The sequence below is a fragment of the Alosa pseudoharengus genome, unplaced genomic scaffold (assembly GCF_046254945.1).
Source record: "Alosa pseudoharengus isolate Yale_2024_CS ecotype anadromous, Long Island Sound unplaced genomic scaffold, YU_APseudo_1.1 YU_APseudo_1.1_scf_2, whole genome shotgun sequence".
Classification (NCBI taxonomy): Eukaryota; Metazoa; Chordata; class Actinopteri; order Clupeiformes; family Clupeidae; genus Alosa; species Alosa pseudoharengus.
The window spans coordinates 44,571,307-44,642,286 of record NW_027468663.1 but is presented as its reverse complement, the minus strand read 5'-3'; the positions used below and the strand labels follow the sequence as shown (position 1 = coordinate 44,642,286).

Genomic DNA, 70,980 nt, shown 5'->3' with positions numbered 1-70,980 from the left:
CCCACCCTGTGAGTGAGGTGTCACCTCGACGCAGGAGTTCCCTGCATCAGACGGGACGGCTGGAGCCTGGAAGGGATTCTCACGCAAGTCTGACTGGCTGATGGAGGTCACAGTTGAAGAGTTCAGCCAAGTCCCTTAAGGGAGTGGTGACCAAGTTATAACACATTATCAAAACTCATTTATAGAGTGGTTGCAAGGTTTAGCCTATGCACTCAAACCCCATGATTTCTCCTTTAAAAGCCTCGCCAAGTCCGCCGTGGAGTGCCTCAGGGGAGAGTGGACACTCAGAACAGCGTGTTATGGGAGAGAGAGAGAGAGAGCGGAGACACAAAAGGGGGAGGAGGGGACAGAGGGTGACTCTGTCTGTGTCACAAGTGTAGCAGGGAAGCAGGACGGCACACAGGACACAAACTGTCCTGACACCCACCCACCCACCCACCCGCGATTCAGGTTACCTTTGATAGTGCCGGCAGGGACGTCATAGCACGTAGGAATGCTGAGTCAAGGGCAGAGGCACGGGCACGTGGCACATGGTGGGATAAAACAGGATGCACAGGGCCCTCGAACGGGAGGACAGAAGCATCTCACATCTCTAAACAACAGTTGAAAGACAAAACTTGCAAATCTGCTAATAAAGTAGCAGGGGAAACAACTTGTTTAAAAAGATAAAAAAGATTATGTATCAGTCTGATTTCATAACAACATGTGTTTCTTAGGCAAAAACTTATCCTAATCTAAAACATCCTGTTTAGAACATTGTAACCGCAAATACAACAGGAGTTCTCAGTTAGACCTGCAGAGAATGACATGCTGACCCCTTACAAACTGTTCTCCAAAACCACAAAGCAAATCTGCCCTCATATAAAGTAAAACATTTTGTTTGTATCTCTTGCAATGCGTGCACGCAGAACTGTTAAATGAAATATGTGTATCTAAAAAGTGCACAAGAACCCACTATAGCCACATGGTGCAAGTATTTGAAATCACACCCACAAACATGCCTGAGATTCCCACTGTAACTGAAATTAGTCAGGAGGAAGAGGAGGAGGAGAAAGATAAGGAATAGGAGAACAAAGAGGAGGCAGAGACGTTATTTTTTCCTACATTCAGCATCACTATATTAGTTGTTTTTTTGGTGCTCGCCAGTGGGAAGAGAAGAGAGGGTGGCGGAGGAGAGGTGGCATGAAAAAAACAAAAAGCGTGTGCACGAGGGAGGCACGTGGGAGAGTAAGGGCAACCGACGCTCACATTCCCACGCACGTGGGAGAGTAAGGGCAACCGACGCTCACGTTCCCACGCACTGCATTCCTTCTCTCAACGACAGAAACAACAAGAGGGGAAAAAATGCAATAGGAACACAGTTAAGATTTGGGGGCTAAAGAGTCTGTTTGACTGACCTTCAGCGAATACATGCCCTGCAACTAGAGTAAAACATGTCTTGCAACAAGACCACACTTCAATTCAGCACTTCTGCTTGTAATTTACTCACCGAAAAAAAAAAACCCTATCTGAAATCATGCCAATGTGCACCAGAGGAGAAGGTGACTAATCTGATGCAAGCCGCTATGTTAAGCATGAAAGGACTCTTACTTATCAAATAAAGCAAGGTGCTGACTCATGTTCTGAGCGCAGAGAGCGACAGAACAGCAACGTCATCATAATCCCACACTTTTTACCCAGCTTCTCCTCGTCTGCTCGACTGGGACTTCCTGACATCCTCCTGAGAGGCCAGGCAAACAAAGCTTATACAAATCCACTGTAACCTTTAGCAACACCTCGACCAATCACAGAGTTAAATAAATGAAGTGCCCTACCCCTCACCTTCTGTTGCAAAACCATTGCACAACAGCAGTAGGGACCATCCATATATGTAATTTCCTTGAATTAATTCAGCCATGCTGTCTTGCAGAGTGGGACCTTTTAGTCTATGATGCAATGTGCACCATCTCGTGATCCTGTGCACCTACATTTTATAACCCTGTTAGTTAATAGTGGGTAGGCCATGGCTACATATCTCTTACAAGACAGTGTTTAGTCTGGGTGAGATAGATGTTATGGGGGTATGCCATGCTTCCAGTAGGTGCCAACATGGCTGAGTGTCCCTAAGCCACACAGACTTCCCCCTGAATGAATAATCCAGCTTTTCCTGTGTGGCAGGGTTGGGGGTGGGAAATTTGAACGTGTGCGACACAGAAAAAAAAAAATAACACAGTTTAAACGCAGACTGAAAGTGGGCCGGCAGTCGCGCCACACAACGGTGGTTTCCGGAGGCTTGTTTTTCCAGATGAGACCCCGAAAACTTTTCCCCGACAGCCTGTGAGTCAAAGAGCTGACGTAAGAGGGGTGGAATGCGGTCGCATGTCTGACCTCAGTCGTGCTCCTCGACGGTTTAGGAAAACAAACAGAGAGGTTTGCACCCACGGCTCCACACTGCCAACCTGTGGCTTACATTCATTACTACACAGATTTGCCTACTTGGGAAGACTTTTGGGCAGGGGTGGACAGTAACTAAGTACATTTAGTTGATTACTGTACTTAAGTATGATTTTTGAGTATCTGTACTTTACTTGAATATTAATATTTTTTGAAACTTGTGACTTTTACCCCACTACATTTTAAAGACAAATACTGTACTTTTGACTCCACTACATTTGAAATATGAGCATGAATACTGATTACTTTTAACCACATTTGAGTTTTTGAATACAATAATGCGATTGACCATCTTGAAGTTTTTTTAAATAGTCCAATTTGAACTTGGCTGAATTGGCTGTGGTAATGATGGTGACAATAGACTCTTCATCAGAACATCCTCCATGTAGCCTGGGAGAACTACACAAACCTGTTTGCAATTGAGACTTGAGAAGTGGTCTGGTGTTAACCAGGTTATCCTCCATGATCATTGTGAAATTGGAATGAAATTAGACAATACCTATTACCTGACATTCACCACATAGCTAGATCTTTAGCATACATAATTAAACGATAAATAATCTACTCAAAATTGAGTTATGTGGTTTTGTATTTGCCAGTTAAAATGTTTTTAGATTTGTGAACAGAGAATGACTAATGATTTACATTATATTATTGCATCCATTTGAACAGTTGCAACAAGATGTATACCCTATTACTGTAATGGCCAAATAAACATTACATTACAATACATTAAAAAGGACAAATACTTGTACTTCTGAATACTAAGTGTTTTTAAAAACAACTTCTGTACTTCAAATTAAAGGATAATTTTGGTATTTAGCACTTTAAGTCCCTTTTCTGGTTTGTTTTGGATAACCTAGAATGGTGGACACCGAAATTTTGACGATGGGTCCTGTCTCGACTTTCTGACTCGTTTTGAATCGCCTTTGACTGTTTCAGAATGGCTGGCTATGGGCAGAAAGTCAAGACAGGACCCATCGTCAAAATATCGGTGTCCACCACTCTAGTTCATCCAAAACTTAAGGTGTATGTACTTGTATGTCACTTAAGTAAAGGAATTGTGTACTTCGTCCATTGTGTACTTTGTCCACCTCTGCTTTTGGGGGAACTTTTGAATGGTGCACAGCTGATTTAAAAAATCTACAGGCACTTGAAAATAACCTACAAATCTAGGTAAGGTTTCCCACTGCATTTTTCATGATGGATAAAAACTCTAGCCTGTTGAACCAGTCCATGTAAGACTTGTCAGGTGAGTTATGAATGTGGACTACCATAATTTCCCAACTATAGCCGCGGCTTATACATTGATTTTGCAAAATTTCTTCAGCTATGAGGTTATTACACGGGGGCAGTAAATATGGTATTAATATGCTTTTGTTTCTTTTAACTTGCATAAAACACTGTCCTGCGGCTTACAATATACATAATGTGGCTAATACACAGGAAATTACTGTACATGATGTAAGATGAGCAGGACTCTTTTGTAGTGTAATAAAATAGTGCTTACCGGTAATTTAAGAAAGCACCCAATGTGTTGCCGCCTCATTAGTTAAAAGACAAAGAGGTTAGTGCTTCGGGGAAGCCATTTAGAATTGTGATGGGTTATTTGTATTATTATTATTTTGCAACAGTTGTAGCCTTTATTTCAGATACCATGCCAACTTTAACCCATTCTGGTGTCCACTTTAACAAGATAGAAACAATACCTGGAAAAGATGTCAAAAATGGGGCAAAGAATCTAAAACATATTCAACAGTGGACCAACACCCAGGTATCTGAAGACCTCCTACATAAGTAAGTATAAGTAAGTATACTCTTTTGGGGGTTAGGTGCCGTGCTCAAGGGCACTTCAGCCGTTCCTACTGGTCGGGGTTCGAACCGGCAACCCTCCGGTTACAGGTCCGAAGCGCTAACCAGGCCACGGCTGCCTACATAGTCACATAGTTTGAAGGAACTAGACAGTGGAGATAGGTGTATCATACAGCACCTACACTCACAATATAATGCTGCATGGATAGGGCATGGGTGCAGAATATTGACTAGGTTTGCCACATCTGCTACTTCAAGGTCGGCATGGAATCCAGAACCCAGTCATGGTTAAACTCATGTCAGTGGAATAAACTATCCCATGGTTAATGTTTCCTTTGGTAATAAGTTTACCTTGGCAAACAGAAAATAAATCTTGAGTATGACCGGAAGCCCGATTCATTATCCATGTGTCAGCGGTCGCTGTTTTGCACGGAAATTCACCTTGTAGACAGCATGTCAGACTGCTGAAGGGAGAGGTTCTATATAGAGTGAGGATCTCATCACAACAAACACAGCGGCACTGCAACTATGTAAGTTTGCTGATTGACATGCATGATTATATTAACATGCATCTGATTCAGACAAGTTGTTCCAAAACACACAGTCCAGGATTTCTGTGGGGTACGATAGAGCTGTGAGGTTGTTATTCTATCAGTGTAGCAATGCTGATGATAACAGCCTGGATCCATGCCACAAGTCTGAGAAATAGGGACATTAAATCTTAAAATGAAGGGGTTGTGTTTCACTAAAGTTACTGGAGTTTACGTGCCAAATGTCAGTGGTAGGTTAAATACCGATACCACACACACACACACAGTCATTACACGGTGCATGTACACTACATAATCTTAGCTTACCAAACAGCAGTCAGTGAAGCAAACTGGCATATCTCTCTGCCCAAAAACCTGCAGCAAGCACCACAGTTCTCAGAACATTACTGTAGTCATTCTTATAACAGAGCCCAAGCCTCTAATAACTTGACTTGTAATTAATACAAACAATCTATACTAAGTATACTTTTAATTGGTAGGTCTGGGTTTCATACTATAATAATAATTATAATACAGACACGAGATGGAGTTGCTCTGACACCTATGGAGCTGATAAACGTGTATACACTGCACTGAAACAATTACCCCCTCGTGTGTCCATAGTATGGTACTGTACTCTGGGTGATGTTCTGACTCTGAGAGTGTTTCAGGATGTGATCTGGTCCTACCTGTGTGGTGATGTAACTTGTCCTGATCAGAGGTTGGATTATTCTGCTGCACACATATTGGGGGGAGAGAGAGAGAGAGGGAGAAAGAGATTCAATACAAAATGAAAATTATGTCACATAATTTGTAACATTGTGTAACATTTTCTTCCACTAGGAGGCATTTTGATATAGGTACAGTACTATCAGGGTATAGAAATAAAATACATACTGTATAATGGTGCCATAGGGCATGGTATGTTAATCTCTTATATGGCATGATGGAAATAATTGCATTTCCACTTTGCTGAATTATAGGTACACTGTTAAGTGAAAAAGGCCTGGTCACTAAAACGACAATGGTGCTCGAACAGTGCTGTAACAGTTAAAAAAAGGGCAACATGTTGAACATTTGGGCTGTACAGAAGATTGTAAATATCAATATTTGTTTTTATGAAACATGCATTTCCATACATAGTTATTGGATCAAGTTAGGAAAAACACATACATGGAACAATGACTGGATATACTTTGAAGATTCGTGCATTTGACTTTAATGTGTTTGAGGTCTGGTGACACTTTCTGTCCAAACTCAGAAATAATCCTTCTTAGCAAGTAAACAAATGTTTTCAACAATATGCCTTTTGAATTTCCCCTTGGGGATCAATAAAGTATCTATCTATCTATCTATCTATCTATCTATCTGATTGAGATTTTGTCTGTTTTGGTAGTGATTTATTGTAGTACTTATAGTCATACAAAATATATCTTTATGTATGCCACTAACAGCCACTGACTGAGCTAATCAAATAATATGTTGCAAAGCTGAACATGAATAAATATACATGCACAGTAAAACAAAATGTTCTGTATAATGCCATTTCCCTTTCTGGAAATAATTATTCTAGTTTACAATATTGTTTTCCCATAAAATAACAAAGAATCGATGTTAACAGTAAAATTGTGTAAATGACATGATATACCCAACAAATCTCTATGTGGAACAAAAAAACAATGAATGTACTATACTGCACAAGAGGTCAAGACCAAAAGGGGCCAAAATAAAACACAGCACCTCACTAACATCCACACCGATGGACATGGGGTCACAAATGTTAAACTGTGCGTAGGTGACCTGTAGGGGAACTACAATTACTTAAAAAAAATCCCTTTTAATTACATTTCTATTAAATAGGTGAATGGCTTGTGTCTGTAATTAGACTAGTGGGCCAATATGTGTAATTACATTCTTGTCCCAAAGAGGACCTCACAGAGAGAAAATGTGGCGCTTCTCCGGGCTTTTGGATAATGGGAAATAGGCTTAAAGGTGAGATGGTCGATTCAGACATTGATGTTTAAAACATTTTGCTTCTCTCTGCCTTGTAGGGAGTTAATTGTGTAACCTTTATGTCAGATCTACATTTTCCAGTCCAACAACAAAATAGCATTTTTTATTAAATGGCTTATATCTAACATGAAAGACTGGACTGAAAGTGCAAACGTGCAAACGTGAATCATTTCACAATGAGGTATGTTAAAATTGAACTGAGAGGGTGAGTTGAATGAGTTGTGAGACTCAAGAAAATTCCAGCTGATATTGTAGAAAAAAACTCAACTAGGCTATTCAGATGAATGACTCCCACGACATTTAAGATTTAAGGATTCTTAATAGTATCACGTGAAGCCAGAATAAGAGAATGGTTTGGTGGGATAAAAAAAAAAAAATCAATCAATCGATAGGCCTAGCCTATCTGAACTATTTTCTTAGGGTATACTCCCGAGCAAGTCATCAATACCGCAGAAGAACTGAGTCTCTACAACCTAAGGCCTACAACACTCGGTCAAAAACATAGACAGTTAGTCTGCTACAATAGAATAATACATAAATACAAATGAAGTATGTTATCTACGGGTGGCCAACTGTAGGCCTATAGATCAAAGCCAATTTAGTCTCCAGAAAATGTTTATCGAGCATGTCGTGACATTATTTCGAGAAACCATCCAATGTGTGCTAACTCAATGCAACAGTATAACATAGGTCTACTGTACTCCGTTCATGCCTTCTCTTGCTACTACTAGGCCTTATTGCGGTATGCGGGTATTCTAACAAACGGAACATCATGAATATCATTTTGTTATCGACAACGTATACAAAACATCAAATCCATATTTGCAAACATGCACATTCAGCTAGCACAAGCGTCTTAACATACGAATACATTTTACGCGCAGAGGTGTTGACAGGAGGCGCATGAAGCCTGCGCTCGGCTATACGGTATTGAAATTTCGGTCTAATACGGTAGGAATTCTACTTTATAGCGAGACGTGCCACCATTAATTCTTAACGATATGGACTGTCACATAGTTCCGCGTAGGAAAATCCCCGTTATATATGAAATAAAAGTATGCACGAGTGCTAACACTTCTTGATATCAAACGTTTCCCTTCTGCCCACTCCCCACCCCTCCGGACAAAGCTTGGAAAATTCAAGCCCTATCGCATTCGTGACACCGGTGGAGTTGAACACCCGCGCCCTGTCTGTGCGAAAGCCTTATAATGACAAGCGTGTAAACGTGCTGTAGAAAAGCATGCTTGTTGCATTTCAATTAAAGGAATGGACAACATTTCCAGTTTTTCGGTACTTACCTCCGAATACGGTGTATGTGCAATTTAAAGGGCCAGATTCGCGCAGATTGTTCCCCTCGATCGTTCACTCCCCCTTACCAAACACCACCCCCTCCGTTTACCACTGTCCACCCAATCCCCCTTCTCCCCACCACTTGTGACAGCGTTTTCACACACAAACTTGCTTTTCTCTCCGGGGGGAAATAGACTCGAAGTGAAAAAGGCGGCTCTAACTTGATATTGAAATCCAATGACTAGGCTACGTAGCTATCACACCTAACATAGAGATACTGTGTAAAGATTGCAGGCTATTTTCATCTGAATTCAAACGTTTTTTTTTACTATTGTTATTATTATGCGTATGTAATATTGTCGAAATAAATCAGAACAGCTATGCGACGCGGTGTTCTCATCACCTCACACATCTGCGCAGAGAAAACCATTAATTTCACAAACCGCAATATGCAATATCTGGTATTGACCCAGGAGGGCGCCGTTACTCAATATCTGTTTCTCAGCAGCTTGGACAGCATGTGCCTCTGTAGGTGTTTTCGTGAGTATAGATGTAAAATGGGGTGGGGTAAAAGACAGGCTCTAATACAGTATGTCATTCAGTTCATTAATAAATTATCTTACAATAGCCTTTTTAATGTGTCATATATGTCGACACAATTTCATGCATAAAGAAGCCCTCTCACAGTTGAGTGTAGAGGTCCCATAGAATTTCCAGATGGCTTGTTGTAGGCCTATCAAAGTTATGACACTCTGTGCTTGGGAAATATTTGCTTGACTAAAGCTGCTGTATGGAGTATAATGTTGGTTGATCCACACTTCAAGGGGAAAAGTACTCTTTGGCACCTGATCAAACATCTCCTAAGACCTCCAGGAGGAACAGGGGCAGGATATCTGTGATGTCTTGTGATAGACTGTAATTATACAGTGCTTCTACAGATGGAGCACTAGAAGATGTGTTAATCTGGTGGTCAATTTCATACAACTAAATATTATCACAGGTAACTCTCTCTGTATTATTAGCAAAACTATAATATTTGTCTTTGCCTCTTCTACAATAGATAATCCAGAGGTCACATTAAAGATGGCAATGTTTTGCTCGATGTCTTACAAATGCAAATGCATGATGTGTTCTTGCAGTTCTAACATGGGTGCTTAGCTCGTGTGTCAAAGATTCTGTCCATTCTGATGTTCTGATGTTTCCATTCTTGAATTTCCCCTTGGGGATCAATAAAGTATCTATCTATCTATCTATCTATCTATCTATCTATCTATCATGTTCTCATAATCTGCTGCTCATTTAAGTTTAAGTTCATTTATGGTGATCAGAGGCACTATAGTGAGGGCAAAATCACAAAAACATGCAAGATGGCATTCTGACTTTTGTCGGACAACCGGCATCTCCACAGTAGATGTTATTTATAGCGAACACGAAGAGGAGAGAATAGCTTCTACTGCATTGGCCTAATTTCCTGTGGAGCATGAAATTATGCTGATGCCTATACATTTCTATTTCTCCCTCCCTTTGAAGTCCCTCTCACCAGCAGCAGCAGCAGCAGTGCATCTCGCACAGGCTGAGGAGCTGCAGACACTGCATTAATGCCGACACAAAGCCCAGCTCACAACACAGCACTCTGACAGAGAGGAAGAGGGAGAGAGGAAGAGAAAGAGAGATGGATAGAGAAAGGGTGAGACAGAGAGAGAGAGAGAGAGAGAGTGAGAGGATGGAGAGAGACATAGGGAGAGAGAGAAACGGGAGAGGAGAGGAGGGCAGGAGGAAAGAGAGAGGAAGAGGAAGCAGAAAAACAGAGAGCAGGAGGAGAGGAGAAGAGAGAAAGCGAGGGAGGGAGGGGAAAAAGCTAGGAGGATGGAAGGAGAGGCGGCAATGGAACGAGGGAGAGAGAGGGAGAAGGAGAGAGAGGCAGCCAGTGGATCAGTCAGAGGGGAGTTGAGTTATTTCACACCGGCTCCCAGCAGCCATTTTCTAACGTGTGCTTCTGGGTAGCAGTGGATCAGAGGCCTTTGTCACTGCGCGTAATTAGCTTGCTGATTGAGCCATAGCCACCGCTTGCTCTTTAAATCAGTGATTCAGTTCATTTCTCATGCTGTAACATCTACTTGGAATGCTGAAACAGTGCAATGTTATCGTCTTTGCTTACGCATGGGCATAGGGATTCTATTCTTGTAAGCATTGTATGGTGGGAGTGGCTCAGTGGAGATCAGAGAAAAAATGGTTGTCAAGGCCATGGACATGTGCTGGTACAAAATCATAATGAAATTCCCTTCTCTCTCTTATTATGACAACAAGAGTCAGCGTCTTCTTGTTAAGAGATTACTGTCTCAGGATTGACATCAGTATGTGTGCAGCTGGAAGGCATCCAACAAGAGGGATATGCTTTGAATATGCCTCTATCAATATGCCACTCTGTCACTTTTATTTCGTTCTGCCTTTCTGTGCCATTCTTTTATGTAAGCTGAATCTAAGAATCTAATGAACTAGGCTATATAAAGCATGGCTCCTCCTCATCTTGACATTTGTTCTCGTTCATTGCTGTGCTTTGGTAATTTCTGTGTATAAGTGACTGTTAGACGAAAGCGTTTGTTATTTGTCGGGTGCCGGGCCTTTGGAGTAATTGTGCCATGTTAGGCTATGTGTCAGCGATGAGCAAAGTTCACTGCCTCCACATGCTCCTGTCCTGAGCCAGCCAAGCATAGGACGGGAAGACCAGCATGACGTTGCCATGGAAACAGTGCACGGAATCTCAGAGCGGAGTGGATTATCTGGATAGAACTTCAAAAGCATGGTAGCTATACATACAGTACATTGGCTATACATGCAGAGTTGTGCATATAATTATGTAAAAACAAATCAAATGTCAGTCAGAGGAATGTGAATTTTAATTCCATTTTATTATGAAAATCAGTTTGCAGATTTATCATATATAATATCATTTAAGTATATATCATATTTATATATGTCATATTTTTGTTTGTCGAGGGATGCATGAGGACAGCATATTTTTAATAGGAAGACTATTGCTAGAGGAAATGTCTGTATACTGTATATCAGCTAGATTAAAAAATACTCAAACCATAATATTGTACAAAAAACATATTCAGTAAAAGCAATATACTTCTCAAACAAATTAAATGCACAGGAATCAAAGTGAGAAGTCACTTCACAGTTGTGTTTTTTTTGTCCTTGCCCTCATGCTGGTGAACACCAATAGGGACCATGCTGTACAGGTTTCATATGGATTGCAACATTACACGCGATTCCAGCACCTCACCATCCACAGGACCCAGTACATTCCTTAACCCACACAAGTTTAAAGTGCTCTCTATGCCAACTAGCTAGCTTGGCATATGCATCCAAGTTATCAGACATTGTTTAAGGTCCTTTTTGACCATTTTTTAAGGTGTGTTTATAACCAGAGTTGTGAAAAGAAAGAAAAAAGGCCAAGGAAATATCTTTAGATCCCTCAACTAATAATGACCAAAGCCATTATGAAGTGTTATGCTAATTCCTCTGTTTCCAGTGTGGGAACGTGAGAAATCTTATGAAAGGGTCATGTACATACAATTTTACACTTATTTACAATCATGAAAATGTGGAAAAACAGGTCACACCAACACAGTTGAAACCGTAGAGCCTGCTGACAGACATTGTTAAAGTAGTTTAGCATTGCTTAAACAGGAGACAGAGGGAGATGGGCAGCTATATGCATTGCGGAGTGATGTGACAGAAGAGCCGTTATGATCGCAAGCCTTTAAGTCTTTGTCTTGTGACAAGCTCTCTACCTCTCCACCATACTGGCCACAGCCTAAAGGGAAGTGGAGGATTGGAAATTGCACAGACACTTTGCCATGTAAAGCCAATGTGATTGCCGCTGAAGGGGAATGAGAGATGTGGGGGTGGCGAGAGTCCCATGTCCCCTAGTAGAATCAGTGGTGCACATCTCAACTGCCACCAACCCAAGAGTGAAAGTTTGGTGAAACTTGTGTCAGTCCTTGTTGTCAAGTGTTGTCTGAGTAAGCTGGTGCATCCAAATGAGCGTGAAATTGACAACGGCGTTTGTGCGACTCCCCTCCCACAACACGTTTGCATCTTGCCGAGCGCATTCCACCCCCTGATCCTGAGCCTTCCATCATCTCCGGAGGCATTTCAAGGATGACTCACTCGCGCTCAGAGCTGCATGGGATTCTATGGGAAGCGGATACTGAGGCGTTTTCACATCTCACAGTGGCAAGGGGCCCAGGAAGGCGCCAGCTCTGGGCTAAGATCTGAGCCAGAACCGTCTCCAGAGCAAGCTACAACCTGGGCAATTCCAGATGACTCATGTGGAAGTCAAAGAGAGCAAGTGGAGGAAGGCTAGTCCGGATTCACAGTAATGTATATTATCAAATTCATTCATTTTCACTTTGGCTTACACTGGAGACATGGCTGTGCAAGATTAGAATTAAAGGACTGGAGGACTCAGGAGAGGGTTTGGTTGCACAATAATATTTTTGCATATAACCTTGTGGAGTACAACCAATGTCACCAGATGTGTCTGCAAGGTGACAACTTCTTCACTCATAGCACCATTAAAGTAGAACTATCAGAATCAACATCCTGCTGAATGACATGCTAAACATACAATAAAAAACAGCCATGGACAAACACATTTAAAACATATGTTTCAGCAGGGTGGACAGTAGCTGTTATTCTACAACTTCATATGAATCCACAGGATCAGAGCAAATAGTTCCAAATGTCTTAGCAATGGCCATATTGTGCATCTCATGAATGCATTTAGAGATTGAAACTGCATGAGTTTACCCTAGAGAGCATCTGTCGCTGTTCCCCACCCAGGCCAGCTTCAGGCCATATCTGGTCCAAGATGGAGCCGCTATCTCACTCTGTGATAGCCTTAGCTATCTCATTATAATAGAATATATTTGGCATTAACATTGCTTTATGCTTGGTTTTTGCCTTGTACACAATGTTTACATTGGTATTTGCCATAATCATCTCTGCTTCTCATCTGAGATGCAGTATATACCATTACTGCAAAATTGATTGTATGGAGAGTGAATTCTACACTGACTTTGGACATGTAATTTCAGAGAGGAAAAAAAGTACTTTTGCACAAATTCACTTGACCAGTTTGTTAAAATAAAATAGATCCGTACATAATGTTACAGGGTTCAGTACATAAAATGTCAATGGCAAAAAAACATTGTGACACAGAGATACGTTGACACAGCGCAATAGCATGTTGTACTGTATATTACTTTTGCTTCTGAATGATTTTCCAAACAGGAAAATTCAATTTCCAATACCGTACGATTACACAGAAGAGTACTTGACAGATATCAATTTTACATATTAAGGTATTCAATATACCTTTTTCCACCAACCTATTTTACACACTGAGGTCAATACAGTGACATTAATTAGAATCTAGTAAAGTGCCCAGTTGTTTTGTATTAAATGAGATACAATGACAGCGCCAGGGGAAATTGGTTTAAAAAATAGAAGTGTGCTTCTCTTCGGCGTCAGAACGAACATGTATAGCAATGGATTTGTTTGGTATTATAATCAATTGACACACTGACTGAAGCCATAACACAACAATATCAAATTGCATCTCATAGATAAAAACAAACAAAAATAAACATTATTTTTAAAGGTACCTTTAAAAAATGTAAGACCTCTCCGTTATCAGGATACCCTGTTGGTCACATCAGCCAAGCCAAAGAAACAAATAAATAAAATAGATAGTCTTGTGCTTTTGACTTAGTGCTGAAACATATCACCATCCTACTCTGGGTAAAATGACAAGGGCCATTTTGTTCAACAAATGCATTGTGTCCAGCCAGGCCATCACCCTCTGATCAAACACAACAAGACAACAACACATACTCAAAGCACAGAGAGAGAGACCAAACAATGTTCAGCCTCTCAGAGTTTGACTGAAATAAAGTGCAATGCGAGCAAATTCTCACACTGAATTTGAAACAGGTTAGGGGTTCTGCCCAGGTACTGGCTCATTAGTCATCTGGGACACACAATCTGCATGGTGAACTGAGCCCATCTGTTTCAGGACAGGGACGCCATGGAGTCTGTCTCTCCACTTCAGTCCTGACTCTATAGAACCTTGTGCAACATAAATCTGAATAAATAGGTAATAAATAGAACTCAGTCTGCCAAATGATCTGGACTGATGTTTGTTAGTTCACACAAATAAGTGTTTTGTTATTTTGAGATATTTTTAAAAAAATCAAAGTAATTTTTCTTTCTCGCAAAAGGTAATGATGTTCTCTGTTGGGGCAAGCACTAGTTGACAAGCAGTAAATAATCAAGATGTACTTGTATGCAACACATGGTCTATTATTATATACTGGCCAAATCTGATGAATTGGTCTGATACAAGCCAAGAACAAAGTCCAATTCATTCTGGGCACTGTGTATCCTGTATTCTGTCTGTATGATATCTACCATCGCAATCATGAGATGGAAACTAACTGCCTGACAAATTACAAGCCTATATTGGTGGTTAGAGTGAGAGTGTGGCAACAATGGACATGAACTGACCTGCTGTCCAAGCCTAAGACAACATGTCTAATATTTATGTAAAGTGTTTTTGTTATGAGCAAACTTTGTTTTGTAATATTCTTTTTTTCCAAAATGATACCACTGAACTTGAGTGAAGAAGGGTCTAACAGCAATAATGGTCCTGGATCCTGAGGATTTCAGTCAAACATGACTGCACAGTTAAATACAGGCTTGGGAATACTATAAAAGGTTACAATACTGTCAAAATAAACATTAGTAAACTGGGCGTATAATGAATAGAAGCAGTGATGTGTTTATGTTAAAAGCACAAAGAAGGAGAGATCAGCAAGTCTGAAGAATTTTCCTTAAGCTTGGACATTTTTGGACACATTTATAATCCTACTCTAATTGCAGTATTTGCACTATCTTATTATTATCTCTAACATGAAAACCATGCAGATAGACATGTTATCTTCTATACTTGAGTGAAATGATTGTCATAAATATTTCTGTCTACACTCATGAAATGGAATTGTGGAACTCTTAGGCCAACAGATAAAGGAAATCATCCTTGCATCAAATCTACCTATGAGAGTTAGGTTGATATAATATTCAAACTTTTATGCATGATCTTTTTGTCATTGTGCTTTGAATTTAAAAAAACCTGTTGTGAACACTTTAAAATATTTTTGCAAGATGTGAAAGGCAAAAAAAAAAATTCATCTTTGCTGTTTGCCCGTCTTAGGGAAACTTTTATGGAGTTTCAGAAACCCATCCTGCAATGATGTCTGCACCACAGTGCCTGAATGACAGCGTAGAAACCCAACTGCACTCAATGTTGTTGTGCAGTTGGGTTTTTAAGCAGTTATGAGTTAAAACTAAATTTGCATAATGTAACCAGTCTCATCTCAGCATAGACATCCTGACAAAACGGAGGCCCATCGTATTACATCTCTGTTGAATGGATCTTCCATGTATTCCTTTCCAGTGGGAGGGGGACACATTGGAGGGAGGGGGACACATTGGAGGGAGGGGGACACATGGGAGGGGGGGGGGGTGTGGGGGTTGAAATTCTATTCTACCCAAAACCATGATGGTTTAGTTGCTTGACATACAGTAGTTTACACAGACAAGGCAATAAGAATGGTATGGCTTTGGAAGAGCATGTACATGTGTACCTGTGAGTTTAAACAGGCGGCGGGCCCACTTAAGGAGAGATGGAGAAAGATGGCTGGTTGAATGCACAGAAGGGAGAGGAAAAGGCATGCTTGCCATTAGGATGAGTAGGGCTACACTGACGACAAACAAGGTCCCCGACCATGGTGAACCATTCACTTCCTCATCCCTCTTCCTGTGAGGCTGACGTTCTTCTCGCTTTGTTGGTTCCAGTCTCTGCCATTAGCCATTAGCGTTCCCCCTGCTATCCCCAGCTCTCATCTGTCTACATGACGCTGCATTTGCCCTTGAGCTTGTCAGCTCGCGACTGCTTGCCTGACCGCTTGCCGTCAATGTTCAGGCTCATGTTCCTCTTCTTGTCCAGGTTGAGCAGCTCCTGGAAGAGCTCTGTGACGTTGTGGTTGGTCTTGGCCGAGGTCTCCATGAAGGCACACTTCCAGGAGGTGGCCTGGGCCTCGCCGTCCTTGGTCTCCACCTCACGCTGGGGCTCGTCGATCTTGTTGCCCACCAGCATGATGGGGATGTTCTCCACGTTGCCCTTGATGGCCAGAACCTGCTGGTAGATGGGCTTGAGCTCCTCCAGCGACTGCTTGCTGGTGATGGAGTAGACCAGGATGAAGGCGTGGCCCTTGGAGATGGACAGGCGCTGCATGGCGGGGAACTGGTGGCTGCCCGTGGTGTCGGTGATCTGGAGGGTGCACACGCTCTTGTCACAGCTGATCACCTGCCTGTACGTGTCCTCCACTGTGGGGATGTAGGTGTCTCGGAAGGTCCCCTTGACGAAGCGCAGCACCAGAGAGCTCTTGCCGACGCCACCGGCCCCGAACACCACCACGCGGTAGTCGTTACTCTGCTCTGGCATCTTGAGCGTTACCTGGGCCTTCGGTTCCTACACCTGATGAACAGATATCAAAAGATCAGCATGGCAGTTTTCAGCATAAAACACGCTGTTTAGAAACACACTAAAACAGAAAAATAATGCTTACTGTGGGAAATGAGTTCTAGAGATCTTCTAGCACCTGTTACATTTTGCCTGTAGGGTCTATCAATGAGCTCGGAGAAGTAATTTTGGAGTTGACAGCAAAAAGGAACGTTGATTTGGGATGGGATATAAATCTCTTACGCATACAGTTGTTAGCCATGAAGGTCTCCATATCAGTGTCATTAAAAGTGCCTTTATTCCTGAAACACTTTTACTGACTTACTTAATTCTAGTCTAATTCTTTATGTGACAACACAATTCTATAATCATTAGCCATAAACCTTATCTAGATTTCAAATGTAGATACTTGGATTAATTTCTAGAGCATTTTGATAGCAACATGTTTCTCAAATGAAGTGGTTGAGACACAGTGTTCAGCACTGTTATTCAGTTCATCATTATGCATCTGTGCTAAGCCCTAAAATAACATTTCGCTTCCTCTGCAGAATAGGCCAGTGAAATATTTATTACATTCAAGGCGACAAAAAATGTATTCACAGTGGAAAGGTCTCAATAAAACAGTGAGTGTGCGTGTGTGTATCTGCTATCTGCTGACATGATTGCATTGAAGTTTATATTCACATGTACACAGATGGAGTCAATGGTCACACTTTCTATCCCCATTTCCTATTGTGACTGAGGAGTATCAATGACTCGGGCCTGTAAGGACTGGCAAGAGACACTGACAAAATCACATGTGAAGTATAGCAAGATCAAGAGAAGAGCAAAGGCAATAGCTCAATTCATTTCAGTGGCCTCATCCAATTCCAGTGCCAAATCAAACCAAAATAGATGGAAAAGGAAAATGGAAATGGTATAACAGCGAGACTGACAAACTGGCCATTGCTTTCCACTGAATGCATTATCATCACAGCTAATCAACAACTGCTTCAGTACTACAACAACCCACATGCATTACCCATCATTTGAAAATTGACATTGGAGTGAAATTACATGGTGTACAAAGTGTGACAGTGAGATTTCAAATCAAACGTACAACCCGGGGACATTCCAATCTCACTATGGCGTAATGCTGCTGACGGTAATCTCTCCAAGCTGGTAACATTGCCTGCCTTCCCTTCCTCGTGGGGAGAGAATTGCTGTGTCCACCCTGATGAGGCTCAACTCTACACACTCTGCATTGGAATGGACCAGGACATGCTCACTAAAGCGCAACAAGCCCACGAACAGACACGCAGACAGGCGGCCTATCTGCTCTGAGAACACCACTGCTCCTTTCCAGTTCTCCTGCTGTCCAATCAATAAGCAAAGACACTGAGGCTTTGATCAATGCCTGTGTCTGCAGAGTTAAGCCTGATGACAGGGCACAGCCCCCCACCCCCACCCTGACTTCCCCCTTCTCCCCACAGTGAGGGGAGCTGTGGATGCCAGGCTGCTCCCTGTGATTGATGTCAATTCTCCGAAGAGCAAGGGTTTCTTCTTTATTTATTTGCCTTTGCAAGGCGGAGGGGCCGAGTGACTTATTAATGGCTTTAACGGATCTATCCATCCAGACAGACTCCATTATAGATTAAGTTGGGCACTAGCGGAGATTGCTATGCATGTCCCTCATTCAAGGTCCTCCAAATCGCGCCCACGGTTGTGCTGATGTGGCAGAATTTGGGAATAACCTTGCATTTAAGTGCCAGCTTTGAGAGTGGACGAATAAAGAGTGTGCCATTCCAACATCAAACTCTATTTTAGTCCAACTACTAATGTATGGCTTTAGCTGACACAGGGAGCTTCAGTACAATTATTGTTGATTGCGGTGTTGTTACCGACTCTGCAGTAGAAATCCTCATATACACACCATACAACACAATTGCAAACCATACAACACAACCATGACCACCACACATATTTTGTATTCATGTGAACACAAACATGCATAAGCTGACAGGCAGCATGGCAATATTGTGTACATAGGACTCATATAAAGAAAAACACCAGAATATGATGATGATGACTACAGATTATACTATAGACTATAGATTCCTAGACTGAGTCAGTGTTTTATTTTCACTTTAAGACAAAAAGCAGTGTGGTTTGTCATCCAACTGGAGTCGATTAGATGTTAGCCTTCACTAATCTCAACAAGGAGCTTTATAACATACACACCATTCTGCCTAAAGAGCTGCTTTCACACCATCACACATGCCAGCCTGCACAACAGCCACCCAGGGAGCGCTATCTGCTTCCCATGCCCATAAAAAAGGCTCCTCAACTCATCAAGAGTGGCATTAAGGAGCATTAATTACTGTGTGTTTGATTTTTTTTGCCACAAAAGTAGGCCATTCACAGCAAACGTAGGCAAAGACTTGGCTAGCAGGCTGACCCCTTCCTCTCCCCCTCCCCCTCCCACGGCCCTAGATTGCTAAGGGGTGCGCAGCAGCTGGAGGAAGCATCTGTGTGTGTATACATTGGAGTCTGTATGTGCAGTCGAGTGAGAGCAATCCTGTGGCTGTGTGTGTGCGTGTGTGTGTATGCACACATGTGCGGGAGATACTCTAGTTCCGCACGTCCGCTGGGGATTTCTCTCGCTCCGTGGGAGAACGTTGGTTACTGCAGGAACGGGGCCCTGGGGGCACGGCCATGAGAGAGAGAGTACGATGTGGGGGCTGGGGGAGGGGAGGTGGAGAGGAGGAGGAAGAAGGAGCAAGATGCACAAGGCGAGAGAAGGAAACGTACACAGGCTCTGGTCTTACATCACGATTGTCAGGGATGGATCATGCTGCATTAGGAGAACAGGACGCAGCACGGTTTTCATTGTAACTGAAGCGTATGCCCATGAAATTGTTTTTTTTTTTTTTTGATTGGATGATTATAGCAATAAACATGGTGCCATGCAAATATCCCATTCCTTTCAAGAGATACAGTATCTAATACAGTAGCTAATGCTCTAATGGACCAGATGGGAGATCTCAGCCTGCTAGGGCTAAGTGAGTCATCAGCTTCAGCACCAACAAATCACCAAAAGCCTCTGGACAACTAAACATTGCCTACAACATTAACACATTATATTTATTTTTGAATTGTTTAACTGGTCTTACCTATCTTGGAACAGTATGGGTGTGCATGTGTGTGTGTGTGTGTGTGTGCATGCATGTGCATGTGTGTGTGTGTGTGTGTGTGGTTGTGTAAACACACCTCTATTGCAGGCCTTAATGTGAGAGTAAACCCACAGACTAAAAATACCCACTATCCATCTGCCATCTCTCTGCACCAAATGTTGTGTGGATTAACACAAAGCCATTCCCTCTCGGAATTGCATGAGGGGATGTAGCCCATTTAGACCAAGTGAGAAGTTAAATGGTGCTTCAGAGTTTTCAGACACTCCCTGACACTAGCAAGCAGTCAGCTTTCATTAATCCACAAGCCCAAATACAGTAGCAAGGGCACAGGATTTCAGTCATCTCAGCACCATGATATTTCTTTCACATGGACTACTGAAAGACAGGATGCAAAATAATGATGCATTAAGCACCACCAGCATCACACAAAACCATGAAAACCATATTTATTGTGCTATTATTCTAAACCGCACATTCTACACACAGTTCTACACAACAGAATCCTCCAGCTTGCTGTATAGTGCATCATTATCAGTGCGTATGAAACACTAATACAATGAATTAGTTTTTCACTGCAAAGCAGAGCATTCATTTGCAGCAATTATTTTGCTATAGCTCTCACTAAAAGGCACACAGATAGACTAATAAATTGACCGTGCGCAATACAGCCAAATCAGCATACCTTGGCTCAAAAAGCATCTTGTGTGAAGTTCTCGCCTGCAAACTTTCCTTTGCTTTGGGATTCGATCATTTGGAGACTCCCTCCCTGTCAGTGTTTAAGGACAGCACCGGTCCTGATAAGTACATACTTTTTGTTTTGATGTGGTTCATTTTCAGGCTGTCAAACAGATTGGCCCACTGTGGGCAGGGCTTACTGGCTAATCATCATGATTAACCTCGTCTGCGCTCCTGGACATGATTCCACTGACCCAGTTCAGAGGATTTAATACCCTAGCATGCAACCAAGACATTAACCTTGAAGCTCACATCTTTTACAAGCATTCCTATGCACTGCTGGTGAATTATTTTTCCGAAAGCATGTTTTTCACATGGCTTACACATTATGCACATGTGGGCTAAAACTTTTTAAAAAAGGCAGCGAATATGTAAATTGTGGAGAATGTTCCTAAATTTAAGCTAAAATTAATTTGATGATGAAGTTAGAGATAGCTCTACATCAGATGTATGCCATGTAAAATCTATATCACCATTGACTAGAACATTGTAAAATATTTCATTCATGTGTGTAAGGCTAGTAAGCATGGACAGTCTTCATGTTCTTGGAAAACCAATCCTTGCACAGGACCATGGACAGAGGGGCAGGGCATAGTTACATATCCAGGATTGGTCAAGGTCTAACCTGTTCATCTCTAATGAAGATGGTTATTGAGTCTGACTCTTCATTAACAGCATTCATTAATTAAGGCCGGAGCACCTGACGAGCCTACTCCGCAGAGTATCATCCCTGCACTTGATGGATGATCAGTGGGCTGGAATTAAGAACTACTTACTGTCATACTGGGCTCTAAAGGAGGATTTAAAGGATGATTTAACTCATTCAGCCTCTAAATAGTATAAAGAAAAGGCACTCTAGCAGCCCTGGGCAGTCTATTCATCATGGTAGCATGATGTTAGCATTGTAAAAACTGTCATACATACGTCCTTAGTGATCATATACCACTGATTAAAGTGAGAAAAAAAAAGCTTAATGGAATGGGCTGAGAGGAAAGAGACCACCCTTTGATCCTGGCTCATAGAAGAAAGAGACATGGCCATGGTTGCTGGTACTATAAATGAAGAGAAGACCAGAACGTGTTCTCAAGTGCTCTGTTCCATGGAAAGCATCTTACATATGCAGGCACTGTTTTTGTTTGTTTTTGATGTCCCAGAGATCCAATGGTCATCTATCAAGCTGCATCTTCTACCCCACAGCACCCATTATTGCTATAGGTTAATTAATATGACTAACATTCTACAAGGCACAGATTAGTGGGCCACCTTGAGGCAAGGTTTTATGCAAAACAAAAGAAAGACAGGGATCATTATGGATACAATACCTTCTGATACACTCTGAAACAAAACAAGCAAATATTCTGCGCCATTACCACATGCGCCATGCGTCTAACATGTTGTGCCAAATGAATGTACACCAAACGTAGAGTACTGCACGGCCTTTACTCCTCAAGGTGTTATAACCGAAGATAATGTCCCTACAAACCACGTCTGCAGCACCCGGCAGCACCATTATAGCCATTATTGTGAATGCACGTCGTCTACACTGTGACGTCGGTATATCATTCAGCAACGCGAGTATGGACATCAAGCTGACATGTGTGCATTGCCCACACTTTTACACCCGTTCAGGCAAAGCCATGAGCTTTAAATGGTATTCACAGCGGACTACTGACATACTTAATTGCTTCGTTGTTGCAAAGATAATGTGTAATGCAATCTGGTCTTGTTTTCCAAAAGACAATCACGGCAGACCAACCAAGAGGGCTGCGCTGACTGCCATCCGTACACAAACTGAAAGCGTTCACAGAACCGACATGGATTCAGCGAATATTGCTGTGACGACCCATTTTAAACTGTCGACACAAATAACTTACAACCTTTTCCGTGACTGGTATACTAGCCTATACGCATGGTTGAAAATGTAGTCCGACGCGCACGCATGTGGGCTATTGTTTTTTTGTGTGCATGGGCAAAACCTATAGCGTTATTTCCTAGCCCTACCCACAGGCTCCGTGGCTTATTCTTCCTACTTGTGTACAAGGGTCTTTTAGCAGTCCTGATAAATAAATGACTTGGTCTTGAAGTAAAGCGTGATTTGAGCATCACCACTAGCGCATCTGCAGCTGTTTGTCGATCCACCCTTGGTATATCGTACGCAGCTCGTTTCATTCATAAATAGGTGAGGATTGTCATCACGTCCGTACTGTCATTATTTTCCGGGCATGCCATGATACTCCGCTCATGAACAGAATGCGTTTTAAACCCCCGCCTGAAAACTGCCCCACCACTCATCCACCTAAACGATGAACCTCACGTTGTTACATTTATTCAAATGATCATAATCACAGCAAAACATTCTCCACAGGCATGTAGCCTATGTTTGCCCCATGACAAGATTATATGCTGTAGAACTATAAAACAACAATAAACAAAATCTTCCAGGACTGACGTATCGACAGTACGCGCGTAACTGTAAAAGCCACACCAATTCATACGAAAATAGTAACAGATTTTGTAAATCAGCGTCGATTCAAATTACTTACCTGAACTTATATTTAATCGTCCCGTATGACTTCAATAAACAGATGAATGACAGACCAATCGCGTCCTAACGCATTTTACAGAAATAATGAAGACCTGATAGCCTATAGTCCAGTCTCAACTGCGGCTCTCTCTCTCTCCCTCTCTTTCTCTCTCACTCACTCTCTCTTCTTCGTTCTCCCTCTCGCTCTCTCAACTCGTTTCAACCTTTTGATTCCAAAGATAGAAGGTGGGAGGTACTTCCATTTCCCATCTTTCTTAAATAGGCACACTTCACTCCAACGTTCAAATAAGGTGATAGGCTATAGTGATAGGTCGGTGGCGAGTATATATGCAAGTCCTTCAACAATCCCATGACGCTTCGCCCACCAGTGTTCAGAGATCGAGCCAATTATTGTTTAACACTGATACTTGAATAGGTGGGCTTGCAATTGATAATGTCGGAATGCATTACTGCTGTACAGTCTGTCGTTTTGCTCATTGCAGCATTTCTGCAGAGAAGGTTCGTCTATGCGAGTGACGGATGAGTCAGAAATGTCCAAATCAGGCTCATTGCCTGATCACTGCCCGTTACCAACATGTGCACTTCTACTTGCAGCATAGAGAGCGCGCTCCTCAAGTATTACATTAATGCAATGGAACAAACAAATGGTTCTGAATACTACACAAATAATCGAGTGTCACTAACTATGACAAAATCGCCTCAGAGTTAATACAAATGAAACACCCAAATTGAATTGCGTGCGCTAAAATGACATCTCCCTGATAATTATCCGTCTAATTTGAACATGTAAGGCAGCAATGCAAGGAAAAGAGAGGCCCTGTATCACAAATGGAAATGATAATTTTACGTGATGATAATAATATAAAGAGTCCAAAGGAGGTAAGCTTATATTCAAATATTGGAAATGAATAGCTCTCATTTCTTGGTAAACATGCATGGTGCTTCTCACACTACTGCCTCCAGTCCCCATTACCTGCTCCATCTGAGTCCCCCACCAATCCAATTCCGTGGGAAACTGAGGGTGGAAAGATGAGAACTTTATGACCAGCTGGTCAAGCAGGTGCCAAACCCTGAGGAGGCCGACTCCTTGTGGAGAGAATAGCTTGCTGTCTCTGACTGAGGTGATGTTCAAGGTGAGTCTGGTTTAGGGCATAGATTAGGCTATAGGACTTCCGTTTATGTTGGATGCAGTTAAGAAGTGTGCCTTCAAGTCATGATGGATTTGATGGATGGTGAATATTTTGCCTATTTAGTTGCGTTAAGGGCCCAAAGCATTCTTGAAAGCATTGTAAGCCTGAGAAATTCCCTCTTCTCTTCTCTTTTGAACGTCTTCCGCCAGGATTTATCACTCTCAAACCAGGGACCAATGTCCGTACATCTGTCAAAAATGGAATCTCATGGTGACAACAAGAGTGCATGCACAGTGTTGCACGTGTGGTAAAACAAGCAGGAAGGTGTGATCAAAAGCATTAAGTGGACAGACTCAGATTGAATTAAAAAATAAAATAAATAAATAAATACATAGATAAATAAATACATACATACATAAACAAATGCTTACCATGTACAAGTTTGGAAACATCTAATCTTTTATGGGTCTTTCTTTTTCTGACTATTCTAGATTGTAGAACAAAACTTAAAACTCAGAACTACATAACTCACATGGGGTTATGTAGTAAACAAACAAGAACTAACAAAGCAAAATGTTTCATATTTTAGACTCTTCAAAACATCTGTTATGATGGCAGCATTTTACTTTTGGCATTCTCTCAACCATTTAGTTACTGGGTACTGGGAATTGTTTTCCAACAGTCCTGAATGAGTTCCCATACATGTTGAGCACTTGTTAATACAACTGAATACAACAGGAAAGCCCTGCAGCGCATAGTGAACACAGCTGGAAGGATTATTGGTGCTTCACTCCCCTCCCTGAAGGACATTTACACCTCCCACCTCACCCGCAAGGCGACCACAATTGTGAGTGATGCAAGTCACCCCGCTCACAATTTGTTTGATCCACTGCCCTCTGGGAAAAGGTACAGAAGCCTGCGCTCCCGCACCACCAGACTCACCAACAGCTTCATACACCAGGCTGTTAGGATGCTGAACTCTCTCCCCCCTCTCCCCCCTCCACCCTCAGCCACATAACATCCTGGACTTTTGGACCCACAATGGCTGCCTTGCACTACTCCACTTGCACTACTCCATTTGTACACTTGCACACTTTGCAACTTGTTGTTGTTGTCCTGAAAACACTTCTGAACACACTTTTGCTGCTCTTACATAACTTGCACCACTATGCCACTTGCATACTTAGATAGATAGATAGATAGATAGATAGATAGATAGATAGATAGATAGATAGATAGATATTTTATTAATCCCCAGGGGAAATTCAAGGTGTCAGCAGCATACATACAACACAAACACATTCTTTAACAGCAGAAAGAGTAATTAAAGTATATAATATAAAAACACAACTAAGCAATAAGGACAGTAGAAGATAAAGAATATGCTAAATATACTAAAATACAAATTACACTAACTAACACTTAATACAATATATAAAAATATACTAAAATACAAATGACAAAAATACAAATTACAAATATAAAAATATATACTAAAATACAAATTACAAAAATACAAATTATACTAACTAACTCTTAATCTAAATCAATTCTAAAAAACAGTATCCACATAGTGGTGATTAATCAATCAGAGGCACTTGCAATGACTCTCTAATGTGCTCTAAGGTGTGTGAATGAGTGTCATGGTGGTAGTGCAATGGTGATAGTGGTCATGGTGATGCAAATGAGTAAGTCCAACAGTGCAACAGTGCAGAAGTAAAGTAAAGTCTATATATCTATATATTTAACTATTTAAGAAAAAGTACTTAGTACTTAGTACTTAGGTCAAATAGAACTATACTCAGCCATTTATTGGCCTGACTTTTGCACTATTATATTGACTGTCTACTGTATGCACAATTGCACAATTTCAACCCAAATTTTGCTGCTCTTATTTCTTCATTGTATGTGCCTTCTTATTTACTTTTTATATTGTTTACTTGAATGTTATGTTTGTCTGTGGACCTAATTGGTAAAATATGTCTTGTCTCCATCGTGGGATAGTGGGAAACGTAATTTCGATCTCTTTGTATGTCTTGACATGTGAAGAAATTGACAATAAAGCAGACTTTGACTTTGACTTTAAATTGTTGGCTGCTTTTCGTTCACTCATATCAAGGCGTATTCTAGATCAGTGGTTCCCAAACTTTTTTTCTGCGTACCACCACCTACCACTGACTCGGCTTGCGTACCCCCACCATCCGATACATAAAAACGTAACACATTCTATTGACGCATTCCAGGCATCATAATTATCCCATGATAACTAATAACAAAATCAAAATGTGCAACTGGTCTATGAGCTCACACACTTAAAAAACAGTGTGGAGAACAACATTATGAAACACAAAGAACAAAAGCTTAAGATTTTGAAAAATACCTTTCTGACATTGCCCTTTTCATCTTGCGTACCCCCTAGTGGAAGCTGAAGTACCACCGGTGGTACACGTACCACAGTTTGGGAATCCCTGTTCTAAATGATCATCTTATGAAGTTTATGATGATGCACATGAGTTTTGTTCTACAATGTAGAAATACTGTAGTCTGAAAAAGAAAGACCCTTTAAAGACTATTCCAAACCTTTGTATGTACACACTCACACACACACACACAAACACACACACACACACACACACACACACACACACACACACACACACACACACACACACACACACACACACACACACACATAAACACTAGTACACATTGATGTATAATATGAGTGCTGCATAATGGCAGAAGTATACTTGTGCAATGCATGCATTGGTGTGTCACCAGACTCAGAGTATATTTTGTCTGTTCTGACAGTTTGTGAAGCATGCACACACACGCACGCAGGCACGTCAAGCACTTCAAGCAGTTCAGACTGTATGGTTGTGTTGCATTTAAAAATCATTGAGTAACCAAAAGAGAAGATGTAAAACTTGATGTTTACACAGAGATATAGGACTAGGGGATGGAGAGGATTTGGGAAGTGTGCTTTACTGCATTTTATTTTCATAGGTGTCACCATGTAGCGGTCATGTAGTACATAGTTAGAAAAGATAGATAAAGACAGTAATGAAAACAGATGCAATAAAGTCAATAAACAGGGTCCAAGCAGATTAGTACTTGTGTAGTTTGAAGCCCTATTCACAACAAACAAACAAACAAACAAACAAACAACTAGAATACTAAATATCCTACTCTATTATAAATAGGCTAGGTCAGACTGAAATAATGTCATATCATATATGACATGAGTATGGTTAGGCATATGGTTATATATTGCCATAGATGTTATATGTGTGGTTTTTTTTTTTTTTTAACATTAGCATCAGAAATATTTCACATGGGCTTTAATTTTATCAATCTAAAAAGGTTGAGTGAAGACCTTATGTTTCAAAACGGTCATATTTCCCTGGAACACAGCATAAGGGTTAAAATCACCGGAAATTACGTTGATACTGTTTACGCTAGCGTTACTGTTTGCTCTTTTGCGTGCAAGAAGCCGCAGAGAGAGTTGACTGGGACAGGACATTGGTGGAGGGCATACGAAGTCAAGACAGGGCACAGCAAAAAATATCCAGAAATGTTTTCCCTGTCTTCTACATTGCAACCACAGGTATGACAGTGGAGCAACTTATTGGTTGGTCTAAACAGCGTTGATTAGCTTGCTGCGCTAACACCCTTTTAAAATTAGCACAAGCTATCGATGCTAACTGGCACCTCGATAGTTTGCTCGGTATGATGATGATTGGTCATTTAATCTCAATTCATTTAGTTTAATCTCGCCCTCTTCTACGATGTTATCAGTGTAACGTTATATATATATATATATATGTCTGTGTTAATTCCTTTATGTTGTTGACAAGGTAATCCGAGCACGCAACAAGTTTGTTAACCCCTATGCTCGCTAAACGCTTTCGATATCTGAAGGCCCCTGTTTATGAATCTGTCAACTATGTGACGTTATTTAATCTCGCAGCGTTAGCGATGCCAGCGTGAATACATTAACATGCGAGTTGTGAGGAAAAGTAGGATAGTGGCTTACCTACGCCAGCTAACGTTAAAATACAAACGTGCTAACGTGACCAGCTGTCTTAGCTGTAGCCAGCTCTATTAACGTTAGATGACATTTAACCTTGTTCATGAGAAAGTCAGAGCCATGTTTCTTTGGACTGTGTAGGTTTAAAACACAAGCAAGGATCTGCCATATGATTTTGCATATGTTTGATGCATTGTCTCAAATGAACAATTCCAGAGGTGAACAACACGTTATGTTTGTTGGCACGCAATTTCTCCATCCTCCAACGTTTGAATGAGCTCAGTTTCCTGTACATTTTGTAAATAAATTAATTAAAATAATATAAATAAGATAAATTATGGGGGTTAATAAGATGGACTCACTTGTGGTTTCAGGTTACAGTCCAATTGAGCCACCTCATCAATGCCTTTCATTCTCTCAAGAGCTCTGTTAGTAGCACGTCTGGCAGAGTTCAGCATAGAGATCAGGCCCCAGAACAAGATGTACAGATCACAGAGGTATCACTCTCATTTTAAACACACACACACTTGTTCAAAGGTTTCTCACCATCTTGCCCTCTACATGGATTTTCAAACTCTTTCTCTCTCTTGATCTGTCCTCCCTCACTATGTATTTGCTTAAAGGTGCATTTTTGAATACAAATCCCACAAATTTCCCCCTGGTTTCCCCTAATCATATCAGATTGTGTGCTGTAATCTGCAGACTACCTGGAACCTGAGGGAGCTAGGTTTGACAGACCTAGGGGTAGGACAACTAGATGAAATAATGAATAAGTTGCTGCCTAGCATTGTCCAGCAGGGGGCACTCCCAGCCCCAAACCCAGCCAAAAGCCCATGGAAAACCTCCCACAGCTCCACAGAGTCATTCTTCCACAACAAGCATGGTGAGAAATTATCGTGATACTTTAGCATTATTAATATAAGCATATGCATGGTTTGAAATGTCCATATTTGGTCACATAAACTTACCTTGCTCTCTTATTCTAATTCTGTATCTCCTTATGGTAGGATTTTCAGGTGGGCGTATTTGTGGGGCTTCCCCAATCTTCTGTAGACAGAATATTTCTCCTCTTCAGACTTTACATGTAGATATGCAGTTTTGGCCATGTAAGTCACTTGTCATCAGTACTCATGTTTTGTTAACTGTCTTTCAATCTTGACCTGTTAATAAACTGCTTACTTAATATGACCATTTAATTGGAGCTGTTTGTTTGGATGTTTAATTGTGAAGTCTCTTTCTTTTCTCAGCATGGCAGCAGAGTCGGGGCTTTAAGACCTTGAAGTCTAGAAGACGATTGCAAGGTTTCGATCGCTCAGTGGAATCTGAGGGGTTTACTCCTTCTTTCATGAAGGTTTGTTACACTGTATTGTTGAAAACTAAGGTTACCTCTACATTATTGCGGATTCTGTTTCGTAATGGGTTCCGTTATCGAATTTGATCTACGTCCACAGTGAGACGAAATCAAAATGTTGTGCGTCCACTTTACACCATTGATCCGCAAATCACACAACCATTCACTTATGTCTACCCTTTGTCAAGTCCTACATTCCTGTTACTGATTCTAGGTCAGATAAACAATGACCATTTCGTCCATTGACGTGAACATGCTAAGTGAAGAAACTACCGAAATGCCTCATATGGTGGACATTTTGAAACATTACATGGTGCCTCTCAAGATCTGCAGGAATTTATTTATCACATACACTGTTATAACCGTATACCACTTCTTTGAAGTAAGTTGCATATAAATCTATTGCCATTCTGGTCGAAGTGAGCATAGACTATAATGTTAAGGAAGTTTGTCGTGGAGTTTGTTGTGGACTTCTGGAAAAGGGGCACATGGTCATTATCACATGATGGGTGCACAACAAATCAGGGAAGGAAACATCAGACTGACAAGGTCCAATCAGGAAGGGAACATGGACTTGTAATGAGATGTTTCTGTATTAAGCGTCCACACTATAGGGTCGCCAGCGGATTCTAATCTTTCTGTTTCAGGAGTTCGAATACGATAGATGTGGACGCGGTCGATCTTGGAAAAAAAATCAAAGGAATCCGCAATGATGTAGACGTAGCCTAAGGGGCAAGCAGCCTTAGCTCTGGAGCATCTGACTTTATCACTGATCATGATCTGTGAATACCGGTATGTGATTTCTTATTTGGAGGAGAAGTGCATATGGAAAAGAGTTGTTATAGCTATTAAGGTTGGTATGTGTCATGCCCAGTTCTGAACCAGATACCTACACAACTTCATCTTACTTTAATGAGGGAGACCTCAACTTCCTCCAACTTCCTTACACAAGTGTCTGCTGAGGAGTTAGTAATATTACTTTCGTCATCAGAGGGTGTACAGTACAGGTGGCTCTGTGTGGACGTACGTTGACCCTCTTCAATTTTTTATCACCATGCAGACAAGTCCACGTGGTCATAATGCTAAAATGGCACTAACAGTGGACTTGGACATACTCCAAGTGGACTTAAAAGCATAAGATCAACTACATGTCCGCAGCCTGCCTGTTTACAAGCGAGTACCGACCCTAGCCAGGAATGTGAATATGAGTATAGTCATAGCCACGAATGTGAACATGAGTATGGTCATAGCCAGGATTGTGAATATGGGGCATAGGAGAACAGGAGATGAGGAATGTAAGAATGTCTGTGATCAAGAGATAAGTCCTTGCTCTTCACAAACCCATTATATGCAGAATAAACATCATACCATTTTCATCAGTTGTATAATTTAGTTGTAGGAAAAATTGGCAGAGAACTTCAACTGAATTAATTCAGACAAACGTAATCCAGAGTAATTGTGAAAGCAGTGCCTCCAGTTTCACATAAACTGTGATGAATGAGCTTGGTTTATGCTTTTCCTTTGAAGAATTTCCTGACACGAGACAAGGGACAAGAGGTGGAAACTCTTGACAAGATGCTTAAAACCAGAAACATTCCCAACGGACAGCATGACGCTTTCAAGACTGGCTTTGCTGAAGGTTTCCTGAAAGCCCAAGCACTTTCTCAGCGCACACAAGGTCTGACCCCTGTGTTATTATTCGTGTGTGTGTGTGTGTGTGTGTGTGTGTGTGTGTGTGTGTGTGTGTGTGTGTGTGTGTGTGTGTGTGTGTGTGTGTGTGTGTGTGTGTGTGTGTGTGTGTGTGTGTGTGTGTGTGTGTGTGTGTGTGTGTTTGGAAGTCAAACCAAATGTATGGTAGTAATTCATGAAATACTGTATGTCTTTTAGACTATTTGTATGCTACAATATTTGATGTACTGATAAAGGTGATTGGTATGAGTTTATATGCATGTTTTTATTTGAATGGCAGAGGCCTTGAGGCGGACTCGACTCATCCTGCTAGTGTTGTTGCTGGTGGGCCTGTACGGACTCTCCAAGACGCCCTTTCTGTCAGGTAAAGACTCCCTTTCTATCTTGGCCCACAGTTTGGCTTGCTTTGCAGTTCACAAACAACGTTTTACTGCACTTAGTGCATGTTTGACTGCAGTTAAGCGTGCGCACTCTAATTGTTTATGGTGGATGGTTTTTACACGCTTTTCTCACCATTCATCCCCGCCCCCGGGCATGTCAATCATTGGGAAATCCACGCATGCGGTTTTCCCCGAGTGCCGTTTGAGTGTGAACTTTTAATCTAACCATTCCGGACAGTGCGATTCCGAACCACATCAGGATTGGACTCAGCGGTGGACCCTGTTCAGATGAAAAATGTGACCTTTGAGCATGTGAAGGGGGTGGAGGAGGCCAAGAACGAGCTGCAGGAGGTGGTGGAGTTCCTGAGGAGCCCACAGAAATTCACTGTCCTCGGGGGAAAACTGCCCAAAGGCAAGTCTGCACCTATAATCCCAGTTTCATGAGCCAGTGCGTAGCGTCTACATGTACTCAGTTCCATAAGGCATGTTGTTGCTGTGCTTTTCCGAATAGGGCTTGTAAACTCTGGGAATCGTACTGGGAGACGTTTTTGTCATGGTAGAGATATTGTGTGAGTGTGTGTGTTGGTTGTGTTTGTTTTGATTTTCATTTAGCGTTCCCTTTGAGCAGGCATCTTGCTTGTCGGCCCTCCGGGCACAGGGAAAACTCTGTTGGCCAGGGCTGTGGCAGGAGAGGCCGATGTCCCTTTCTACTATGCCTCTGGCTCTGAGTTTGATGAGATGTTTGTGGGTGTTGGAGCCAGTCGCATCAGGAACCTGTTCAGTGAGTGATCTACCAATATAACACAATACCAGTATACCCCCAGCGCCTCCACCAATGGCTTATCGATGCATGTGTCTGCCCTCAGGGGAAGCCAAGGGCAATGCTCCATGTGTGATCTTTATCGATGAGCTGGACAGTGTGGGGGGCAAGAGGATCGAGTCACCCATGCATCCTTACTCCCGACAGACCATTAATCAGCTCCTGGCTGAGATGGATGGGTGAGCTTTGTGAAAAGACCGCTTCAGTGCTCTTCACATTATGGCACACAGGTGTCGGTCAGTGTAACACATCAGCCTTTGTGTGTTGTTGACTTTGGCTTGGTCTGATCACTGATTTGAATATTCTCAGGTTTAAACCAAATGAGGGGGTCATCATCATTGGGGCGACCAACTTCCCGGAAGCTTTGGATAAGTAAGTCTTGTGAATGAGCCCTATAGTTAGCTGGTTTGTGAACTGACCAGAGGTTAATAGCACGTCTCCTCCTCCTTCCCTTCTGAACCAGTGCTCTGATAAGGCCAGGTCGGTTTGACATGCAGGTCACCGTCCCCAGGCCAGATGTAAAAGGACGCACAGAGATCCTTAAGTGGTACCTCAGGAAGATCAAAGTAGACCCAGGTACGTCTCTTGTGTCTCATGGAGAGATAAGAGGGACTGGTTAAAGTGTAAATCCCCTAATGCAGAAGACCATGTGCTGTTTCCTGCAGCTGTGGAGGCGGAGATCATTGCCAGGGGAACCGTGGGGTTCTCTGGGGCAGAGCTGGAGAACCTGGTGAACCAGGCGGCGCTGAAGGCAGCTGTGGACGGCAAAGACATGGTCACCTTGAAGGAGCTGGAGTTTGCCAAGGACAAGATCCTCATGGGTACGTAGCAGGGGTAGCATTGCAGTGGTCTCAGGGGTAGTGTGGACTTCCACCTCTGTCCACTTTGTCCACTGTCCACATACACAGCAGTTTTGAGAAAGGGTAGAACATTGATTTCAACTCCTGAAAGCAATCATTCACAGACTACAGGGTGAGAGTTGTACTTTTAGTGGGTGATATGGTGTCTTTGTTGAAGTAAATTCCTATCTTTATACAGGCAGCTGTTTCCATCTCTTTCTTCCTCCTCTCACCCTTTGTCTCCTCCCTTATCTATTGTTCAGGCCCAGAGAGGAGAAGTGCAGAGATCGACGAAAGGAACAAACGGATCACGGCCTACCACGAGTCTGGACACGCCATTATTGCATATTACACCAAAGACGCCATGCCTATCAACAAGGCCACTATCATGCCACGAGGCCCTACCCTGGGCCATGTAAGTCCCTCACAGTTGTGGCTCAGCAAGGCTGTTGAGCTCAATGCAAATCAAACCAGCTAATAGGCTAACTGAAATAAAACCATGCCAATCTCTAGGTATGGTGAAGGGTATGTGATGTGGGTCTATTTTAATTCCAAAGGCCAAGGGAACTTTATCAGGATGCATAGTGTCTTGGATCCATGAAATAACTGGCCTTTAAAAATAAAAATCTGCCTGCCTCTATGGGAATGTAACATAGGTGTTCATATATTTATGCCTCCTGTATTTTAAAGAAGAACATGTATTTATTTGCGATACATTATTCATTCACAAAGAAAATTGGTGTCCTTAAAGGTTGGATTTTTCCTCATTTTTTTAATTAAGGCATTAAGATCAATTTTCAAAAGATGATTTTTTTTATTCCTCTTTTTAGTCAACTTTAGCATGGGTTTACATTTTTTCTTGCCACTGTATGTACTGTAATAGAACATGGCCTTTGAGCAAAGGTGTTTTGTAGTTATGACTTCACTTCCTCTCTGTGAGAGTTTGTGTTCTTGTGAACTGTATCCTTCACTTCAATACTTTCTGAAATTTGCATGGCCAATGCAAATGCATGGGCAATGCAGTCCGTATAATCACTGGAGGAAAACAAATGGCCTTCACATTGATGGCCCTCTAATGGTCTTGTAATCAGTTCGTCTTCATCAGAAATTGAAGGGGAAGTGTGTGTGTGTGTGTGTGTTTGCTGATGAGCCCTCTTGTTCCTGCAGGTGTCCATGTTGCCAGAGAACGACCGCTGGAGCGAGACCCGAGCCCAGCTGCTGGCCCAGATGGACGTCAGCATGGGGGGCCGCGTGGCCGAGGAGCTCATCTTCGGGGCCGAAAACATCACCACAGGTCAGCACTCCCCGTCTTCTTACTCCAATTCTCTTGTGGACTTCTTCTAGTTTAGAGAGAGAACTCAAATGATGTTTTGATTTTATGATTTGTTTTGTTTTGTTTTTGCCTAAGATGTAAAACCAACACATTTGTTCCCTCTGTAGGTGCATCAAGTGACTTTGATGGTGCAACAAAGATAGCCAGAATGATGGTGACTCGATATGGAATGAGTGAAAAGGTAAACAGCTAGTCATTCCCACTAATTCAGATACATTGTGTCCTCACATAAATTTGCATGGTTATCATTGCATTAGGCATGCACATGCATTAGTTATGCTGTAGCTTCCTCCTACTGGAGTTGACACTGACTGTTTCTCAACCTGGGCCATATTTATAGATGGTTTTGCAACTAACTTTTTACACAGAAAGGAAATTAACTAATTTTGTCAAGCATTGAGTTAGAACGCGAAAATAGTCAACTTAAAAACGGAAGCTCTTTCAGGCAACGGAAGCACGATGTTCATATGGACACACACTGTGGACTAACAAAATGCAATTAAACAAGTCTGGTAACATGGAGACGGAGATAACATCACATGCATGTGTGTTTGCACTGCTGTAAATGTAAAGGAACTAACAATTTGGTCCAAAACCATTAAAAATATAGGGCCCAATTCAAAAACACCACAGTTCCCCTTTATGTAAAATGTACACCATACAATTCTCTGTAAACAAGCGACTCTGAAACTTAGTAATTTCATTTGAACTATTGCTGTAGCTGGGTGTGATGACATATGTAGACCAGACAAAGCAGAGCCCAGAGACACAAGCAGCTATTGAGAAGGAAGTCCGGATACTCCTGAGGGTAAGTGACCCTGCACAGACACTGCACAATAGTTTCAGGAACATAAAACATGATGTAGCCATAAGTCATTCTGTAAATATTAGTGATTTTATAAATCATGTTTAGGCAAGCCAAAACATGACCCAGAAATTAAATAGTACATGAATTTTAGTTCCCTTAAAACCATGAAACTATTTTCTGCCTATTTCATTTGATAATCCTTGAGGCATGTGCTTATCCTCCTTGTCCAGGACTCTTATGAGCGGGCCAAAGCACTCCTGAAGAGCCACACCAAGGAGCACAAGAACTTGGCCGAGGCCCTGCTCCGATACGAGACCCTGGACGCCAAAGAGATCCAAATGGTCCTGGAAGGGAAGGCTCTGCAGACCAGATAAGCTCTGGAGGCTTTAGGAGGCTAAAGCCACGAGTCCTGAATGTACATGTGCAACCACAACAACAACAAGTCAAGCCGCACAAGCTAGTTTCTCCAAGTGTTTTTGACCACGTGTCTAGGCTACACATCTGTCACTTTATCCTCTGGGCCTCGGCGCACAAGAGAAGTAGTCCGCAGGACCGGGCCCAGGAATTGTTCACCCAATCAAAGTCTGTCCACGTATGTCTTGTGACTATTCAGGCTGTTTGTTGACTGTCTTCACTACCTGTTATACCCACGCTATCCCTCTGCACTGGATCAAGTCATCTGTTCCATGGCAAACAAGCCCACAAGCAGCAAGCCACTCATGTCACTAGTAATAAAACAGATATAAGGCCAGCAGTACATACGTGTTGTCAGATGTCATCTGATGTCTTTTGGTTGGTGGTTTCTCAAATGAATGCCAGTTGTGTTTTCTGTATGTGTGTGTGCTTCTTGTAAAAGGTGGCCTTTCAGAAATCTTTAGATGGAGGTATTTGTTTCTTGGGAGGAGGTGCAAAAGAATGCATCGTTCGTAGCACTTTGGTCAATGCAAAACTGTAAGTGTGTGAGTGTATAACCATGCTTTAACTGAACACGGGGAAATTGCTGCTGCCGTTTCGGTCATTTGAAATTGCAATCAACATCTGAACGCAAGCATGTCTTCTGTATGTTTCTCCTGCTGTGAAGAGTAAGTGTGTGAGTGTGTACACGCCACAGGAGCCCCTTTGTGTGTGTTTGTGTGTGTGTGTGTGTGTGTACAAAGGCGTGGGACTGATGAGGTTGATAGAAAGTCTTTGAAATGACCGGCTCCATGGACTTTTTTTTTAATGAGCGACTCAGGGATGTGAGGGGATTGGTGTCTGGTGAATGGCTGGATGTGAGGGGATTGGTGTCTGGTGAATGGCTGGCCACGGCTGTGTTATACAGACTCCCTGTTTCATGCATATCAGTGAGGAGATATTGGCCTATTCAAGTGTGACTGCTTTTAATTTAGCTACGGTCCTTTAAGGGAAACTATTCTATGCTTATGTATTTAGGGGATTTTTTTTTTTTTTTTTTTTTTTTTTTTTTAAATCAAACTGCTGATTTATTTCCCCCGGTGACATACAGTTTAGAAAAATATGATGGTTTATGTATGCTAGAGTCATACCCGGAAGACTCTGAGCACCTTTTACATACATTTTGAATGTTTTGGTTCATTTGCTTTGGACTTATTAGTAGTTTGCCATGTTAAATCCACAAAATATAATCTGGTTATGTTTATTCAGTGCACAACTCTTGCCCTGGCTTCTGCATCTTGCCCTTGTGTTTGCCTTTTTACCCATGCTATGTATTGTACATATTTAAAGCACTTCAATGGGAACATTGTATATAGCTGTATAGAGGTATTTTAAGTTGAGTATTTAGTTTTATGCTTTTTGTGTCCGAACTTGACAGATTTGTCAAACCCAAGCTATAAATAAAGTATACAACAACTCCTACTCCGTCTAGCATGTGTGGCTATTTGTAATGTCTCTGTGCATAGGGCACCCCCACAAAATTGTATACAAGTATTTATGATTCCTATACATCATGCATGTGCTTGTGTCATTTATCTTCAATTTTTATTTTAATAAGTTTTGCACCAAACCTCAAGCTGTACATTAACATGAGCAAATACTAGACATTTCACTATAATAGCGTTTTCCCAACAGCATATGAAATATATGTTTATTGTAAAAAATATTAAACATTTTAAAGCATTTCCCAAACAAAAATCATCAGGTTGCCAGTATTACATATTCTTGAAAAATGAATGCCAGACTCATTGTGTCACCGATTCTGTTTTTTGATTGCTGCATGTCCCCAGAAAGGTTAAAAATACAGGAATGAAGGCAATGCCATGAAGCAGCCCAAACAGGATTACGAGAGACATGATCGCAAAGAATGTCCTGAAGATGTAGCTTGAAGAAGCGGAGAGCACCACGATACCTGCCAGTGTAGATAGCGCCCCCTGTAGGATGGGGTAGCCGAGACTGGACAAGGCCTCCACCACCTTCTCATTGGCCTTCGTTTTTGGGCTGGAGACAAAGGCGTACGAGATGTGAGCGGAGTAGTCCACGGCGAAGCCGATGCAGATGATCAGGTTGATCATGGAGATGGAATCCAGGTTGATGCCGCAGTAGGTCATGAAGCCAATGATGCCCATGATGACAGAGGCAATGGCAAATGTCACCCAGAGTGCACAGAAAGGGCTCGGAATGAGCAGCAAAGATATGATCAGCATCACCACGGCAACCACCAACACAGTCTGAATGGTGATGTTTGTGATCACAGCATACTGGTCAGAGTAGATGAAGGATGGGTGATACACCAGCACAGGTAATTGGCATTTATTTCTGGTGTTCCTGAAGTTCACGAGCATTTTCTTCTCATCTTCGGAAGTAGTAATATTAACAGTCTGGAGGAAGAAGCGTGATGCGTAAATCGTATTGTTAGATGACATGTTGAGGTCCTCTTTGAACTCTGGATGATAGTTCAAAAAGGACAACAGGCTCTTTGTGAATGTAGCCTCTGAGTTTACAATCATTTTAGTCTTATTTGTAAACTCTTCAAAAGACTGAAGCCATGACACAGAATAGTCTGGGTTGACCTCGGTCAGACTGTGAAAATGCTCTATGCACATGTCGAGTCTGAGACGCGCCTCCTCCTCCCAGTAGGGATATGTGCCCTGCACTGCTAGCATCACCATTGCCCCATACTCAGAGAAGTATTTTTTCTTGTACTCATAGTATTTCTGTATGTATGAGTCATCATTAGCTAGGTTCCCAAGGTCTATACCCTCCTTGATGTTTACACACCCATAAATCCCCACGGCAAGATAAACAGCATAGAGAACACAGACAAAAACTCTCATCCAAGTTGAAACCAGACATGGTCCATAGTACCGCCTCAAGAATTTCTGTATGGGCGGCTCTACCTCTGTCCCTGTGTCGTGGTCGTAAGTCCCTCCCACACAGCATACACCAGAAGCTCTAGAACCTCCCTGTGCTGGTTGTTCTGGAACCTTCATGCAGGTGAACCAGTGCCTGTTGCTCTCCTCCCTTTGCCCATTCAGTGCCAGACATGCTCCGAAGAAGGTGATGTTGTAGATGTAGCAGAACATGACTGCCGTGCCCGTATACAGGCAGAATGACTGCACTGAGCGAAACGGGTTGCTGTAGCTGAGGAAGAAGGCAAGCACATCGGTGAGGGTGGTGATGGTGATGGAGATGGCAGATGCCTCAAATGTGTTGGACAGACGGTCCGGCACGCTGTCCTTCACGTTGGTCTGCTGCCAGCTTGAGATCATGATGAACATGTCATCAACACCGATTCCTATCAAATTAATAAATGTTTAAAATAAAAAAGATTATAGAAATGAAATGGATATGCAAAATTGAAAGAGGCTGTTTCTTCTTACCAAGGATCAAGAAAGGGGATGTTCCCACTGTTATGACAAAGGGTACACCCATGGCAAGCAACAGGCCAAAGCTACTCAGCACAGCAAGGCCAGTGGAAAAGACACCTAGACAGGCCATCCACACCTTATTTCTAACATTGTCAAACCTGTAAAAAAGAGGTTGCACTGTAATCCAAAATATGTGTTAGGCCTATGAGTTTGCTCTAGGCCTATCACAGAAACGGAACCAGACAAACCAGAATTAGTAAAAACATTAATAATATGGTATAAATGATGAGGTCCTGTTGAACTCTTCATGTTTCAGGAATAGTTTACTTCTAGGGCTACAGGTGTTTCCAAACAAATCTCCGATTTTGGTTTACAGGGTCTTAAACTTCTAACAAACCCGTTTCTCTGGCAGGAATAGACCATATTAATTTAGCTGTATTCATCTTCAATTAAATTATTATAATAAAATGTACAAACCTGAAGCAAGATACTATTGAAAATGAAATGGCAATGACATATGCAATGGCAAAGAATTGGATGACACTCTTTGAGGTTTTCTCAAACTCCTCCTGTCTTGACTTTGTGGTGTAGTAAGATATCTATAGAGAAAAAAAAACATTAATGGCATGATTAATTTATTATCAAGATATGGTAGTCTAAATTATTGCTGAATTATTTGACCACGTACCGTGTTCAACGACTCAGAGGACAGTAAGTCCACAAACTTAGTCAGCCACAGGTCTGACTTTTTTTCATTATCCTCTTGTAAATAGAAATACAGTCGTATCGCTTCTGCACTTAAAACTATGTCGTTATTGTCCACTTTCACACCTCCAATAAAATAGCCCATGTGAGTACCGTTCTGCACTGGAAATTTGATTTGAATTGATTGGACATTATTCCGGTTAGGCCTATAACTGACCATATCAAGTAAGATATTGGCAAAGCAATTATGGTTCACTTTAGCACAAATATCACTGTAGTTAAAGGTTTTGTCGCCAGACGTGACTGTCATTTCACGTATTTTGTGCTCGATGCGTACGACCTCTTCAAATGCCTCTTTTTCTAAAATGTTTGTTTTATGCGTAAATATTACTGTTGCGTAAATTCCTTCTGTGCTGAGTCGCAGACTTGAAAACATAGACGCTTCGTTAGGAAACGTATCTTGGATATATTCCCTTTCCAATTTCCCTTCTCCATTCACAGGGGTGAATTCTTTTTCAATGTCGTTTGACGTCATTTCCCCAAGAAAGTAGAATCCTGCTCCCATAATTCCGGACAAAAATAAGGGAATTAAAAGAAAATACCAAGGATGCTTCCCGATAAACTTGCCAATGATCCCAAAACAAAACCGTACAGGTTGTTCAATGAAATCTAATTGTATGGCCATCATTCCAGATAGCCTAGTTCTGCTGTTCCTCCACTGTCTGGTTTCTCAAACTATTCTCTAAAAACACTATAGTCCTACATGTAGCCTATAGTATATCCAGTGGCATGCTAAAAAAATATCCTTTGTTTCTATTTATCTTTCAAAAAAGTAGGCTAGTCTCTTGGCAAAATGCTCCAAAGCAGTACCTGATGGCAGTCTGCCCATGAGCAGAGTGAGACTGAGGATGGGAGGCTGTCTTTTGTATTTCTCCCTGATCATCACTGGGCTGCTATTTAAAAGATAGGATTACCTGAAAACACTGTCATTTCCCCCTTGCTTTTCATAGCCTACAGGCAACTATTCATCTTAGACAATACTGAATGAAAACAGTTCATCTGCCACAGCTGTGGTAAAGATGGTATACTCACTTAATGATCCTGAAGGAAATTTAAGAATATAGGCTTTTTCCTGTTTTTAATCCGTCTAAAATGCTGAACCCCATTACGCTATCTGAACCAAAGGATCAGTGGCCTGAACCTATTTATTGAACTGATCCCTCTTTTGGCAAAGCCATTCATATTTCATTAGGCACACTTTGCATGTCTCATTTATATTATTTTGCAAAACTCCATTCTCACTTACTTTTTCTCACTTATCCTCACAAAATTTTGTTGAAAGTTGATGAATGAGGCAAATGAGGAGAAGTGTGTCTGAAGAGGTGTTGGTAGAAGATGTAAGTAATTTCAGATGAAATTTGAGTAATTACGATGCTCATTGATAGACTTTTTACACAGAGAAAACCAAGACCGTTATGGTAAGTGAATCAAATAACATCCAATACTGTATTGCATGCAGAAATGACAGTATGCAATATCTAGGCCTACATTTTCTTACTGATTTTGGAATTTTCTCCCAAAAATGTACAAATTGATCATAAACATTTCCTTTCATGAGCTATATAGCACTGTGTCTCCCATTTTCTGATGCAGTGTCTAACTGCTCACATGGAAGTGGATTAAATGTCTGAAAATAATATAGGTCTTCCTGTGCTCAGTTACACCATGGAAAATATGTTAATACAGTTTTTCTCAGTCGCTTTGGTGCTATTCTCACATCACTATTAACATTTGCACAGCAGTTAGTGCATTTCTCAAAACAATTAGTGCAAACTGCAAAACCTAGTGGATGACCTGCAAAAGCACATCACTTGCTCAAAATGGATAGTCCATTCCTCAAAAGCAGGTATTCATGTCAATGAAACTGTCAGAGTCATCAAAATGAGAAGTCTTGACACCATCGTTTATGAACAAGATAGTCAAATGGCTTTGTTATGTTTTCATTATGACAGTTCTCTCAGTGTTTTCCAATGCAAAAAAAGGTCAGACCTCGGTGACACTATACTGAACATGCTCAAGACAGCACTATACAGTACATGTACAGCCATTTGAAAACTACAGTAAAGTTACACATTGCTGTAGTTAGGGGAGTAAGTGAGTACAAGACACTGAATACGTACATTTTTACTGTATGCTCTTTGCAATTCTACAGCATTGTGACAGAATTTGATAACTAGTTCACCAATTTTGTATGTAATGACTCAAGCAATGAAATGAAGACTATTAGTTTTATTGGGAACGACTATTCAGTATCCATAAATATAGTTCATTTTGACTGACATGACATAAGCAAATGATAATGTTAAAAAACAGCAGAGAATTGTATGAAAGCAACTGATACATGTCCAAAAGCATTTGCAATTTGTTCAGAGGAAGGATAAATTGCTACTATGATGTGCACAAATGACTAAATGTTGTGGAGGTTGAACTAATAGTTATGATAATTTTAATTCTGATCTGAGAAAAGCACCAAAGCGACTGAGAAAAACTGTAACTTGAACAAACTCAAATGAAACTAGCCTATATGCTATCCTATGTCTAACTGATGAGGGGAATGCATCTGAAACACATCTAGATAGGAACCTTGACTGTATTTACCATGCAGGTTCAGGAGGCTGGAACAAATTATCATATAATTTCACTTTCCCCATCATAAAACCATAACCAGTAACAGCAGGCAACCGCTAAAGTAATATAGGCTACTCAACAACAAAGAGAGTAGGTGGCTGCAGTAATGATACCTTTATGATCCTGAAGGAAATTTAAGAATAGGCCTATAGGCTAGGGTTTTTTTCTGTTTTTATCAGTCTCAATTGCTAAAATAGCCTACTGAACCCCATTATCTGAACCAAATGATCAGTGGCCTGAACCTATTTATTGAACTGATCGCTCTTTTAAGCCATTAATATTTCATCTAGCTAGCTCATTTATATTCTATTGCAATACTCCATTCTCACTCAAAATTGTGGGTTGGGTCTCAGGGCCTGAGGAGGCTATAGTAAAAATAACATAGGCCTATCAATAATAGCCTACAATCAAATATCAATAATGAGTTTTCATATTAACGAAACCCATAAACATATAGCCTAAACATTTAATTAAGTTCTGTGGGTAGCCGGATCAAGAGCATGGTGCAGATTGAAGGATTTGAATTATGGCTGCCAATGCAAAACTAACAGAGTTAATAATTACAAATACGCTAATGGTTGGCCTAATTCAGAAAACAATGAAGAAAACACAAAATGCATCGAGCTCTACTAGGTCCAGGCTACATGTGGGCTCTGGGTTCCTTTGGATTCCGACGAACATCAACATCCCCTGTTATGCAACACATCTGGTGCTGCTGACGGGTTTGTGTCGACGTCACATTTCTGGTCCGAAAGTCTCAGCAGTAGCATAGCAAAGCAGCGTCTAACCAGACATCTGTAAACAGGCGAGAGAATATGGATGACGACGTGTTAACAACTTTAAAAATATTAATTATCGGAGAGAGCGGTGTGGGGAAGTCGAGGTAAGTACTTTTACTATGTGTCGTTTGTTCATCACTAGTTTTTGCCATGACAAACATGTCAGAACAACGGAGATATCTGGTGGCTAGCTAGCTGGCCAACGTTAGCTGGTCATTGCTGTTCCACTTAGCTATCGATAGCTAACGTCTGGAACGTAGTTGGTTAGTAAATTGGATGAGTCCTCGGACATCATGTAGAAAGGCGAAAATATAGCTTGACAGTCAGTTAAACTGTTACGCATTTGTCTGATTTATAGTGTCATCGTGTAATCAGCTCAATCCGCAAATTATTGGATTGTGTAATCAATGAAACAACTCGTTACCTGAGTTAGCTGTCTTGTTCTATGTGACTTGACTTAACGTTAACGTTTTGATAGCTAAGCTAAGCTAAGTTGCCTTGCAAGCTAGCTTATTTTCTCAGTGCATCAGGATCAAAGGCTAAGTTAAACGTCAACGTTTTTGGCCACGTCTTTAACCAAAGGCATCAGGTCATATGAATTTCCATTAATGTTAACTTCGTGATATCAACAATCAATATTCTGTAGCAACTATGTTTAACTTGAATTGCCATAGGACGTGGAAGTTCTTTGTGGTGTTTACCATAATAACAATCATTGTGTTCCAGTGATGTTATAAAGTAACATGCAACTTACAACGTTACTTCGCCAATCCAGGTTATTTACACCGTTCGTTTACTGCCAGAAGCTCGTCAACTAACATTAACTCAGTATTAAACTGTTCTAAGAAACTTTTGTTTCTCTGTTGCTTAGCATTGCACTACTAGGGTAATGTAAACCCCCTATTGTTAAACCTTGCGCCCTCTTTTTTCAACAGTCTTCTTCTAAGATTTACTGATGACACCTTTGACCCTGACCTGGCAGCAACTATTGGTAAGTTCAGATTTTTTTTTTTAATCAAACAACAGAAAAGAACAACATGGCCTGAATAGATGTGTAGATTAAAAGAAGCTGTTTGTAGGGTAATGAAGATATGATGTCATGTAAATGTGGCTCATGAAATATGTTGGCCTGAAACCTGCAGTGACTTAAAATAGGTGTGGATAAAGATAACTGCATGACAAAATGATATGTACTGGTAATAATGTAATGTAATAATTAATGTAATGTGTCATTTGTACAGGTGTAGACTTTAAAGTGAAAACAATTGCGATTGATGGGAACAGGGCAAAGCTGGCAATATGGGTAAGTTTATATCCTCCATAATTAACTCATGCGACTTAGAAATCACTTGCATCAGTCAGCTGTATGACTCAATTCCATGATGTCATGTAACCTACTGGGTTGAGCAATAGGTTAACTAACTATTGTCATTAGAGGGCGCCAGAACACAGTTTTCCACAGAGTCGTATAGCTCTGGTTTTCACACTCTCAAGGGTATTGATTGGAAGATCATCTTCCAACATCCAGATCTTCTCTTCTCTTCTCTTCTTTTTTTCCTTTTCTTTTCTTTTCTTCTCTTCTCTTCTCCGTATTGCTCAAATTACAACAGATATAGGATCTGTTCCCTCAAAACCAGTCCCGAACAGTGCTGGGTTTTTATAAGACAATCTGGTGACAATGCTGTTTTCTCAATATAACAGTACCATTTTACTCTATTATCGAAATATTTAGGTTATTTTGGAGCATGTTTCTATGCAATATTAATTAAAAACAAATTATATTCTTGGTGTCCTGATTGGCAGGACACAGCAGGACAGGAGAGGTTTAGGACTTTGACGCCCAGCTACTATCGGGGTGCGCAAGGAGTCATTTTGGGTGAGTTCAGCTCTGACTTGTTCCAGAAAACCAGTTTGTTTGGAAATTTGGTATTTAAAACATTCACAGATTATTAATTCCTTCAGCAGGTTGCGAACAGGTTACATACAGCTATGTTAGCATGCAGATTGATTCACATTGATGCATTAATGCCATACACTATTTCTGATCTAACGTAATTATGTAATTACACAATTATGTAATTAGAATTTATTGTTTTGTTGAGTTCCCAGTCTGCTTTGAGACTATTGACATTTATTTCTGCTGCTATTGAGCTCTCAGAATGATGTGCTAATTTGAAATAGTATAGAAGAAATTATTTAGCAGATTATCATTTGTTACATTTAGCTTTATTCATCTCTCCAGTGGATAACCTCTGCTTGTTAATGAAAATAAGTCTGTGCGCAGTTTATATACCAATTATACGCATACACACACACACACACACGGCAGAAAATATGAAATTGACAAAAACTGATAGGATGTTGAACTTGGAACTCTGTGAAAGAAATCCAACAGTAACTCATTTTTGAAAATCAGGCATAATGTTCAAAATTGTCTAAACACACCTGCAACTTCAACCTATTAGGGTCATAGGGTCATATGGAGACATTAAGATGAAAAAGAATCAAGGGACTGTCCTCGGTCAGTGCGATAAATGTGTAAATTTTTATCATGCTCTTTGAAAGGCTGCCATAGAAGATGCAAAATAACAAGAAATGTTAGAAACACAATGAGTGCCTACATGTACATAGCTTCACTACTTCGCCCCAAAATTAGAGTTATTTGTTATCAAAATTGATTACACTGACTATTAAAATAAGGACTAGCTGAAGTGAGAAGCTCTTTTTTAGCACCTACACCATTTGGAATGTGTTTCTTTCGAGAGCAAAAAGTGACTCCATATTCGGTTGCTCTAATTCATGAACAGCTTAAGCTAGACACAAGATTCAAAACCTCTGCGGTCTGTATTATTGGGTAATTGTCATGCATGTTTGAAGCTGATACTCCTTGGCAGCCTGTTTCTTTAGAACTGAAATGAATATTCAAGATTTCAAAAATGCACGAGCCAAATATCTGCTCATTTGATGCCAGCCAGTCAGCTAAAAGACTTGCACTGCCAGTGTCTCTCTCCCACTCTCTCTGACTTGCTGTTCAACCATATTTAGTGTCTGACATCAAACCAGAAGAATTCCTAATGTTTCCTGAGGTCTCACCATATTTGCATTCTCTCTCTTGTAGTGTATGATGTTACAAAACGGGACACTTTCACCAGACTGGAAAACTGGCTGAATGAACTGGAGACGTACTGTACACGTAATGACCTTGTGAAAATGCTGGTTGGAAACAAGATTGATAAGGTTTGTTCAGTTCTGTAAGTTAAAAAAAAACAAACAAACAAACAAAAAAAAAGTGTTGACCTTGTTTACTCTGGAACACTTCTGTGGTTGTGACTTCCCTTTTTTGTCTTAGGACAATCGGGAAGTAGACAGAAATGAAGGCCTTAAGTTTGCACGGAAACATTCAATGCTGTTCATAGGTAAGTAGGCTGTGTGTCCTTTCAGGAAATGCATAGCATATGCAGATGGGATTTTGTTTTTGAGAGATTGTTCCCTGTTGGCTCTCCGTGTTGGCTTTCCTTGTTTCCACACACTTTTCATGAAATCCGGTTAATGGCTCGTGGATCACATGTCCTGTGACATAAAAATAATCACAGGTCTCTCAGTTATTTATAGCCACATAAGTATACGCCTTCTTAGATTATTCAAGTTTAGAGCTGGACACTGATTACATACTAGTTAAAGCTAGTCATTATATTGTTTTGCTGCATGCACTGTATTTCTCTCATCATGTTTAAATGACCAGCCCTGACATGAGCTGTCATTTGAGGGTTTCTCACAATATTTGGACATTCTCCTCTGACACAGTGTCAGCCAGTGCATCAGTGCAAACTCGAGGTGCTTTTTGTGAATATGAAGCATAGCAAGTCCACGTTTACATTGATGTTAACTATTTGCATTTCACAAAAGGTACTTATCCAACAGGTTACTTGCTTTAGTCCATTCCTTCACTTAGTAATCTCATTTCTTATTAGTTATTCCTAGATGTTTTCTATGTTTTTCCTAATTGTACCATCTTTTAATGTTCAGGTAGGCAAGGTGAGACTGAGACATGTATCCTCACAAACCTGTCTGCAAATCTGCCTGCTTATTTTTATTCATCTTTTCTCTCTCTCTCTCTCTCTCTCTCTCTCTCTCTCTCTCTCTCTCTCTCTCTCTCTCTCTCTCTCTCTCTCTCTCTCTCGTTGTCTGCTTACTCCAGAGGCGAGTGCTAAGACACGTGATGGCGTGCAGTGTGCCTTCGAGGAGCTGGTGGAGAAGATCCTGCAGACCCCGGGCTTGTGGGAGAGCAGTGTGCAGAACCAGGGCGTTCGCCTGACGGACCAGAACCAGGCGGCTGGTGGGGGCAGCTGCGGGGGGTACTGCTCCGTCCTCTAACCACCCCCACCCCTGCCCCCATCTCCACCTCCACCCAAACAACAACAAAAAAAGACAAACTGAGACAGACCACTCGCCCCCCCAACCCCACCACCACCCCACCCCCACCCCCGCTTCCCTCCTCCCCCCGACAGTGGGTTGGGAGGGGCTGGTCCCTCTGAGGCGCAGTGCCGAGGGGCTCTACTGTTTGCACACTTCATACCTAGTACATCACGTTGTATGGGCCATGCCTCATGTTCTACTCTTTTATCCGTGTTATTTAAAAAAACAGGCTTCTTGTTATTCTACAATCCTGCGGGATGCTCCGTGTTAAATAGATCATGTACAGTGTAGTTTCAGTTTCACTGTCCCTGTATCTCCGGTATCTGCCGTGGATGCCACTGCTTGGTGGATTCATCTCCTGTGTTTCTTCCACATACAGCCTGTACCTTCCAGCCCTGAGGCCAGTGAGAGGAGGGAATGGCGAAGCAGTAGACAGGGAGTTTTAGGTCAGGTGACATCACTGCAGAGATATACAGTACATACTCACTGACTATAAGAGAGCCTGCTTTTCATCTGTTTTAATATATTGTTTATCGATGCTTCTCTCGGCATTGGAAAGCATTGCCTTAGTTCCGTATACTTTGCCTCTTCTGTCTGGATTTTAAATCTGTAGTTGTTATAATAGGCTTTTCTAAGCCTATTCTACTTTTCTAAGCAAGCACAAAAACGTGCTGTCTTGCATTTTGCTTTAGGTACATGCCTGCTGTATTTTGCATGCCTTTCATGTCATGTTTTTTTTTTTTCTTCTTCAAAAGAATGTTTGCATTTCAACTATGTTTGTTTTGAAACATATCAATTCTTTCAGTTGACCAGGACCTGTAGATAAAGTATCATGACAAATACCTCTGTCAGGCCGCTTTGGACGTCAGAGTTCATGCCCCAAGCAAACAGTATTATAAAGAAGAGGCATAGTTACTCAAGGCAAGCATCTAAATATTTGTGGCCACAACAAAAGCCTTTCCATGATGTCTCCATACTTCATACACACTTCATACTTATGAATTGGCATATTCTCACTTTAATTTTTTGAGTTGTTCCAGAGGTGTTCATTCATGCTTATATGCACATCCTATTTAAAGCAATATTCTCTGTTTGTGACTTTTGTTTGAGTTGTCTCCATCCATACTTTACTCTTTAAAACAATTATGCCTTAACGTCTGACTGTGACATGATAATCTTTGTATCACTACGACAAACCAGTGATGGGAAAAGTGGTAGACAAAGACATTTTCAGAGTAGATTGATTTTATTTTCTTTCTTCCTGTCTAAACAGATTATGGATCTGTGTCTTTTGCCTCACTGAGCAGTTTGGACATTAATGGAGGCATCGTTAATTGCTGGTTCTCTGGCCAATGCTGTAATACTTGCCTTGGCTTGTCAAAGAAAGGTATTGATTGAACCATTCCTGTATTTGGATGTGGATTGTAAGCCGGAAAAAATGTATGTTGGAACATTAGATCAGCTCTTTTATTTTGCAATAAAACATGTTGATGTTCACCAGGAAGTTGTCATAATTTTGTAAAGTTCTATGATGTGTGATGACCAATGATATGTAATTGAATTTTGTTCTTATCCACAATCATGTTGGTAGTTAGTTGGGACAGTGGCATCACAAACCTTTTGGCCTGTCTTGTAGTTGAAAGTTTGAAAAACATGATTCAGTTACTAACATAACAAGGAGTGCCATCCCTACTCATGCTTGTAATTCTCTCCAGACCTTTCATTTGTGACAAGCACCAGTTGGAGAACATTGTTTTGTTTTTATTTTCTCTGGAAGCTATAAAGACAATTTCCTCTAGTCCATCAGATGTTAATGCTGACATAACAGATTATTAAATACTGACAATACCTACACTGACATCCAGTCTGTATAGGTGTGTCTAATACATGCCTGGACAATGGAAGAATGTGCACCTCGGCTCTCATGACATTAAGCCTAGATCCGAACCAGTAGGTCTCACCAGAGTGAGAACTGGGCCTTTTCATTCACAACCAATTATTTCAATTGACATAGGAACCCCATACTGTGTGTCCAGTATCATTTTACTGGGCCAACAAGCTCAGGAGTGACCCTAAACCCGGCCATACTAGAGAAATAAATAGTGACATGAGTACAGCTATTCATGTTCCAGTGCGCCCTCTATTATTGAAGTCATGTGTGGCACGCCACAGGCAACACACCCAAGTGTCTCTTTCGGAAGGTCATCCGTCATTCTGCTCATCAAAGAGAGAACCCCCAGATTTCAGATTTCATTTTTCGACAGAATGAAAACATACCCATTAGAGTTGTCTGTTTTGTTAAATGAGGGTAGAAGAAGTCAGTCAAAGCTGGTATTCCTCCTTGAATTTATGTTGGAGGAGTTCCATAGCCATTGATTATTTACAGAATGTTAATAAGACGGTGATTAGATGATGTTAGCCATAAGAAAATAAATGTGATATTATGGTTGACCTCCTGTCTGTTATAACACAGCTGAGCTTATTTATGTTTTTCAGGAGCCTGATCTTGTCTTTGTTAGACACCCAAAATGTTCATGAAATAGATCTGGTTGTCTTCCTGAGTGAACTTCCCTTTAACATGTACAAAATTACAGATCTGTAATTAGTCTCTTCCAGAGTTTTCCCTCGTATCTTAAATCATTTTATCCCTGCCTAATCCGTTCTTTTACTAGGTGACATACTAGAATGTTCTCTAGCCTTTTGCAAAGATGGATGAGTGTAATATGGATATTATGTTTTTGTATGAAGTTGAGTTGATCAATTACACCTAGAAGCGGTGGAACTGGAACATACTTTCTGCATACGCAAGGTCATAAGTCCAAGATGTGATCAGACATGGAGTCTATACTCTTTAGTCCACCACAAGACTACAGCATAATGGTATATCAGACCATATACATTTATATAAACATATTGTAGTTGGGAATGGTGTTCTGTGTCCGCAAAATCACATCCACACAAATCCATCTCTGGATTTATGCTTCACTGCCTTTCCCTTCAAAACCTGATGCTGCTACATCACAACCACTCATGCACTGATAGCAGAGGCAGCCATGCAAGGAAATAACCACAGATTTTTGGAGGCCGTCAACCTCGATGCTCCCCACATACAGGCACACTGTGATACAGTTTGGGACACTTTGGGACATACCATAATAATAATGGCATGGAACCTTTGTCATTGTGTTATTTAGTTTTGAAGTTCAAACTATTGCATTGCCAAACAATCATTGAGTAACCAAGACATGAGATTTAAACATGAGTAGGGGATGGAGAGGACTTGGACAATGTGCTTTATTTTCTTCATATAGAAGGTGGCAACACCATGTGGCAGTCATATCATGAACCACTATGGTGTACATGTTACTGAACGGCTAACGCTTCTCACCTGAACTGAGTAACATGCGTTGATTGTTTCACTGTTTAGGGCTGATACCTAAGAAGGATGATAATAGAGGTTGATGACTTGATGTTCACTTTTCTGCAGGTCCAGGTGTATGACAGAGGTGCAGGTGCTTCATCACTGACAGGGTTGTGAATGGGGACTGCTTGTTATCAGCATTGAAGGGGTCAGTGAGAGTAATGCCCCATTGTTTTCTTCTGAGGACAATGTGAACACCAGCACAAAGTGTCCTGTGAGGAGAGGTGACAAGTAGATGTTGATGGTAGCCAGTTCTGGTGTGACGATTCTTTTCCATCCACTATCTCTTGGAGACTGTCCTTTTAACTGCCTTGGATGAGCATATGGAAGACCTTTTTACTGCAGTGAATCATATCTGATATCTGCAACATCAGATGGAAATAGCTTCAACTCCAGTCTGGTGGACCTTGCCATGCCAACAATGTGTTGCTCAGATGTAGATCTGTAACATAAGCTTGAAACAGCCTAGATGTAGCAGTGGTGCAAAACCCATAGAGGCCATACCAGCTTCAATGTGCTGTTCAGACATAGCAGGGGCTAACTGTTTCAGTATGAGCAGTTTATCAGATTGGAAGTGGCTTTTTCCTAGATTACCACTCAAAATGTCCTGCACGCTCTCTATTTTCCACATTACATGTAACTAAATTTAAAGTGGAAATAATTAGCCCTTTCCATGCAACCGTCCACAACACTGGTGTCCCTCCAGTGGCAAGTCTTGTGGGAACCCATTCTTACACAAGCAAGGCTAGTGGTGTAAATCTAGGACAATTGTTTTCTCTGGAAAAAGTGGCTAAGGAAGACAGGAGTGAAATCTTGAAGGAACCAAAGCCATATTGAAGCCCTGACCACTGACAGTGACAGTGTCCAAAATGGAATACTCCAGTCCCCATTAGGTGACATACTTAGGAGAGACAGAGTAGTCATTCTTGGAGATCACTCAACTTTTCTTTGGAGAGGAACAGCAGTTATCAAAGCAACATGTGGTTAGTGGTTATTTCCAGACCAGTATTCATGCAAATAGGCAAAGAAATATTAACAGCAATGGATGTTGCAAGAATAGTGCTACATCAGACTAAAGGAAATGAATTTGACATGAACACAATTTAATCTATCCACAATAGGAACACTTAGGAACACTTACAAGAACATTGGTTTTATGCAAAAGATGAAACTTGAAAATGTCTTACGCATTCAGTCATAGGACAAAAATCCAGAGTCTACCGTACCAACACTGAATGTCATATAACTTATGAAAATGGTGAACATTCAAAGAATATATTACATTTTCCGACCACAGACATGAGGTTTTGTGTTCATGTATGATAAATGACCATAAGATTAAAGAGAAAGGGTACAGATGAACATTCCCTCCAACTAGTCAGTTGCTGTGCATTCAGGTTCAATAACACTGATGACTAAAACTTCAGATGACCAAATGGACCAACAAGAAAAACAAAAACAAGAAACCTCTTTATCTTTCTGAGCTCTGTCATGGGAAGGCACGCCAGTGAATGCAATACATGTCAAGCACAAAATTATTGCTTTTCATAAAAAACACTGTAGTTGGTAATAATAATAAATTCATATTTGAGGAATTGAGGAGGTCAAGTCTCTGGAAAATGTCACTTAATCTTATTTAAAGAACGGAGGGAATTGTCTCTTTCATTTTCTGTAAGAATCCCTTTGTAAAGACTTTTGTGGCACAGAAGAAATCCTCTTTCTCTCTCAATCTCTCCCCCTCTCTCTAGTTGTCTTCTCCCCATGAGGACTGTTCAAGACAGGGCTGAGTTAGTGTTGGGGCACCAGGGGCACTTTGACGGTCTTTATTTCGGCTATATGGGAGGACTTCTGGATGATACAGCTGGTTGTCCCCGTGGCTGCTGTCCCTCCTTCCTTTCCCTGGGTAGCCATGTTTGTCAAGGCCATGGCGGCGTGGATCTCCTTCCAGTATGTCTCGTCTTTTCCTCTCCCACCCTCCTTTTGCTTATTACTAGACAGGAAATGACATAATATACTCCAGTTAGACATCACACAGGTTCACATTATACAATGTAAACCAATTTAATATAGAATAAACAGCCATCTCAACAGCCATCTCTTCTGTGCTCTCTAAATCAGGGGTGTCAAACTCATATTAGGTAGTGGGCTGGATTTGTTGGAATGAGACCTCATGGTGGGCCATCTTTTTCATGGTTATTATCATTTTCTGCATGGGTATCAGAGTGTTATTTGATGATATCATTTATGAGCAAACAAGTACAAATAATGTACTGCTGTCATATACTGCTTTCTTTCTTGAAATGCCCTACTTCCATGTTAGTTTTTCCGCTTCTTCCTTCCTGAGGATGGTTTGTAGTGCTAGGTTATCAATTCATCATATCACAGAGATATTGCTTAGCCTATTACACATTGTTGAAGACAACTGGATGTGATCTTTTTTTCTAAATTTCTCTTCCTACCTAAAACTTCTGGGTATGAAACCTGCTGGCGGGCCTGATCTGGCCCCAGGCTTTATGTTTGACACCCCTGCTCTAAATAAATAACTGCTAATGTGCATTGCCAGTGCAAATGTGTAGATGACACTGAACATTGGAGAGGATCTCTGGATTTTTAGTTCTGGACAATATGGGAATGACACACGCAATGCTTTCTCTCTCTCACCTGTCACATTTGTTTGAGCTGCAGTCCAAAGGCTCTGTGGAGGAAACAGAAGAGTGATTAAATTCATTGCATAGAGATTTGGCTTCTTGAACATGTCTTCTGTCTTATTTGTTAGCTTTTATTAAGGGAGACATATTATTCATTAAGACAGAAACCACTCAGAGAAAATTTCAAAGTATAATGTAATCAATAGACATTAGCGGTTCGGTTATTTCAGCTGGTAAGCCAGAAAGGTCCCAGAATGGCTTTTAACAACTAATGTCAGGTGGCTGTACCTTACGTCAGGATAATTCCTGAACAACTACACAGCAGGGAAAAATAGGGACAGTTAGTCTCAGAGCGCATCTCACTGGTGACGTTTTACAGCGCACAAAGGACTCAGAGTTGAAAAGATTTCGGCTCGAAGAAAAATGTTGTAATAACTTAAGGGATGCAAATGAGCTGTGCAGCACTGGAACAAAATGCCTGTGTTGCTGACACAGAGCAGATATCATTTTTCCATCTCTAAAGCACTGGAGAAACATAATTGCATTTGTTTTGGCGGGAGTTTGCGAGTCCAGCCAAGCCTGGCACACTTCACTCTTTGGCTCTGCAGAGGAACTCACGCACACTTACACACTTATAGTTCCATATGCATATGTATGTGTGTATGTACACACAGACACACACTCACACACACACACACACACACACACACAGCAAGACAGTGCACATGCAATGCACATATAAACTATGTCTATGGCTTACATATAAAATGTGCATATATACACAGAATACAGTTCAAGTGTTGCAAAATGTGCATACATTAGAGCACCTAGTGGAAATATTTTCACACAAGCAGTGGATTACACTTTTGTGCTTTTTGTATTCTGCTAATTGTGCTAAATGTTGTACTCTCCACGGTAAAGCCATTAAATGGAATGAATTATTGACGAGGGAAGGATTCTGTACCTTGAACTGAATAAGGAATAAAGTCAGGACAGTGTATTCTGATACAGTCGTGTTGAGCACTGCTGAGCATCTGTGTGCCTTTGTGACTTGCACCTGCTTTAAAGCTTACACGCACTGCTCTAGGGTCAGTGTGAATGATGTAACTCGGCCACCAGGTAAAAAACTTAACACAGTCAATGGCTTTACCTTTAATCTCTACATTTCTGTTCCCACAAAGTCCTTCTAAGTGTGTGGTTAATATGCACTGCCATGCAAGACTCAGTTGAGACCCCTCTTTGGCAGGGATACAATTAGGGGGCCAGGCTACACTAAGCTCCTTGATTTTCAGAGCTCTGCGCTCGGTTGAGGGCGATCCAGATCGGTGGAGGGGAAAATATCTTTAGGGAACCATAGAGAGAAAAACTGGAAACTAATACATAACAAAACAGAGTTTTCAATATTCTTCGCCTGAAATACATTCAACTCAGATTCTTAAAACATCTGTCCTGCCAAGAACTACTGTGAACCATTAATAAATCATTTACCATTTGCTTCTATGAGCTACTGAATGCCTCACAGATCAAACTAAATATCTGTAGCTCTGTTGCACCTCAGCCACACTTTACTTGGAGGGGAAAATATTTCTTTGGGCACAGGGAAGAGACAATGTTTTTTTAAAAGATAATAAACTTCCTCTTCAATTTCAAGATTAAAAAGATTTCTCTCCCTCCAGTTCATTGCTTAACTTTACTTTTTAATGAATATTTAATTGAATAAATTAACATGAATAAAATGCTTTATTTGTTCTTTGGTTCTGTAGAGCAATCTTAGGCAATCTCTAGTACTCAAAAACAGAGGCCCTTGTTAGGAAATAACTTAAAAAACAGTTGATTTTAACAGTGGTAACAGTGGTGCAGTAGGAATGCCTCTGAACACAATCCAACACAAGCATAGGTACACACACACACACACACACACACACACACACACACACACACACAGACACACACACACACACTAACACACACACACACACACCACAGCCTATACAGCACGTAACAAAACCTGACCTGGCCTTTAGTTTCACACCCTATTGCCTTAACTAAACAGTGGCCATATTGTGGGGTCTCGTGTTGCCTCCCCTGAGCTCTCTAATGACCCTAAATGGCTTTCTGCACCTCCAGGTTTACTCTGTTTCTCTGAAGTGCTGTCTGTGGCCCTCTTGTTCTCTTCAGACAGTAGGAGCCTATGAATAAAAGGGCAGAACTGAGCGTGGGTCCAGACCAGGGTGGACCAATGTAGATGACACAAGAGAGTTCATTTTTCTAAATCATTATTCACCCCTTTCCTGAATTTGGAGGGACTGGCTTCCAATGGACTCTCAAATGATCTCATGCGTAAGTTGTCAGCTGGGAAATGTGAAGAATTCACAAATTCTTGTCTCCAACAACATCCTTCTTCAAAAATTTCCATGCGCATATGCTACACAGGAAACTATGTGTCTGTGTGGTGTCAGTCCTAATTTCATACATGCTTGCACAACAGAACACATTTGCTGTCCCAGATATGTGGAAAGTCTCTTTACAGTCCTTTTACCCTGGAGTAGAGTAAATGCTTGGAGTAAACAGTGTGAAAGTTTTCATAGTTCTCCTGTGCCATAGTTCCACTCTGCTTCGAGTAATATGTTTCCACTGACATTCCGGGATGATGAAATTTTAGCAGGTTAAGTGCAATGGCAAAAATACCCCAGGTCTCAATAACTGCCAAGCAGAAACCGAATTTGAATGCCGCATACAAGTCTCTGTAGCCCAGTCAAATACTAGTATTAATTTAACACATTTCTAAGCAGTGTCACTCTTAACACTGTGTTCCTGTGATTAAGTACTGATGAAGACTTAATGATAAGACTTTGGTTGTCTGTATCTGTCAGTGCCAGGAGTCATAATTATGGTTTTACTATTATGTAGTGACAAGGGAAATACCACACACAAGAAAGCCTGGCGTAATGTGTCCAGTCAGCTGGGTATGAGTCTGTCAGTCTTTGCCTCTTTTCATGCAGTTGGAAAATATTTACACAAATACACACAACCGTCTTACACAGCAACTTATAAGTAAACTAATATCTCTGAAAAGTCATATTCCCTACAACTGACTACAGACATTTTTTTCAACAATTATTACAGTGAGGACTACTTTGTATATCTGAATAGGCAGCAATGAAGTGTTCTTTATACTCAGACATTTCATCATCCTCTATTGGATTAACCATAAATTTGTATTACAACTGATTGTAATGTGTACCAATCAGATGTGCATGTAATGCATATTCCCATTAAGTATAATTGTGGATGCATAAAGAACCATGTTTAAACACCAAAGCATTTAGTTAAAAAAAGGTCCAAATGGCTAATGACACGTCTTTGTGTTAAGCATGTTTCTGCCACTTATAACTGTGCTCTCCTTTTCCTATTCTGCCTGACTTGCTTACCCTGGCTCACTGGTACAGGAGGTGCTGATGATTCAAACCATTTGCAGCTTATACCTGGCAATGGAAAACAGTAATCTCAGGCATTCCTTAATTGTCCCTAAAGAGGGCAGTTCCATGATGGCAGGAGTACAAAACCAACAGACAGGGGAACATGTTAAGCAGCAAGGGTGGAAATTATGCAAACGATAAATTAGACCCAATTATTTTGGCAAAAAGGGACTCTCGTAGTCATCAGACATCAGCAGGTGTTCCTATACACTGGGCTGTTGATCAACTTTCCACATTCAAAGCAGGCACATAGCACCTGAGCCCGAGCCCACCATTTCCCACCAACTCGACTCAACTTCGAGTGTCAGAGGGCAAACAGCATCAATATGTCACTGTCAATGAACTCCCCAAATCCTCAAAAGTATTAAAAAACACGACCTTATATGAGCCCCGAAAGCTCTTACCAGCTCTGTAGACACCGTTGGCCTCCACTTCAGATGATGAGGGCGAGAGAAGGTCATCATCGTACTCGTTGGAGCTAAAGGACCCTGAGTGGTTCCTCCATCGGGAGTCCAGGACTTTGTTTGACGCCATGACGTGGTGCAGGGAGTCGTTCAGGTAGCGGTTCAGCAAGCTGCTCTTGTATTTGGGCGGGGAGACGTAGTCGTCGCAAAGGGCAGGGTCAGTCCTGAGCCCCACCCCTTTCACCCGTCTGTCCTGCTGGATGACGCTCTGGTACGACGGCCGGCTGAACTCGCCGTCACCGGACGGCATCCGAGAGGCATTCTCACCATCTGCGGAGTGGCACAGGACAGGACATGTTCATCTTAAGGCAGTACATAAGATGACCATGCGCACACACACAAACGTACACACTCACCCAAAGTTCTTTCAAACCAGTGCATGTGCAACCTCACACAAACACAACCACAACCACACAAACACACACACACACTACCCTCGGAATTCGTGTCATCGCTGCTGATGCTGAGTCTTTCGGCGTTGCCCTGCACGTATTTGTTGTACAGTTTGATGCGTAGAGCCCAGCTAAGGTCAGGCTGCCTCACAGTGTTCTTCAGCCGTCGTCGTGCATTAGCAAACCAGTTAGAAACCTGCAACATAAAAGAGTATCATAAACACAGATATCATGCACCTTGAAAAGTATGGCACAAGATGCACCAATACAGGCACATGCTGACCACACACTGTGCCAAATCCACACAGGCCATTCATATCCATCAAGAGCTTCCACTCAGTTTCTGTTTCCAAAGTGTCTCCGTAAAACATAATACCTATTCATGGGATCACCCATTAAACCTGTAAAGCCTGCATGAGTAATTTTGTCATTTTCTCTGAAAATTGTTGTCAAAGACCACAAGGTGGCTTCATCCACAAGGTGGCTTGAACCACACGTGTTTCATCCTGTGTAACATACTCCAAAGAGTGTTCAAGGGGGTGGAGATGTGGCCATGTCCACATAACCCACATCCCTACCAAAGATTCTAGAGCTCTGTTCTAGAATCTTTGATACCAACCTGCACCAGAGTCATGTGGGAGCCCAGGGCCAGGAGAATCTTCTCTGTCTTGGTGGGGTAGGGGTTGTCTCTGTGCTTGTACAGCCATTGTTTGAGAGGACGGGCCATGTCCTGGAGAGCCTGACGCTTGTGTCGAACCTTCCCTGCGCCCGACCGCGACCTGTGGGGAGTGCAGATGGTCACTGTTTTCACAAATCCCTCTCAAAATGTCACTCTTTAAGCTAGCTTTTGCCTCAGAGACTGTCAATAATTTTGATTACCCAGACTTCAACACTTGTTCTGCAAAAGTGTTTTGCATTTGTAGTGATGAAAGATTTGTTAGGACTTCTTTTTACAGGAGCTGCTTCTGCATGACTGCCTCTGTATGTTAGATGATCAGTAGAGGTCACTGTGGAGCTAGCTCACTATGCACATTGCTGTGGCATTTGGTGCTCTGACTGCAACACAATGCTATGTAAATGCAACACATTCCCTTCCACCTCTGGCTTGCCAAGGGGTCACCACTCTGCCAATATTTGCCTTGTAATCCTGATCTGTATGCACAGCCTGAAGACCATTTACTTTCATGTAAAGCATTTGGCACACATATCTATTTATATTAATGCATGCCCACCTATGGAGATACTCTGCTGGCTGAATCTATAGTCTGCTGGCTCTTTCATACCCTCCCAAAGCACTACTGAAACTGTAACCTGACATAGCCTATAGTCTCTGTTAAGCAGACCATTATAGTACACATTAGTCACCCTTTTTGACATTTAGCATGGAGAATACACACACATAAACACAGACTCACACTCATGCACATACCGGTACTTTTTTTAATATTTATAATCAAATGAAATTAAAACTAAATTAAAACAAACAATTCTATCAAGAAAATGGTAAGAAGACTCAAGTGTATAACACACATAATTATTTTTTTCTGCTGTTCTTCATTGAATGCTGAAATTGGCATTAAGCTACCACATATTGATAAGATGACAACAGCATCCATTACATACCCATTTCTCCTGTGCTTGATAGAAGGGTCATCATCAATAACTTTGTGATTTGACAACAAATCTGAATGCTGTCCTTCTATAACTTCCAAATAGTTCAGACTCTTCATTTCCACCTCTTTAGCATTCTTTTCAAACATAATGTGGTTATCAAATGTATTGAAAACCACGGCACTCATTTTGATATCGGAATGCAAAGCCTTTTTATATAAAGATGCACAGTTGTGTGTCACACTCCAGGTTGCGTGCCTACGAAAGACAGAGATCATTTACGTATTATAACGTATTTTTCATTTTTACATTTTCATTTGTGCGCCTAAGCCAAACAGAGGGCAAATAAATGTATCATGCTTAGTAGCCTACCTAATAAAAGTGTACCAACTTGTACCTTCAGTTCACAAACGTTGACAATTCATCAGAGCAATTTCTAACTTGGCACATCCCATAGAATCCGTCAAGACTTGTACTCCAAGATAACCAGGGTAGTTCACAACATGGGCTACTGTTCATCTCTCTTGAAGAATGAGCTGAATGTAATCCTGTCACGGACTGAGTCCTAGCGCGCGGTCAGACCCCCTTTGAACATCCTCCCTCTGTGAAGTCAGAGTGGTAGTGTGCGTGTACTGTGCAATCTTCGACAGTCTACCTACTTTATTCAACATAACGATGGTGGTAATGCGCCCCGGAATATGAATACGGTGCCCATCTCATGTTTCCCAGCGAAAATGAGCAGCCTCCGAATTTACATGAGAATGATGAATGCGTGTTCCGCGGCACAGGTGAGGGAGTTGAGTATCGCCGAGCTACTGCATGTCTGGCTGTTAGGATGCTGGAGTTCGGCCAAAGATTAGCAGCTCAGGGGAGCGTTCGCCATTCAGCAGGGAGACTTCATCCTAGTCTTATTTTATGAAGAACATTTTTTATTTCGGAACAGCAGCAGCCCAGCTCAGCTCCAACAGGTCGACAAGGGACTAAAGTGCATGACATTTTCAGGCATCGTTCGAAAGTGTAACATTTATGTCTTTTTAAGCACGTTTAATGATTGCACTACTGGTTAGATGCATTTCGTTGTAGCCTACTAGTTGTCCTTACCTGTGCAATGACAGTAAAGTTGAATCTAATCTAATTTACAGCATTGTCAGCATCTGAATGAGAGCAAAGAGGTATATGTCCAACTTCCTATTTCCATGTAGGTTATTCCCATCAGTCTGTTCATTTTTCTAGGCTACATGATGGCATGTCTGCTAGAAGGCCCACTTAATGAAAACATTTGTAGTGAATGAGCTGATGGTGATAGCCTACTTTTAACAAAAATGTCTGCACTGCACGCACAATGTTTTATCGACACATTCCACTTTCATCTGACTTGTAGTGGTGTGGCAGAGGTCTTTTGTATTTCAGCTAAATAAAACCTCCCTCATAACACCTTAAACTCCAACGAGTTCACTGCACTGGTAGAGGCATACAGCGCAAACCACACACATCATAAATTACCCTCCCTTGGTGATCCACTGGCCTTACCCCTTGTTGATATTAACCATGCACAGTGACTTGCTCAGGAGACAATTTCAGGAAAACCTTCAGGTTTAGGTCTGTTTGCATTTCGTGTACTCACTGAAATTCAAAAGTGTTCCACATGATGGGCAACTGTTGATTTCCCCTCTTGTTTTTGGAAATCCAAGCCTATTTTGATAGAGCTGAATATGTTTGCACAGAGTAAGGAAACCATTAATCATGTGGTCTGTGTCTTTCCTTTGATACTCTTAGACAAGGACACCATTCATCCAGATTCAACAGACATTTTCAAAAATGCTCCCTTGAAAACTGATTGATTCAAGAAATGTGTCTCACCTTGAAATACCATGTTTATTACCCACCATTAAGCTTCAGTAGGCTACTCGATAACGGAGTCAAAGAAAATAAGTAATCTCCACATTTGGCGTAACATCCATTTCTAATAAATATCTGGATGAGCTTCAGTTGTTATAATAAGACCTGTTTATGACAATCCAGATTCCATTTTGAAACAAATGTAAACAGTAAAATGTTCTTAAAGGTGAATATGATCTTCGAAGAGGGGGTTAGTCAGAGTCTGATCACTGTGAGTAGTGATGAGTCTGACTTGATTTATCTCTGACACACAATGAGTCAGTCAAATATTCTCTCTGGTCTACAGAAGAACCATCAGCTGCTGTCTAACCCTGCCACAGATTGTTTCTGAGACCCTTAACCAAATCCACATGTCTTATCTAAATAACCAGCACGCCTGGGACTATCATGTTTCTTCATGGCGTATGCCAAACATACGGATTAGCTTGTCATTGGTTTAGACATAGATATGTACGGCAAATTGGCACTGACATTAAATATTATTTATTTAAACCATCACAGCAGAACATATCTTCAGCGAGACTTTTTTCATAGGCTATTGTAAAAACAAACCTGTATTCAAAATAAAAATGAAGACATCTGAATGGTTATAACAATCTTATTGCATTTTGTCTGTTGACAAGCTGTAAAACTTGCAGAAGGAACACTAGTGACAGCCTAACTGCGCAAAAGCTACATCTGAGCTGAGGCAGGATTTTGATCCAGTGGGGCCGATTTTTCACTCCTACCAGGTGTTTAACAAGTGAACACAAACATCAGTTCTCCACTGAAAACTAAGAAGGCACCACTATACAGAGGCACTTTGATCACTTTTTTCATGGTTTCTGAACAGCTCATCGTTTTTGTACTATGAGCCAAAGCGTAGGAGACTTGAGATTCTGTATGAAATGAACAAAAGTATTATGCCAGCCCCATCACAAGACCAATATGATTTCCATGTGTGCAACCAAGAAACCTAACATTGTCTGCTGTCATAATTACTTAAACACTCTCTAATCAATATGTCTCCATGACTAACAGAGCATTCAGTCCCAGGATGGGCCTTTACGTCATGCATTTTTTGCCCTTCTAACAAGTCAACCAAGGATTCTTGATCTCTGTGGGGTCTATGAAATTGACCCTGATGACATACTAATGTGAACGTCATCCTTGCATGCTGTTTAGTCCATCAACTTGAGAGAACCTAAACAGATAGTTAGATTCAATCTCTCTCTGCGAAAAGAGTCAGAAGACCAAATAAGTTGGATTATTAACTTGTTTTTGTCTCTGCTTTGACCTATATCTCATATGTGTGTGAGAGCTTAACGATTACCCAAAATAATCATAAATCTAGCCTACACATAGTATCACAGAGTAGTGGTCTGTGTTCATTTTTTGACCCACTCCTTCCTTGAGAAGGTTCTGCTGGCATGTCTATTGAGGTATTGAGGGTAAGGACACTAAGTGGGACAGATTTAATTCCGTCCAGGGTTTTTGTTGGTGGCTAACTCCACAGGGTCCAAACCTCATTTCAGCAGCTCACCTCATTTCTCACCTCAGGAGCAGCACAGCTGCCCTGGTCTTCTGCAGTACATCGCCAAACAGAAACTACACGACGAGATTAATGGCACCAAAAGCAAATTGTCAGAGTCTTTTATTTTTCCCTTTGACCCACCTTGCTAAGGGTCTTTTGCAGTATATGGAAATAGCAGAGCGCTACACTCATGTAAAGGATCTTCAGAAATTGGGACAAGTAAGCCCTTGGCAAAGGAGCCAACTATATGCTACCAACTATCTGACTACCTTAGTACAAGCTAGTTGTTCCAGTGTGGTTGGTGGTTAGTGATCGCATTAGTTTTCCAGACCGGTTTGTTTGGCTGAAAAACTACCAGCTTGATTTTTATGAAACTTGTTGCAAGGGATTTAGCATGGGCCAAGGAGGAAGCCATTCAATTCTGAAGCGGATCTGAATCAGCGGCAGGTCCATTAATTACTTTTTGCTTTCGTTAACATTGCAAGATTGGATATTCAGCCTTGGTGGAGGTCTGAAATCTCCTGATCATGTCATTGACATAGTACAGTGTACAGAAAAACAGGTGTGAAAGTATTGAAGGCTGTTTAAGGAATCTGTTTCAGTATGTTATTGGAATATGCTCATATAAATTATCAGACAATTCCCACTTTTTGAATTTAATGATTCTGGAAGTCACTCCCTCTTTTCAGTGCCTCCACCCTTGGCCCAGTGGTCACCCGTCAGAGAAAAACAGAACAGGACCCCGCCTTCTGAAGCCTTTCAGCAGAGATGACCTCGTGAACCAACCTCAGGGCCCCCACCAAAGAGAGTTTGGGGTTTTGTCTTTTCCTGCAGTTTCATGTGCTGTCGGGATCTTTATGTTGTCACTCAACTGGATCCAGCGACTTGATGATGTTTTGAAACCCTTTCACATGTCAGTGAAACCATCCCAGCAGAATGGTAGACCCACTCCTTTACTGTCGCTCTTAAAAACAGCCAGGGACAGACGTTACCATGGGCCAGCCTGCACTCAGAGACATTAAATGGCCATGTTTTCCAATACTTATAAGATGCTGCTCTTTTAAATAGAGGCTTTTGACTTCTTCTCTATAGAGTAAGCACGAGGAGGGGATTTTTTTTTATTTGGGATCGTTATAATTTCTTTCTGTGGAATTGTTATTTCAGAGGGTGCCTTCAGAAGTCTCTGCTGTACAGTTAATTTATACGACTGTGTTTTGACTCCCTGTTTCGCTTCCTGGCAGCAGAGACTATGCAGAGTGTCCAAATGTCACTTGACTTTTGGTCCGAAGCCACCTTTTTCCGTCCCAAACATGAGATATATGAAAGGTACCAGTGTAAAGGCCTGCAGCTACAAGTTTATTGAATACTTACGCAAATCCATCCAAAATATGATAGTCTGCCCAAGGATTATAGCCCTATAGCTATACCTCTGCCAGTAAACATCATAAAAGGATAGAGTGAGGATTGTTAATGGTATTTTGGAATAAGGTATACAGATGGGGATGGATAATGCCACCTAACATTGCAAGCATTGATAATAGTGTGACCTTTTGTCAGTAGTTTTTGTAGTTCTGTGGTAATTTGGTCATAAATGTACCATCTGTCCTTAGTATTCCACTAAAAAAACAAAACAACATTTACTTGCTCATGAGTTTGAAACTCATGTTCAGTCTGGTCAGAAAAGGGCCGGAGTGCTGCTTGAAGTGCCCAGGCTGAATTGTCCTTGATCGATCACTTTGTGAATGAGCTCTGCTGTGCCACGTCTGCTGTGAAACTCTACGGGTGTTTAAATACCGTATAGTGCCTCTCATCTAATTATGACTTTGCCATCAATCACCATCTCACACTGATGCATCATTAACTTAACAAATCGCTCCCATATGCCTCTCTCTCTTTCTGCCCAGTGCCGCCATCCGAGCCCTGGTTGTCTTCCATATGCCTTTCCCCCGGCACCCAGTCCTTCAGCAGTGCACAGCAGGGATCCTGGGTTCTGTTTGACCTTTGTCATGTTTTGCAGGCTTCATCCATTGGGTCATGTTTGTTAGGGAGGGATATCACTGCTAATCTGCTCCGAGTCTGAGACTTTCTCACTGACTTCATTGCTCCGCTGACGCAGGCTGAAGCATGACCACGTGTTGTAAACACCACCTCAGACTCCTCTGTTCCTGCGAGTGGTAATCTAATTTGACAGGCAATAGCTCCATCTTGCCTGCACACCCGCCTGCCTATGAGGCTGGCCCTCTGTGGAGGCCTGAAGTTTTATGTCCATGTGGTTTATGTTCAGTTATAAGTCCAGGCCCTGCTGTACATCACAATTCCCTTCGTAGAGCATTAGACCTCTCTTTAGCGAGCTGGGGTCCCATGACTTTCGTTAGTCCAGGTGATGGCCAATTTTAACGCCAGTCACACCTAATTGACTTTATGCACAGGAGATGGCCCTCCCAAAAAACAGTTGTTTCTCCTCATTATACTCATTGATTGCTAATGTGGCAATGGAAGGGTCCTGGCTAACGATCTGTCACGCTTTCAGGTAGCATGTCAAGAAGACGTCCGCTGTGATAATTGTAGCCGTTGTTGACATCAGACCCATGCCTTCCGCCTTGACCGGAGTGGCGCGACGCTGGAGTGGTGAGTGGATACTAATGGGGCGTGACGGGTTATGTCGGCCCTAATGAGGGCATCAGTGGAATTAGGGTTCCCTGGCGGGCACCTTCGATGAGTCACCTTGCTTAGTGTGTCAGTGGCCTTCACGTGTGACACAGCTGCCACCTCAGCACAGCTCTGCTGCCACCGCTAGACCCAGCTGCAGCCTCTCAGCGTATGGAACTCATCAGTGACAACACAGGAAAGCCAAGGCTCCAGGCCGCCATCTTTACTAGTTTCTTTCACAGGTGGTTTCATGTGGCGGTCAAATGTTTCTGTAGGTGAACTGGTAGAGAGATATTTTGACCATGTTGAGAGTCCAGAGCTGCCAACCCTCACGCATTCGATTGGTGTAACAGCACGTGGAGCCAATCAAATGAATGAATCTCACTCTCAATGTGTGAGAGATGGCAATGAGATGACAATGAAATGGTTAAAATAGGTATCACCTCTACTTGTACCTGTATTTCAAATTGTCACATTTACTTGAATAACTGTATTTGGGGATTAAAGGGACACCAGGCAAGCCTGATGTTTTTTCTCTACGAAACTCCCCCTCGCTCGGTCTGAAGCTCTTTTCCTTTTCTTTGCATCTTCCGTCAAGGGTTTTCGCTGCTTCTTCGCCGGCTCTGCCATTATACACAAGTTTGCAACAATCGCTAGTGTTTCGTTAGCCTGCCTCTGTGCTGTAAACTGATCCTGCTTCGGTCGGCGGGTACGATACACTGAACTTGCAAGCGGGATATTCTTCCTACAGGCAGTAGGAGCGGGCGAGAGAGTCTTCATTCGCCCTGTAATGAGTCATTTAACCATATACCAACTTACGAAGATGAGTAATTAACACGAAAACGTTGCCTGGTGTCCCTTTAACACAATAAATGACCACTTCAGTGCAGTGCAGTGCATGCCTTCACCCCAGGCATCCACTTTCATGGAACTTGTGACAGACCAAATTAAATCCTACACATTCATCTCACTGGCCTTCATTTCAAGCAGATTTATTTCGCTTGATTTTCCATCTCGACAATCCTGCAAAGAAATCTACCATTTATACAACACGTGTTAAAACTGAAACAAGTTTATTTTTCCACCTCTGCTTGGGACTGCAGCGGCATTTCACACCCTCTGATTTCAGCCGAGGTATCAAACCCTGATTGGCTAAATTATTGCAGTCCTTGCGCATAAAAACTCCCGCTCCAGTCTTGGCAGGCCTCAGCAACTTCCCAAGCTCCTGATGCGCAGTGTAAACACGGGCTGTACCATTTCGCTAACAGGGCGGCGTGAATTAATGCCCAAGTGAGGATCGGTCCAGATGGCCACTAACCCTTTCCTTGCGCAGGAAAATAAACATCCTTAAATCACCATGATGGGAGTTCCTTGAGTTCCAAAAAACACTGAAGTCATGCTAGAAGTCGCACCTCCTCAGAGAACAGCACTTAGACGGCAAGGAATGGATCACACACACAAAAAAAAATCCAGAGGTTGTGAGTGTTTAGTGAACTGCCTTTGTCAGTGGCATGTGATGGTTTAAATGGGGGGTTATGAAGTCTGATGCCCACTACAGTGTTACACTTCACCTGTAAGCTTTCACCTTTTTTTTTCTTTAAGCCCATACTGTACAGTGCAAACTGTGGCATATTCAGAGGAAATATTCTATTTTTAAAACCATCTGTTTGTTCCCAGTTAATTAAAGCACCACCACAAAAACACACAATGTTGGGTGTTTGGAAAAACCTCTAAACTGTAAGTCTGTACAGTGGCCAAAGGCGCTGTGACAAAGTTCATAGGATAGGACGTGCCTTAAATAGAAGGCTGTTAACTTGGCAATAAACTTCTATACATAAATAGAACTCATTAGGGGGAAATTTTATTTAAAAAGGGACCTAATTGCAACCTTGCAACTCTTTTGAAACAGGAAAAAAAAACCCTATGGTTGGCTTAGCCGTGGTTGCCCTGAACAGAATTTGGTCTCCTCGGTGAGACTGTCCCATTTATCTTCAAGTGTCTGTGTTCCCATGGAGGATCCGCTACCGTCAGCTTCCACCTCCTTGTCTTCTACGCAGCTTGCAGAGTTTGTAGGCCACATCTGACCTTGTTGGCTGCTCTGGGGTGCTCACAGTGCCAGAGTCGAAATCTTGCGTTTGCTTTGACTAATAACTATCCCTCGTGTCTTCCTTAAAGCTCTGTGTGACTTAATGAAGTAGCTGGCAAGGGCACGATGGATAAATAATGGTGCAAGCAATAACAATAAATGTGTAGTAAAAGTGTCAAAAACAGTCAAGTTCACAAGGTAACGTGACACGACTGACTCATATTTTACTTTGCTTTTCCTTCAGTTTTCCAGTGTTCTTGTTTGTGTTTTTGTGTTGTTGCTGTTCAATATCAAAAACAAGCCATTATGATAGAAATTTCTGTCATAAACTGAAAAGAATTCATTATGTACTTCTGGAAAGTATGAGCTGTTTTTCTTCTCTGTTGAGCTGTTTTTCTTCTTGTAAGTTTGCTTTTTTTACTAACCTCTTACCTATTAAATACTATATCAAAATATACAAATAATACTGCAATATGCACATTATTTTACCACAATATTGCAATCACTACTACTTTTTCAACATTTACTCATTGTTTACTGCTTTTCCCCAATAACAAAATGAGTTCCATCATTGTCACCCAGGACCAACGTCCTGCTATTGTTACACACTCTGGTCAGTCCCCGACGAGCAGCAGCAAATACACACCGCCCATACGGTCCGTACAGTACACGGGGGCAGGTCCTGAGGTACAGTAAGAAAAACACATTCCTGTACTCCCCACGCCAGGAGCCAGAGGGCCCGGTGAGCGCTGTGGTCAGAGGTGAACGGCAGGTCTCCCAGGCCCTTTACGCTCCCTCCAGTTCTGCTCCATAAAAAAAGCACACACACACACACACACACACAGACACACACTCACACAGACACACATGCATATGCTGCCCTGGAAGTTCAGCATTAATAAGACCTGATCGGAAATCGTCATAAATCACCAGCTGAGGATATGTGAAAAAGGAACAGCAAAAATGAGTTAGCCAAGAGATGTTTGTTCCTGTGGTGCTGTGCGGTGCAGGCCTGGAGGAGGTGAAACACGAGCGTGTTGATAGCCACTGATCACTCTGCACTCGTCTGCAGAGGTTATTTGGAGAAGGTTGATTGATGAGCATATTTCGGTGTTATTATTGAATATTACTTGCAAAGAGAGAGACAGACACACCACCACTGGCAATGTGGACATTGGTGTAGAATGAACAATGCTGTGTCTGTTGGGAGAGAGAGAGAGAGAGAGAGAGAACAGAGTGAGAGAAAGAGTACACAGAGAGGGAGAAAGAGAGAGAGAGACAGAACACAGAGAGAGAGAGAGAACAGAGAGTGGGGGAGCGGTGGGACCGCTCCTGGTAAAAAGTGGGGCCCAGCTGGTGGTAGAGCTTTTCAGGACCTCTTCAGGAATGTCGAGTAGAAGGAACTTCGTGCAGTTCCCTTATTCACCAGCGGAGGGTGAAATACTTTTCAAACAGCAAAAATACATACATATACTGTTTATATCACAAGAGTCAAAATATACTGTATATGTCACAAAAGTCACAATGGATTTGTGGAGGTGTTGTTTAGTAATACACAAGGATTACACGGGGCAGCCGTGGCCTACTGGTTAGCACTTCGGACCTGTAACTGGAGGGTTGCCGGTTCGAACCCCGACCAGTAGGCATGGCTGAAGTGCCCTTGAGCAAGGCACCTAAGCCCTCACTGCTCCCTGAGCGCCGCTGTTGATGCAGGCAGCTCACTGCGCTGGGATTAGTGTGTGCTTCACCTCACAGTGTGTACACTGTGTGCTGTGTGTTTCACTAATTCACAGATTGGGATAAATGCAGAGACCAAATTTCCCTCACGGGATCAAAAGAGTATATATACTTATACTTACATATACACTGTGGTAGTCTAATTCGATAGGATTAGGAAGTATATGTGTTTTGCCGACTGATGTCAGCATCCATTTGGAAATTCCAAATTCAGTTCCACTGCAGAGCTGTGTGTGTGTGTGTGTGTGTGTGTGTGCGCGTGCGTGACACATAACCCAGCATCATAAAGATTCACTAAATGACAGATTATTTCCCCTCGCATAACTAGGACACTCTGGTGACTCATTGGTCAGACATGCCAGTGTGGAATATTGATCACTGGACGCGGCGTCCGAACAGATGCTGTCCCCTGCTCGGCAGCGAACGGCTGACTTTTTCCAGATTTCATGCGCTTGTCCGCCCCAAATGGGCCACGCCACTGAGGGTCTCCCCCAGTGGGGGATCTGTTGCGATTGGCAGGGCCTCTTGTTTGGAGACTCCGCTCCCTCGGTGTGACTCCTGCACTTCATGCCCTCATAAATAACACTTCATTAAAGCCCCCCAGCTGTCCGAGTCATCACACGCTTGCAACTGGGTGCCTTCTGCCAAGAGAAAGGCTGCCTAGGTGGCTGCTGTTACAGCTTACTACACGTTTTGGAGGGGGGGGGGGGGTGCTATCTCCAGCCAACACAGTCAGGGCAAACGGTGGATAACACAAACAAACATAAACAAACAAAAAGGAAAAGCTTTACATGGAAGCAAGATAAACAAACACCTGCTCACATCGGTTGACCCAACAAAGACTTCGATTTGGACACCAACACATGAAGTGACTGTCTCCACAGACAACATTCTTTTGAGACTTTTAGAGTGCCGCCCTGGAACCACCTCTACAGTCTCCCTTCAGACTTCCACCACGTTTGAGAAGTTCTAGTGTTCATCATTGTTTAAGCTTCTCAACCTTGAGGCAGCAGAACCACGGTGGGGTGGAGCGGGGCTCTGCGTAGCTGTAAATAAAAACCCGTTGGCTGCACAAAAAGCCCTGTGTCTCCCTGTCACTCATACTTGGCCTTGTAACTGGAGGCTGGTGGTAAGCAAACTTTCCTCCCCTTATTATTTTAAT

At 41.7% G+C, this 70,980-nt stretch overlaps 6 protein-coding genes across 9 annotated transcripts in view; 2 read left to right on the top strand and 4 right to left on the bottom strand.

Annotated features, from left to right (window-relative positions):
- The window catches only part of gng7 (guanine nucleotide binding protein (G protein), gamma 7), a 27,457-nt gene extending 19,288 nt beyond the window's left edge, over positions 1-8,169 (bottom strand). The window contains exons 1-2 of one of the 3 annotated variants that reach the window (XM_076295171.1): positions 8,087-8,169; positions 5,465-5,510 (exon numbers count right to left, since the gene is read on the bottom strand). The gene's annotated coding sequence lies outside the window, so the exon portion shown is untranslated. Of the gene's footprint in view, positions 1-5,102; positions 5,153-5,464; positions 5,511-8,086 lie in introns of those variants that run through there. The other 2 variants (XM_076295172.1, XM_076295173.1) reach the window with 2 other exon arrangements.
- A 7,890-nt stretch (positions 8,170-16,059) lies between these two features.
- On the bottom strand, positions 16,060-16,656 carry diras1b (DIRAS family, GTP-binding RAS-like 1b). Its single transcript, XM_076296019.1, has one exon. It carries the CDS (start codon positions 16,654-16,656, stop codon positions 16,060-16,062), a length of 597 nt encoding a protein of 198 aa, XP_076152134.1.
- An 11,077-nt stretch (positions 16,657-27,733) lies between these two features.
- yme1l1b (YME1-like 1b) lies at positions 27,734-37,382 on the top strand. Of its 2 annotated transcripts, none has more exons than XM_076295169.1 (18): positions 27,734-27,864; positions 28,662-28,784; positions 28,990-29,170; positions 29,295-29,393; positions 29,535-29,638; positions 31,166-31,316; positions 31,608-31,691; positions 31,967-32,119; positions 32,336-32,488; positions 32,574-32,706; positions 32,837-32,899; positions 32,991-33,103; positions 33,193-33,348; positions 33,630-33,781; positions 34,534-34,660; positions 34,807-34,880; positions 35,421-35,507; positions 35,738-37,382. In XM_076295169.1, exons 1-18 carry the CDS (start codon positions 27,832-27,834, stop codon positions 35,879-35,881), a joined length of 2,130 nt encoding a protein of 709 aa, XP_076151284.1. In that variant the 5' UTR covers positions 27,734-27,831; the 3' UTR covers positions 35,882-37,382. The 2 variants fall into 2 exon arrangements, with proteins under 2 accessions (XP_076151284.1, XP_076151283.1); XM_076295168.1 differs by having other exon boundaries at positions 31,946-32,119.
- A 47-nt stretch (positions 37,383-37,429) lies between these two features.
- Positions 37,430-40,839, bottom strand: ptchd3b (patched domain containing 3b). The gene is made up of 4 exons (XM_076293292.1): positions 40,020-40,839; positions 39,809-39,930; positions 39,344-39,489; positions 37,430-39,258 (listed from the first exon to the last, which is right to left on the bottom strand). The coding sequence occupies exons 1-4, from the start codon at positions 40,722-40,724 to the stop codon at positions 37,706-37,708; spliced, it is 2,526 nt and encodes an 841-aa protein (XP_076149407.1). The 5' UTR covers positions 40,725-40,839; the 3' UTR covers positions 37,430-37,705.
- Positions 40,840-43,478: 2,639 nt separating this feature from the next.
- Positions 43,479-49,416, top strand: rab18b (RAB18B, member RAS oncogene family). The gene is made up of 7 exons (XM_076295167.1): positions 43,479-43,607; positions 44,439-44,494; positions 44,745-44,806; positions 45,307-45,379; positions 46,622-46,740; positions 46,853-46,919; positions 47,702-49,416. Exons 1-7 carry the CDS (start codon positions 43,540-43,542, stop codon positions 47,875-47,877), a joined length of 621 nt encoding a protein of 206 aa, XP_076151282.1. The 5' UTR covers positions 43,479-43,539; the 3' UTR covers positions 47,878-49,416.
- Positions 49,417-52,571: 3,155 nt separating this feature from the next.
- Positions 52,572-60,477, bottom strand: LOC143135318 (homeobox protein Mohawk-like). Its single transcript, XM_076296018.1, has 7 exons — positions 60,307-60,477; positions 59,947-60,192; positions 58,943-59,102; positions 58,366-58,519; positions 57,872-58,201; positions 54,002-54,035; positions 52,572-53,330 (listed from the first exon to the last, which is right to left on the bottom strand). Exons 2-7 carry the CDS (start codon positions 60,120-60,122, stop codon positions 53,129-53,131), a joined length of 1,056 nt encoding a protein of 351 aa, XP_076152133.1. The 5' UTR covers positions 60,123-60,192; positions 60,307-60,477; the 3' UTR covers positions 52,572-53,128.
- Positions 60,478-70,980: the final 10,503 nt, after the last annotated feature.

What these genes read in the sequence shown, in the direction of transcription:
- diras1b (XM_076296019.1), bottom strand. Translation starts at nt 16,656, where the DNA reads ATGCCAGAGCAGAGTAACGACTACCGCGTGGTGGTGTTCGGGGCCGGT.
- ptchd3b (XM_076293292.1), bottom strand. Translation starts at nt 40,724, where the DNA reads ATGATGGCCATACAATTAGATTTCATTGAACAACCTGTACGGTTTTGT. An exon ending in CCTCTGAGTCGTTGAACACG is followed by an intron (nt 39,931 to 40,019) that starts GTACGTGGTCAA and finishes TTTTCTCTATAG; the next exon opens with ATATCTTACTACACCACAAA. An exon ending in TCAATAGTATCTTGCTTCAG is followed by an intron (nt 39,490 to 39,808) that starts GTTTGTACATTT and finishes TCTTTTTTACAG; the next exon opens with GTTTGACAATGTTAGAAATA.
- LOC143135318 (XM_076296018.1), bottom strand. Translation starts at nt 60,122, where the DNA reads ATGAGTGCCGTGGTTTTCAATACATTTGATAACCACATTATGTTTGAA. An exon ending in CGATGACACGAATTCCGAGG is followed by an intron (nt 58,202 to 58,365) that starts GTAGTGTGTGTG and finishes GCCACTCCGCAG; the next exon opens with ATGGTGAGAATGCCTCTCGG. An exon ending in CAACGGTGTCTACAGAGCTG is followed by an intron (nt 54,036 to 57,871) that starts GTAAGAGCTTTC and finishes TTTCCTCCACAG; the next exon opens with AGCCTTTGGACTGCAGCTCA.
- rab18b (XM_076295167.1), top strand. Translation starts at nt 43,540, where the DNA reads ATGGATGACGACGTGTTAACAACTTTAAAAATATTAATTATCGGAGAG. An exon ending in GGGCAAAGCTGGCAATATGG is followed by an intron (nt 44,807 to 45,306) that starts GTAAGTTTATAT and finishes CCTGATTGGCAG; the next exon opens with GACACAGCAGGACAGGAGAG. An exon ending in TTGGAAACAAGATTGATAAG is followed by an intron (nt 46,741 to 46,852) that starts GTTTGTTCAGTT and finishes TTTTTGTCTTAG; the next exon opens with GACAATCGGGAAGTAGACAG.
- yme1l1b (XM_076295168.1), top strand. Translation starts at nt 27,832, where the DNA reads ATGTTTTCCCTGTCTTCTACATTGCAACCACAG. An exon ending in AGATATGCAGTTTTGGCCAT is followed by an intron (nt 29,394 to 29,534) that starts GTAAGTCACTTG and finishes TTCTTTTCTCAG; the next exon opens with CATGGCAGCAGAGTCGGGGC. An exon ending in CTCCTGGCTGAGATGGATGG is followed by an intron (nt 32,707 to 32,836) that starts GTGAGCTTTGTG and finishes GAATATTCTCAG; the next exon opens with GTTTAAACCAAATGAGGGGG.